A 72089-nucleotide genomic window follows, 5' to 3' on the forward strand; every position below is an offset into this window, starting at 1 on the left:
GCCCAGCAGCGGGGCGACCGCCCACAGTACGAAGGTATGGTGTGATATTTACCGATCCGTATGTTTGTAGGCAATATTTAAGTACGACTCCACACGGGGTACGAGTACCCCGATTCTCAACCCTATGGAGGGTCAGGTGCCTCGCAAGGGACTCCGTTTCAAAGAACTCAGTTTACCTCTATGACACCAGTTGCAGAGACTTTAGGTAAATATGTGGTGCATAATTTTATTTGCTTATGTTTTATGGTCGAAGGCTCATACATTACTATTTACATTCAGGATCACAACAGTTCACCGGAGCGGGGCCTTCTTCGTATCACCCTATGCCGCCGCCAGGAGGATATCAAGGAGTTTATTCCTATCCACCACCACCACCTACAACATAGGGTACGTACAATCATTTGTACGGAATTGCATTCACCTATTTAACATTGCTTAAAAAAATTGTGATCCTTAGAGTGGTTTCAAGACAACGACAATTGCATTCACCTATTTAACATTGCTTAAAAAAATTGTGATCCTTAGAGTGGTTTCAAGACAACGACGAGGCCTACTTCGACGACTTTACACTGTTGTTTGCTACGTCTGCCCAGGACGATGATCCCAGGTTGCATACACCTCTGGCTCAGTTATGCCGTCCTGCCAGAGATGTGAGGCCACCGGACCTTCATATCTACCATACAGATCACGTACACGCACAACGTAAGAGAGGTCGGTACGGTAGGGGTGGTTAGTTGTTGCCACTTGTTTCTTTATTGTTATTATGGACATGTCGTCTTGGTTTTCATATTTTGTACTCAAACTTCGTTTATACTACCTTGCAATACAAGCACATTTTTGCAGTACCAATGAACTGTTAGACTATTATATGTTATATAAATAGTATTACGACAACCGAGAATTTTTTTTCTGAATTTTTGGTGAAGCAAACGATGGTCGTCGGCCTCTGGGAGGTGGTCGCCCCACTGCCGGGCGGCCTGGGGGCCGGCCGCTCCGCTGCCGGGCGACCGGTCCTTTAGGGACCTCAGAGCAAATTCTCAATGAAATTTTTTGCAAAAAAGCCCCTGCCGCCCCGCAATGGGGCTACCAGGTCCCGGCCTCCCGGTATCGGGACGGCCGGGGTATATTTCTGTAAATTTCGAAAACGAAAATATATTTTTGTAAAAAACGAAAATAAAAAATATAAAAATAAAAAACCGCTCCAATTTTGACTTGCGCGGAGGATGAGTTTCGGCCCACGTATGCTGCCAAGCCTACTGCGCTGTGCAGTTGTTATTCGACTACAGGCTGAACTAACCATTTCCCTTTTTTGAATTCTGATTTTGAAACACGATGCGATAGTGTAGTGACCATTTTTACTTGTAAATAGTTCGTCATGTGTACAATTTTATTCTCCTTTTATTCATGATATGGATTTATTTGTTCACTTTGTAGACTCAGTTGTTCTCTTGTAAGAACAATTAGTAATATAAACATGTTCTTTTTTAAAAAACCATTTGTTCATATATGGAGTCATTTTGTCCATTCTACGAATTAATTTTGTGGACGATGCTTAATTATTTGTTTGCATTGTAAGCTAAGCGCTTGTATGATGAACAATTTACTTGTGCGTGTGAGACTGTTTTGTTCGCTATGATAAGGGCGTGTTTGGCAGGACTCTGTCTCCTCTGGTGGAGCGACTTCTCCAGTGAAGCAGGAGCTATTTTGAAAAACGTATGGCAAATCAGCTCCTCTGAGTGGTTTAAAATACATAGAAAAGATGAAATGTCCATAATACCCTTCCTTTTCCATTTTATTTTTTTCTTTTTTTCTTCTCTTTTTATTTTTCTTACCTTCTTTATCTTTCCTCTTTATAGCCTCTTGCTCCTACTCCCCACGGGCCGCCGATCGGCCACCTCCTCCTATCGCTTTTTTCTCTGCTCCCCACGGGCCGCCGTCGGCCACCTCCTTCTCGGCCCCGCAGACCGCGCCGCCGCCAGCCCCCTCCTCCGTGCGGCCGCCGCCGGCCACATCTTCCTTAGGTCGACCTCTCTCGCCACCTCGACTTCGTCCAATGCCGCCGGCACCTCGCGTCGGCCTGGGCGCCGCCGCGTCCTCGTCCTGCTCCGGCGCGGCGAGGGATCTCCGGGGCCGCACCTCGCGCTGCGGCTCGGGCTGCCGGGGCCGACCACCTTCTCCCCGCAGCCGCCGCCGGCCACCTTCTCCCCGCACCTCCCCGCAGACCACGCCGCCAATGACCACCTCCTCCCCTGGACCGCCGCCGGCCGGCCTCCTCCTCCCCGCGGGCCGCGGCCCGGCAGGCCCCACCCAGGGGCAGAGCTAGCAAACGGCATGGAGGAGCCGCAGAGCCGGACGGAGCCACGATTCTCTAGCTCCGCCTCGCTGAATCCGCTCTAGAGAGCGCGATTCCAGGGACTCCAAGGTTGGAGCCGTCACCAAAAACACCATTTGGGAGGGCTCCGGCAGGAGCCGATTTTAGAGTCGGAGCTGGAGCCCTCCTAAACAATACCTAAACAAGGCTAGTCAGCATGCACTGCTTAACGGCAGGAGTCGTGCATCAGGCGGCCACGAACGAAATTGTCGCCTTACCGTCCCCTCAGGAGTCAAGAGATCGTGGGATGCAGCTTGAGACTGTTTGGATGTCTGAACGCCTAGCTGGCCCTGCTCTGACACATACAAATGGCCCCACCGAGTCTTGGCTCTGGGAAAATGAAAATTGTTTGCATGTGTTGAACTGAATTCTCAGTTCATTCGAGAATACCAGAGAAAACAATTTAGGCTACAACTTTCGGAAAAAAAATTAGTCTACAAAGTGCGGATTCATACACATCAACCAACTACGTTAGAAGATGAGAGCGGCCATCACAAGGGTGTGCATGCATGAGGGAGCTCATTCTGCGAGCCTCCACAAAGAGTTACGAGTGTTGTAGTCAAACGTTTCATATGTGGTACTGTTGATGAGAAAATGTGTCGCGCCAAATACCGAGGCATCTTGCAACCACATGCACCAAGTGGTCAGACATATATGTTAGATCGGTTAGAACAGCTCATCGGGCAGCCCGACGAGGATTCAACGAACTCCCGCCTAGGAGGGATCTCGTCAGGGCAAACACATCTTGGGTTGCTCTAAGATCGGCAGACTACTTAAAACGTCCTTAGAGCAGATTCAGTCCTTGTTCGAACTCGCAAAGGCAGCCCTGCCGAACCAAACCACGGTTCGGTCTCTCCAGTGTCAACATCGAATAGTGAGGCCCACATCAGAAAAAAAAATTGTGATCCTCATTCGTTCTCCCCTTCGCGCGCACTGTACAATGCTTATTTTTATTTGGAATGGGAGGGGAGCGGCCATATCCATGCCCCATTATTTTATTGGCTTTGGTTCGGCGTATCAGTTCAGCTTCCACCTTCTGATAGCAAATGTGCGAACCATTCAATGCGTATGGTTCGCATGCAGCGCCCCTTGGTTCGCTTTCCTGCAACGCTGGAGCTGCTCTTAAATGCCATAGAGACAAAGGAAGAATAGTACATCAGCATCGCAAAAGTTAGAATTTTGAGTGGTAAAAGGTAAAAATGATAGAAAGATAAATTGATTGATCGGTTGGATACTCGCAACCGCCTGTGGCCCTTTATATTTATAGGATGGGTGGTCTTACCCTATTAGAAATCTAATCTTATACAAATCTCGTGTCAAAACTTCTAACTCAGACTGTACGGTCTGGACCGGTCTGACCGGTTCGATGTATGCATTTTGATCGTCTCAACAAGAGATACAAAATGGTGAAGTCAAATTTGTATTTTGACAAAGTCACCGAGACCGATCTTACCCGTTTGTGCACACTGGTCTTACCAGTTTGCATAGTTGTGTTAATTTTGGTCATCAACAAATACCTCCTATTTGTTTTGGTAAAGCTTGCATGCTAAAAAATAATCTTATGATCCAAATTTATTTAATGACGATGAATACGGTGGCCATAGATAACTTTGAGGGACGGTAGATGTTATTGGCCATAAATCTTGCTCCGACTCAACATGATGATGAAACAACTTGCTTTGATTTCCATACTTGCTTAGTAGTTGCTGACCTTGCTAGTACAACCTCCACCCATTGCTCCACTAATTCTTGCTTGTGCTGCTTGCGCATTCGTTGTAGCCTTCTCTTTCGAATGTGAGACAAGTCGAGGGACACCACGCTGCTGCATATACATTGAATCTTACTTGTTGTGTGTCTCACATTTTCCAACATTAGCACATCCATCGCTTTTGGCCAGATTAGCAATCGGTCATTGTGATGAACCATAATTTGAATATGAAATAGGATAATGCAAATTGCAATAGATGGTCGCATGTGCATCATGTTATAAGCATAAGATGAATAATATCATGTTAAGGATATGACCAAAATCAAAGCATAACTGGTCCATAAACGAATACGATGCAACAACATGAATAGTTTGTTGTTGATGAAGATCCGATGGCTCTTGATGTTTTGGCACTGACTTGGCCTTTTTCAGTTTTACTCGGCCGATTCCTCAGTTTTTGAGCAGCACTCTTCTTATATTTGATTTCTGGCCTCCCCATCTTCTTGTTTTTGGGACCATTCCCAAAATCCCCAGATGAACCGGTTGGTCCAGTTTCAGAACCGGTCTAGCCAGTTTGTGCACATTCGTCTGATCAGTCTACACAGTCGTGTCAATTTTTGTCATCAATAGGCACCAAATTATCAAGGAAAAGGATAGACCTTTGCAAACTTGAGTGAAATATTGTACCAATGCTTAAAGAGTATCGGGTTTTCTTAAAACCTCGTGCTTCCTGCCGGCACCTTCGCAACTAACGGTGCTGTTGAGCTCTTTACGCGTCGCCAAGTCAATAAACAAGGGCAGTTTCGTAGAGAAGGGCCCGTTAATTACGTTGTCAAATAAAGCCGGTTTATAAAATCAACTTCAGAACTCCTGCGCTAGGAACCCCGAAGAATCTAATGAGGTCTTTGACCGCGTGATGGTTACTGTGGCATCACTATAGCCAATCAGCAATCACTACTACAGAATACATCATCGCCAACGCCCCATCACTGCCGGTTTGTTTCGAACCGGCGGTGATAGTCTATCACCGCCGGTTCCAAATGGACCCGGCGGTGATGCTTACGTATCACCGCCGGTTCGTAATACGACCCGGCGGTGATGCTGTCGACAGCATCACCGCCGGGTCGTATTACGAACCGGCGGTGATACGTAAGCATCACCGCCGGATTGTAATATGACCCGGCGGTGATGTGTTCTCCACCTATTTTTTTCATTCTCCCCTCCCTCTCTCTCTTTCTCCGGTATTTTTTTCCTCCTCCCCTTGGCGTCCGCCCACAGCCCTCCCACCCTCGTGGTGTCGCCCTCCTCCCAATTCCCATTCCACCTCCCGCGCCCTCCCATGGCTGCGGCGCCGGCCCTCCGCCCCGTCCTCCTCCCTCGTCCCGTGCCCTCCCATGGCAGCAGCGGCTGGCCCTCCGCCCAATCCTCCCTCCTCCCACGCCCTCCCATGGTGGCAGCGCCCGGCCCTCCGCCCCCTCCACCTCCCTCCACCCTCCTCCCGCCCCCTCTTGTAGCAGCGGCGGTGGCGGAGGCCTGAACGGCGGCCATGGCGGCCGGATCCGTGCAGGCATGGCGGATCTGCCGCGGCCGGGCCTCCGCCCCCTCGTCCTCCTTCCTAAGCTCAGGCCGGCGCACTCCTCCCTGAGCTCAGGCCGGAGTCGCCTAGAAGCCAGGAGCCTTCCCCCGCCTGTTTCCTCCTCCGCCATCACATCAGCCAATCTCACTGCTCCATCCATCTGATTCAGATTCAGCTTCTTTTGCTGCAGGTGGCTCTACCGGATCAAGCCATCAGTGACCCACGAGCGCTTCCAGCCCCGCCCCGCCTACATCTGCCTCGTCGGGGAGTTCAACCGCTGCACCGCCGCTGCCACACCCACGCAACTGCGCTTGCCCCCCTCCCTGGGTTAATTTTACCCTGCTCCTTCATAATCACTGGTTCCTCATATCATGTACTGTACTCTACACTAGGTACCCAACAAGGAAGTAAGTCGTCCTCTCGTCTGATTACCTTCTTTTAGTATGTAATTTTTTTTACAACTATTTTTCAGAAAAGGAAGATGTTTCTAGATTTGGCTCCACTGATGTGGCACTTCATCTGACAGAGCCATTTATGGATATCTCTTCCCTAATTGCCTTGTATGAGATCCCTACCCCTAAAGGATCGATGCAAATTTATGGATATCTCTTCCCTAATTGCCTTGTATGAGATCCCCGCTGAGAGGCTCAGCATGCAGTGCACCCACCAGATTGTACCCCTAATCTCGACTGTGTTAAAATCAAGGGCTCAAAACACTGGTACACTTTTGTGCCGTTAGGCTCCAACATCATGATCAAATTATGATAATATTTTTTTGAGACCCCTAAGACCTGTTCTTTGTCTTGTTATTATGTTAACAAGTCATGGTGGATATGCTCTGATAATTAAATTTCTGAAACATGATGTCCGACCAGTGCCGTGCCTCTTTTTTCTGAAACTGGAACCTCATGGTTTCTTATTTATTTAATGCCTCTTTTGGACCTGCTACTTTATTCTACTTTATTCTTTCAGCTTCGATAGATCAGTCACCCTCCATCAGGAACAGGTGGATTGAGTCCAATCTTTTACTGGTAAGAAAATGAATTCCTGCATATATTTTTCTTGCATTTTGCAGATATATAGTGGTTCTTTCATTTTGCGGTGATCAAGACATGCTTAATTCTTGAAACTGGATAGCTGCATGTATTAACCAGCTAATCTTTGCTTTTTAGGTCCCAGGTGAACTTGATAAACATATGGTCCATTGTGAAGGGATCTTGTTTTGCGGTAAGATAACTTCTATATTGTGCTATTTTTTAATGCTCTGTGACCAAATGCTCTTTGAACAGAGATAAGCTTGCTGATTGGATAAGATTAGCTGATGGACTGATAGATGCTTGTTTCAGATATCTGATTGTGTTTGTAATGGCTTCTTCACCTAGCTATTTGCCTATTCCAGTGGCCATTACAAAGAATTATGCTGAGTGTCATTTTTGGTTTTTGGAGTTGACAGAAGCCATGGCTCAAAAGAGAAGTGATATTCCTGACATCGACAAGAAAAAGTCAGTTCTCAACTTCTCTACTAGATATCTGAAAATTATTTCTACTTAGGCTGAGAGAAGGCTGAGAGGTGATTGTATGGACTCTTTTGTTTAATATGGACTCTTTTGTTTAATCTTGATGCATGAGCTCATATGGTTGAATTCTGCTGCTATAATTATATATTATATATGTTGTACAAATGATGCAATATTATTATATGAAAATATTTTTTTTTGATGGGAAAAAGGTCTTCACCGCCGGTTCGTATCTTCAACCGGCGGTGTTGATGTCCCCATCACCAACGGTTCCAGATACGAACCAGCGGTATTGATGTCTCCATCACCAACGGTTCTGGAACCGGCGGTGATGGCCCCGCTATCACCAACGACTTAAATCCAACGGTACCCAAAACCGTTGGTGATGCACTTTTAGAACCGGCGGTGATAGGGGTGGCTGTAGTAGTGAATTAATTACCGTAATTAGATTCGTCATGAAAAATTATACTCATTTCTGAAAAAGTTTTGCAAATACACCTCGTTTAATACTCCACGCATGTGAGATTTTTTTAGAAAACGTGCATTCTAAATCCTAAAATAACCAAACAAGGCAAGATAAGATCAGGCGTCGTCAGGTCGTTGTGGGACCCAACGGCCAGCACAATGATGGCTCGGGCGGGTGCTGCTGTTACCAAATTTTTACCTAATTATTTTGCTTCCTAATTATTTGAAAGGAAAATATAAGTACATAGAGTATGCTGTATGCAAAGTCAGGTCGTTAACACACTATAATTTTTTTTCCTCTAAAAAAAACAAATGGGACATCATTTGTCCTGTCCAGGTGAGCAACACACGTGCACACCTCCCCTTCAATTGAAAAACCAATTCCAAATCGCCACAAAAGGTTACGCAAAAAATACAAAAAATTTACAACACATAACAATCGCCCTTCAAAAGGTCTCAATGTTGCTGGGAGCTGTTCGGCAACCTGAACGACCCGCCGGCGTACAGCGCCCGGTACACCGGCCGTATCCTCGCCGCCAGCACCAAGCTCACCGCCGTCCCCAGCGCACAACACCCGGCCAGCACCACGAACGCGACCCTGAAGCACTCGGCGCCAAGGCACGCGTGCGGGTGCCCGCCTCCGCCGTGCCGCCGCTGCCTCGCGGCCTCCCCGTCGTACAGCCGCCCCATGAGCTCCTCGGAGAAGAGCACCGCGGCCAGCGGGTTCGCCACGGACATGAGGTTGTAGAAGAGGCCGAAGTTCTTGAGCCCGAACAGCTCGGACGTGGTCGGGATCATCACGGCGAACTGCGCGCCGTAGCAGACGCCGATGACTGCGGCGGAGGCGTGGACGACGCCCGGGGCGAGGGCGTAGGCCAGGCAGAGGTAGACGACGGCGAGGACGGTCTGCGTCAGCGACATCCAGATGGGCCGGGGAGCCAGCAGCGTCGACCGCACGAACTTCTCCGAGATGGCGCCGCCGCCGAGCCGGCCGAGGAAGTTGCCGAGCCCGAACAGGGAAAGCAAGACGGTCGTGTCGGCGATGCCGGCGGCGGCGCCGATCTGGGCCAGGTTGTTCAGCACGGTGACCCCGGTGCCGACGCCGATGAAGTAGCCGACCCAGAGCAGCCAGAAGTCGGCCTTGACGAGGGCCTCAGCGAACTCGAAGTCTTCTCCCCTCCTCGGCCGCCTCTTCCTTTTCACCACGGCACCCTCCCCTTCCGCTAGCAGCACGTCCAGCTTTTCGGAGTCATCGTCGGCCGGCGGCGGTGGCGCGTCCGATGGGATCAGCAATGGTTCCTCCTCGGCCGACGCCGGTGGCTCGGCGCTTGAAGCTGCTGCTGGTGGCTCCATTGCTGGCCGCTTCTTTTTCCTGAACAGTGTCATCTTCACCGGAATCGCGAGGGGCGCCAGGAGCAGCAGCACGGTGACGCCGAAGAGCGCGTAGCTGGTGGCGTCGGAGAGCTCGACGGCGCTGCCCAGGACCGTCGTGCCGACGAGGTACGTGCCGAGGAGGACGCTTGCGGCCTGCGCGAAGGCGAAGTGGCCGTCTTGCATGGCGTCCTCCTCGTCGCCGCCGGCGCCGAGCGCCGGGGTGCACGGCCTGACGTAGTACATGGTGGAGAGGCACACCACGGGGAGGCCGACAGCGAGGAGGAAGAGGAGCGCCGTGGGCGAGCGGTGGAGCACGCCGGAGAAGATCTGGGTGAAGAGCGCCGCGCTGAGGCCGACGTAGCCCTTGAGGAGGCCGGCGACGACGCCGCGGCGGAGCGGGAAGTTGCGCATGTTGGTCACCAGCACGGCCGTCACGAACCACGCGTTGCTGTTGGTCCCGATCGCCAGCGCGATCCAGAGCTGAAGATCACGGACATGACGATGTAGCATGTGTAGAACATAAGAACTGAAGATCATCGATCAAGAATTCAAGATAACGACTGAAATGGTAGCAATTCTCAGTTATTAGTTATTACCAGCCAGTACGGCATGCCGATCACGGTCCCGCTGACGGCGAGCCAGAGCGTGCCGAAGCCGACGAAGCAGAACGCGGCGCCGACGAGCAGCACAAGCCAGGGCGGGAGGCTGTTGCAGAGCACGCCGGCGACGACGCCGAAGTTCTCGCCGATGTCGTTGGCGACGCCGAGCATGGCGAGCTGCCGCTGGTCGTAGCCGAGCACCGACTTGAGCGCCGGCGAGTAGAGCGGGAACGTGTACGCGTTTCCCGCCGCCATCTGCACCCACACCGCCGCCGCCAGCCCCACCCACGGCGGCCGCGTCCCGGTCTTCACCTTCACGTTGCCGGTCGCCATCTTCGCGCTTAGATTCGGCTCGCCGGCGGTGCCATTTGCTTATGTAGGCGCGCACGTTCGTTGCTTCTTGACGTAGGTGATCGAGAGCGAGTCCATGACTCCATGGCGCCAGCTACTCCTATTGTCAAGCGCTTAGCTCATAGGCTCATGCTCCAAATTTTCAATCAGTTGACTGGTGTTTTTATCGGCGATGAGAATTAGGAATATATTTTCAGATTTGGTAGCTGCATGCCATGGCTACTTTTAACCAAAATTCAATGACACTTTACATAGTTTATTTATTAATAATCAAGCTTGGGAGAATGGGAGTCTCTTGGGCAATGTTGCTTGGTGTTCTAGCCTTGCAAAGTTCAACCAATAATGTACTATATGTACAGTACTTCTAAATAAGTTATAATCCGGACGGATGCTTCGTCAATGCAGATTGTTTCAACAAATTTCGCATCGTCGGGAGACGTGGTGGCAATAGCTGGATTGGAAGAGTTCATGGAGCTATCACGATGTATGTATTGATGAACTAGTGCAGGTCAGAGGAACAATGGCATATATTAACCAAAACAAGAAAAAATATGTATGTATATAATAGATAAACAATATTATCACATTTTTTCCTGGTCTTCTGAAGAATGAGTACCATTCATTGTTTACTATTTGATTTGACAATGAGGTTCGAATAAATGAGTTATACTTTTTGCAACCATTATTACATATATGTTTTGTGATTCGAGTAAACTAAATCTGTCCGAAAATACAACTTACAACGTTAGAGAAAAGAGATGCAAGAACAGGGACAGGATTATGTCCAGAATCATCTAGCTTTCTGCAGTGCCCTGCCATGTTGCTTTGATCATTGTCGCATTATGGGGGTGGGGGTACTATGTGAAAGATTGGTAACGAGCATAGCCAATATTACTATTTATGGGTTACGAATGACCTCTCATTGGTAACGAAGCCCGGTACCAATCACTATGTTAGAACCGTCCTATAGTGACGTGCACAAAAGTGACATGTCTTTGTTGTGCGTCACTCTAATATGAAAGGTGACGCGCACAGATGAGGCGCGTCACCTATTATTCTCCTAGGGTCCCTCGCAAAAAGTAGCTTGTCACCTTTGACAGAGGAAAGATTATGCAGCTCATGAAGCCCATCACCTATATTACAGGTGACGAGTTATATGTGGAGCCCGTCACCTGTAATTATGTCATAGGTGACGGGCGTTGTTCTTATAGATACAGGTGATGGCCCTCCATGAAGCCCGTCACCTTTGTAGAGCACATAGGTGACAGGTCTAATTGATGGTAGTCACATTTGAGCCTGACCTACTATTTCCCATCTGGCAGCCGTCGCTCGGGCAGGCAGTTCCCAGTATACGGCGGCGACCATTTTGGGCGATTTCGAGGTCGTGCAAGGTTAGTGCTCCAAATTGTCCCCCCTCTATATTTTCATCTCATTCCCTCTCATCCCTCTCCTCTTCAATTAATTGTTGAAAAATCTTGTGTTCTTGCGGATGTAGATGGAGGATAAAAGTTGGATGGACCTTCCTACCCATTGTTGTCCGCTGTGTACTTGAGAGGGTTGAAGTGTTTCATGGAGATTGCGAGGGCCGACATGGAAGCGAGGTCTAAAACAATAATCTACTGTCGGTGCCTTGATTATAGAAATGATAAGAAATACTCTGACTTTGAAGTAGTATATGCGCACTTGATCGTTCGTGGATTTCTACCATATTACACTCGTTGGAATAAGCACGGAGAGGAAGGGCCTAACGAAAGGGGGGAATGGGTCGCTGATCATCAAGAAGGCCCGAACAACAGGGAAAGGCAGGATGATGATCAAGATGGGGAAGAAGGCAATGGTGATGATGGTTAAGCTTATGATGATATCAGTGAGGAGTGCATTTTGGAGTGCAATAATGATCAATTTGATGTGTTGGTCGACAATATTGAAGACATGATCCGTGATGTAAGAGGAGAAGAAGATGAGATGATGGAAACTGAGCTGCGTAAGTAATGCAATTTATTGAAGATTCCAAAAAAAACTCTTTATCCCCATTGTGAGAAGTACTCGTGGGTAACCAGGGACCTGTAGCTTCTGCAACTAAAGGCTGCTCATGGTTAGACGGACAAGAGTTTCAAAGAATTGCTTGTTCTCCTGAAGGATATGCTGCCAGAAGGAAACTTGCTCCCAGATACTATGTAGAAGGCCAAGCAGATTGTGTGTCCAGTGAGATTGAAATTTTAAAAAAAATCATACATGCTATCATAATTGTGTCCTGTTTCGTAGAGAGAATGAAGATCTGGACCATTGCCCTGAATGTGGAATAACGAGGTACAAGCATCGAAAGAATGGTGGTGATGATGGAGAGGACAACAATAAGAGGAAGAAGGGGACTCCTAGAAAAGTTGCATGGTACTTTTCTCTGATTTCAAGACTGCAGCGAATATTGTTGCGTTGGCATGAAGAGGGTCATAATAAAAACATAATGCTACGTCACCCTACGGATTGTGCTCAATGGAGACATATTGATAACACATATGGCTGGTTCAGGGATGATCCTAGGAATATTAGGTTTGCTATAAGCACAAATGGAATGAATCTCTATGGAAAAATGAGTACCTCACATAGCACGTGATCTGTTCTATTGTCAATCATGAATCTCCCGCCATGGCTTTGCAATAAACACAAGTATATCATGTTGTTAACATTGATCTCTCTTTTTTTTTCTGCAGATTCTCGACCGGACCACTTGATTCATCATCGTTGGATGCATATATGTACACGGATTTTAAAGTGAAAATTGAATATTTGTGCACATATTTTAAAGTGGAAATTGGATATCTTTCCCATCTTCCTGCAAGATATATAAGATTATCTCTACTCTCTCCATCCAAAAAACAAGTCATCCTAGGACAAATTAACAAAAGGGCAAAATAATCATGTTGCCCCTATTTACTTCTCTTATTTGACACTATTGATTCTTTCATGCATATGCACTTTTAAAATAAGGTAAGATGACTTGTTTTTGAATAAATTTCGAATCTTAGAATGATTTGTTTTTTTTTGGACGGAGGGAGTATGCTTCTGAGGAAACTTGCCGTGATAAGGCCCAGGCAGAGGTTCGCTTATTCCTACTAGCCCAACAAAACTTCAAAAAATGAACGAGAGCCTATTACGTCGCCCAGTCAGCCCAATCCAATTACTCCACAGGCTTCACGTTTCCAGAACCGGCCTGCTCATCCCGGCCCGTGACACTCCGGACGCTCGCGCGGCTCGCCGCCGGCGCGGTCACCGGGGCGTGGCCCTCGGCGACGACGGCCACCGGCTCGTTGGGAACTCGCCCACTTCCGCGCCGATCGGCGACGGACCGCTGCTCCAGCTTGGCGTGCTCTGCCCAAATCTGTGTGCCTCTCTCGCCGCGGCTCAGGCGGTGCCTGGGACGAAGACATCCATCCGTGATTTTTCTGGTACAGCAGCCTTCAAATTCGCTCAAATCCGTCATGTTTAGTTGAACACAAATCGCCGAATTTGTGACCTAGTGGGTTCGATTTTGATTGCCACCTTTTGATTCCCTCGAATTGTAGGGCAGGGTTAGGGTTTCACTTGAGGTTTTGTTTTTCCCCCGGATACTCTGATGGCGAATCATCGGATAAAAGAATTCCCGGTGATCGAGGTGACCATGTGCCCCGTCAACGATCTGACCGGCCTTCTGAATCGATCACAGTGTCAATTGTCAGGTAAGCAAGCTTTGAGCTTTCCAACATTTGGTTTCTGGATCTCTCTCTCTCTCTCTCTCTCTCTCTCTCTCTCTCTCTCTCTGTATTTTTTCCCCTTCCTGCAGTTTTGATTGTTCCAATAGTTGACAAATGCTAGGTTAATTATGGCTGATCTTGTAGATGTCAACAGTCTCTTGTCTCGGTATAGTCCTTTTCACTTTCACTTTGGTCAGCACTATAGGAGCGTAGTTGATTTTTAAATGCTGTACATAGTCCATTGTACAGTATTTGCTTAGATGCATGCATGGTAATACAAGATCGTTTTAGTTCTGGTCAACTCGAGATTTCCTGGGAATACATAGGACACAACAACGACAAAATCAAATATTATCATATAAAATTACTCTTAAGGAACATGTAACTGATGAGTCGAGTGATGAATTGGATGGACGCTTTTCCTTTTAATGTGATCATAATTTCTTTGTATAGATCTGTCTGCCTTACATAGAGGCTAAGTACTTTCTGTATGTCTGAAGATTCTAATTTGAACTGTGTCAGTAGCAATGAGTCGAGTAATCATAATTTCTCAAAGTAAAACCACGCGGCTGAACTCATGAACATTTGAAGCATACAAGATTTGATTTATCCATTAACATTTAGTATCAGTTACACCATATCGATCACATATCACAAATGTAATGTGGAAAGGAAACAAGAAGGCTACTGAATATATAGATAACTCTCATCATCTGAATGTGGTAATGAACAACGAACACCCGCTTGCTTGCTTTGCCTACCCTAGCATAACAGAGCACTAGCTAGAGCACAGAACAACAGTTCATTTCAGGTAGTAACATCGGACTCTTTGATCTCTGAACAAAAAAAATATCAAAATGATAAAAATTAAGAGAAGAAAAGGTCTAAAAAAAATAATTCCTGCCGATCCATCCATGACTTGTCCCTTCCCATGGCTGCACCTGCACGCATGCATGCGAGGCCTGCTGACTGTGCATGTGGCCTGGATCGACCGACGACGACGCCGTGCACGGTGAGCCGGTCACTAGGTTTATTCTGCTGGCGGCGGCTAGCTGACCTGCTCGCCGATGAGGTCGAGGCCGACGGCGAGGAAGGTGACGCCCTGGAAGAGCAGGAAGTAGAAGTGCAGGCCCTGCGCGGAGAGCAGGCTCCGGGTGGCGGCGGTGAGGAGGAGGAAGGCGAGCGCCAGCTCCTTCTTGAAGATCCGGTTGGGCTTCTTGTTGGCCTTGCTGCTCTTCTTGGGGGTCGCCGGCGCGGCGGCCAGCGCGGCGGCGGCGTCCTCCTTGTTGGCCCACTCGGCGGCCTCGTGCTCCCTGAGCTTGCCCCACTCCTGGAGCCCTCCCTCGGAGACGCCGCGCACGAGCTTGGCGGCCGGGCGCGCCGGCACGTGGGTCTCCTCGGCGAGCGAGAGGATGTCGTCCGCCGACGAGGTGCGGCCGGCCTTCTTGGTGACGATCCACTCGTAGGAGCTCCCCAGCTGGAAGAGGCCCGAGACCATGGCGTTGAACTTGGTGACAGACATGGTGTTCTCGAAGAGGAGGTAGGGGATGATGAAGGGGAACGACTTGGGCGCCGGGAGGATGTTGAGGATGGACAGGAGCACCGGGATGTAGCAGATGACCCAGATGGGCAGCTCCGCCTCCGGCACGAACATGGTCAGCGGCAGGATCACGCAGAAGAGCGTGAAGGAGTAGAAGGGCAGCACCAGCTTCCGCAGCAGGAAGAAGAGCATCACCAGGTTCGCCTTCTTCCAGAACGGGATCTGCATACAGATCGATTATTGCATCCACATCGTCAATAATGCTCGAGCTCTGGAAACATGCATGCGTCAATGGAGGATCGGAGACGACGCATGTGCGTTACTACCTTGGACTTGAAGACGGCCGGGAGGCAGAGGCGGAAGAGCTGCATGGGGCCGGAGTGCCACCGGTGCTGCTGCTTCCGGTAAGCCTCATAAGACTCCGGCAGCTCGCACAGGACCTGCAAATTATTGTTTGTCACAAATAACAACCGTCAATGTCTAACAAAGCAACCATTTACATCATGCAAGCTAAGCATGTCAGAGATTCAGCAAGCAAGTACCTTGACGTCGTTGAGGAAGATGAACTTCCAGCCCTTGAGGTGCGCGCGCACGGCGATGTCCATGTCCTCGACGGTGGTGCGCTCCATCCAGCCGCCCGAGTCCTCGAGGGCCTTGATGCGCCACACGCCGGCGGTGCCGTTGAAGCCGAAGAAGTTGAGGTAGACGCCGTTGACCTGCTGCTCGACCTCGAAGTGGAAGCACAGGTTGATGTTCTGCAGCCGGGTCAGCAGGTTCTCGTCCTTGTTCACGAAGCTCCAGCGGGCCTGGACCAGACCAAGCTCCGGGTTCCCCTGCACCGATCCACGTGGACATAAGATTGTCTGACTAACACATACCCCTAGCAGGGATCCAGATTAATAAATACTTATAGTCCTACGACCGAGGCCATTAAGGTGCTCATTTCTTTGTCACAAAAACCTACTAGCTAGTGCACCAGCCAAGCTATAAGTCGACAGCTCAAGTCAACCGAATCTGGGTTTTGGACGGTCATGCCCTACTAAATTTCAGATTTTCAGTGGCTACCATGACAGTTACACTATCCTGTCTCAGTGCTACATTAACACGTCACGTACTTGTTTATTTCTTGAGGAATGTACTAAACAGACTAGCTAGAAGAATTAATTAGTTACAGATCTTGAAGTCATGCATGGCTTTAATTAGGCTCATGGAAAGATCACATGTTTATTGCATAGTTTACATCAATCTCAATCTACTAGAATGTGTAGGCATCATATAATACTTGCATCCACTTGCATGTTGAGATCCGAGACTAGCTAGGATGGATGCATGTGTGATCGAGGAGATCGATGCGCAGAAACAGAAATAATTAAACAGGAAGCAGTAAGACTATAGGTACCTTGAAGTGCGGCACGGTGAGCTTGAGGAAGTCCGGGTTGGGCTGGAAGTCGGCGTCGAAGATGGCGACGAACTCGTAGTCCTTGACGTAGTCGCAGCTCATGGCCGGCCTTGTAGCCGGTGCGCGACAGGCGGTGGCGGTAGATGATGTTGACGCCGCGCTGGCTCCACTTGGTCACCTCCGCCTTGATCAGCATCTGGCACACCTCGTCGTCCGAGTCGTCCAGCACCTGGATCAGCAGCCGGTCCCGGGGCCAGTCCATCTGGCACACGTGCGAGATGGACATCTCGTACACCTGCCATGGAATGGAAGGAGAAGCAAGCTTGCATTGGTCGGTCACTCCCACTCTTCAATGGCAGCTGCGTGCTAAGTAAAAAGGTAGAAGAAGACGTGGCAGCTGACCTCTTTCTCGTTGCACATGGGCATCTGGACGAGCACCATGGGGATGTATCCGTCGGCGTCGTCATCGGCGTCGCCGTTCTCCACGTCGGCGGCGGCGCCCTTCCTGCCACGGCGGGGCTTGTTGCCGGAGGCCGGGATACGGGGCTTGATGCCGCGGATCTTGATCCAGAAGCAGGCGAGGCACTGCACGATGCGGTCCACGGACTGCACCATGAAGAGCAGGATGCAGAAGGTGGACAGCTTCTGGATGGCCCAGGCGATGTAGTCGATGCGGAACTCGAGCCAGGCCACGTACGCCCGGTGCAGCCACCCCTGGATCTCCTGCCGCTCCGGCACGCGGAGGTGCTCCGGCAGCTGCCGCAGGTTCTCCGGCAGGTGCCGGAGGTGCCCCGGCAGGTGCTGCAGCTGCTCCGGCAGGTGCTGGAGCTGCTCCTCGAGCTCCTGCAGGTTCCCCGGCAGGTGCTGCGGGAACTGCCACCCCTTGAGGTGGGCGACGGTCTCCAGGGCGAGCATGGCGAGGGAGAGCAGCAGGAACGCGCGCAGGAACCGGAGCATCACCCGGCCGCGCCCGGAGGCCTCGGCGTCGGGCTCCTCGTCGGCGTCGCGGCTGCGGCGGACGCGGCGGTTCACGGCGCCCAGGACGCCCCAGAAGCCGGCGGCCATCCAGGCCACGCAGCCCACGGCGCGGTGCGCGCGCAGGAGGAGCACCCAGGTGAACTGCTTGGCGTTCTTGCCACGGGCCTTGTCGGAGGCCGGCATGCCGGGCCCGTCGATCTCCACCAGCGAGTAGGGGTTGTCCATCTTCACCACCACCGGCGTGCCGCGCTGCTCCTCGCTGCCCCACCACGAGCTCGGCGGCGCCATGGCTAGCTAGCTTGCTGCTCGGCGGTCACTCGCTGGTGCTCGATCGGCCGAAGAAAGCTAGCGCGCGCCGATCAGTGGGCTCACGGAAGCGCGGCCGTCAAGCTGCTTGTTGCTCCCGAGAACGCCACAGCATGTGGGGTTGCTTCCTACCTCTTCCGCTTGCCCCTCGGAGACCTTGGGTTTGTGCTAGTGAAGTGATGGTGCTAGCTAGCAGCTGCTGCTGTCTAGATCTTCAGTTCTTACCTCTTGGTGAACTTAATCACCTGCAAGTACACATCATTACACCAAATGAAGTTTAACAAACTGTAAAATAAACACGATCCAAAGAGCAAACAAAGAGCCAGGGATTACTGATGAGTACTGACCTTGTAACCTGATGAGATCGAGAAGCCGGCCTTCTTCGTTCTGACGAGCTTCAGATCCAAGAAAGGTGTGACCAGGACGTACTGATGCCTCGGACGAGGCAAATGCACGGACGCAGAGTCACACACAGACTTCCACACGCACACTCTCACAAGAGCACACACTCTGGTGTCTAGAGATGAGCTCACACAGTGGCTAGCTGCCTGAGTTTGAGGATAGTAGAGATACAGTGGAGAGTAGTAGTGAGTAGCTGCGCTCGAGTGTGTGACCACCAAACCGCTACTGCTGTACTACAAGCTCCAGACTCTAGACTCCAGAGTAAAGCATCCGGTAGGCCACTAGGAGGGTTTTATAGAGAGATGGGGTGCCCGGCAAGAGAAGAGAGAGATCTGCAAGGCAGCAAGTGCAGTGGTAGCTAGTGACGCAACACTCTAACAGTGCCCAGTGATGCATAGACTGTCATCATGTTGATCTCTTTTCTTTAGGAGAAAAAGAAGAATCTCCCATTATAAATATAAGTGAAAAATATGTAAAAAATATTCACACTGTTTTACTTTTTTTTTGGATGCAGCAGGAGCATAGTAGAGGTTGCAAGTTTTGACCTGATTTGTTGTGCATTAAAGTCATGTTAGGGGTGGCGGAGGGGGTGGTGCGTATGCGATCTTGACTTGGGCGGGGGATCGAGCCGGAATCTGCCATTGCTGGCACCGTGTGCGTCGATCGAGCCCATGCCATGTGGGGTCTTTAAATGAAGCACAAGCCCGTTGGCCTTGCTAGATCATGGTTAGACATCGGCTTAGTACTATTATTAATATCGCTAATCTACACTTATGAACTACCCAAATGCACAATGCTAAGTGTGAATGAACCGTTAGGCACACAGCTAGGCGTCAGATGGTGACTAAGAAGCTTCCTTGGAATTTATTGGGATTGCCGGGTTCTTTTCCCTCTCTCTGGTTGGCATTTCTTTTCCGACGGAATTTCTCCTGATTGGCAGAGTGCCATGCTTTCTGTCCGATCCTGTGGGCTAATGCCTGCAAGTTGGACCTGGGCTTGTTGTTGTTGGGCTCGAACTCAAGTTGAATTTTGGACAAGTCCTTTTGTCAACTATGCATGGACCTGGACCTGGACCTGGACCTGGACCTGCAAGTTGCTTTCTGTCTGATCCTGGGTGTGTTTAGTTCACTATGCATTTTGCATTTTTGTGTTTTTGGAAGGAAATCTTCAATATTTGAAGTATTAAATGTAGACTAATTACAAAACTAACTACAGATCTCGTCTCTAAACTACGAGACGAATCTAATGAGCCTAATTAATCCATCATTAGAGCTTGTTTACTGTAGCATTAATGTAGCAATTTAGTGTCTAATCACGTCCTAATTAGGCTCATTAGATTCGTCTCGCGATTTACAGTCCATTTGTGTAATGCGATTTATTTTTTGACTACATTTAGTATATCATGCAAGCGATTTATAAAAATTTTGCATTTTGCATTTTGGAATCTAAACAAGGCCTGAATATATATTGTAACACAATTTGTATCCAACTCTTCCGAGCCACTTTGCCGCCACTTTGCCACTGTTAATTTTGGTTTTGCTTCACTATCGACTTCTGACACCAATCGACCCAGTAGCAGTTCAACAGCAAACCTTGGTTCAACTACAGTGCCCTTCATTACTGACATCCCTCAAAGGTTGTTATGACCTTTGGTAATAAGGAAGGAATGACACCGGGAGTGCTAGGAAAGGGGCTAAATGACGAAATGAAAAAGAGAAGAGGTTAAGTAACAGCTCGCTCCCTATTCTAGTTGGGGAGCCCTTGATGTCACTAGTTGAATGGAGAGCTGAAAACAACACGAGCATTATTTTCATATCTACTTTTAAAGTTTCGTATGTAAGCTGGAATTTTGTGTTGTTCTTTCTAAAGAATATTAACTTTGCAGTAACATATATGACAAGAGTAACCCACATGAATTATTCTTATTATTTTGTATAGTTGTGACGTATCATATATATGAGATTGTTCAAATCTGATGTATTGGATGATTTCTTTGTGGTTGAAGATTGCAACATCTTTTTCTAGTATTAGCTAGTTTACATAGTTTACTTTCTTGATATGCTCTTCCAGAGTAGCTAATTTACTTTGATCTTGTGGGCATCTCATGCTTCAAGCAAGTATTGACTTGTCACACATCTCAAACAAGTCAAGAATTGTAACGTTCGGAAAACATGTATCACATGTTAGGGCTCTGGACCATATAGATTAACTTGAGGTTTCAAATGAAGGTCAGTATAGTTCTTAACCGATGTTCTAACCTTAAATATTTTGACTTGGCATGGTCAAGCTAGCGCGCGACCTGCATGGTGTAAAATTTTATGACAGCTTTAGTCATCAGTCAACAAGAGTTTTTCCCCCTCCACGTTGGCCACTGTCAATTGTAAACTCATGCAAGAACATTTTCAACTGAGAACTAAGTGAACAAGATGCCATTGATGTAAGGAAGCTGTGACAATCTATCATAACGTCACCACTATTATAAACCCTTCAAGAAAAATGTTTTCTTCGAGATTTACCTAATCGGTAATTTTTCTTCGATCCAACCTTTTATGTAATAGAGCTCAATGCTATAGCAGAAATAATCATGCATGTGGCCTCAATGGAGGGAATATGCCTCATGTCTGACGGTCAAAATTTTGATCCTATTGTATATTGTTACTGATCTTTAAAACCGACTACAATAAACCGTCAAAACAAATCAAAGCTTTGGTTTACATCACTATACCTCTGTACACTTAATTAAAGTTTGCTGAACTAATAGGGGTTTCACAGAAAGCCAAGTAAATCTCGCATTATTGGGGGCTGTATTTTTTCATTGCAATGCATTACATCAAGGTAATGTACAAACTTTTGAAAACACTCCCAGCCTCTACATAGAGGGATAAATGCAGCCTAAAAGAAAAGGAAAAAGATAGATTTAATGATAAGCAATCCGTAGACTAAACCGCCATCCATTTACCTAGTTAGGTAACTCCTAAGTCGCCACACCAAGAGTCCTGATGCCGCAACAGCCGTATCTTGCAAAGCTGGCTTATGCATAGTAGGATAGCCCACAAACCAAGCCCATTTATACTCGAGTATAATCTAAAACATAGAGGAGTCACTATTTTTCCAAAAAAGTAGATCCTTTCTACATAGCCAAAGCGATCAAAATGTAATTGCCACTCGCCCACTGCTAGCAAAATAAATGGATTTGATCGCAAAAAAAGCAGAATAAACAGTTTCAGATCCTTTGTCATTTGCCTCAGCTAAGTCCCAAACTTTTGAGAAATACTTACTGTGAAAACCTTGAAGCTCCTTGAATGATGATCATACAGGTCACGCAAAACGACACTCAAAGAACAAATACTATATATATAATCTCATCTTTGCAGTAGAAGAAATATCTCTTGCTGCCTATAAAAGTGTAAATTCCCTATCTTATATATAAAACCATAAATCTTCCATTGTTGATGTCGCCTATATAATTTTTTGTGTTCTTTGAAACTGTACATACCTATCAAGTATTTCCTAGCAATCTATTTCAATTAATGAATCATACAGATACTAGTACCTTTTTTGCAACTAATGTACTAATACCTGTCGTTTTGGGATGCACGGGGTCAATGAATTTTAGTTTTGACCATTAATACCTCTTTGAATAGTAGAAATTAACTTCCAGCAGTAGTATGATGAAATTCATCATGTTCGCTAGTCCAAGCGATGCAGCAGATAGATGGGCACAAGCGCAACGCTCCAGCATATGAAACTTTCCACGGACAAATCGGCCCACTCCCTGACAGGATATTCCAACACGTGAAACTTTCCCCGGAGAGATGGGCCCACCCCTAACAGGATATCGCTGTTGGAGTAGGATATCATCATCGTGGCACAGCGCTGTGATAGCAATGGCGACGTTCTAGCCGGCGAAGACGGAAACGACAGGATAGGTTGTGCTCAGCGACAACCAACTAAGGTAGCTCCAATGTGTGAAACATCGTAGCTTTGCTTCAGCAATATTCGAATAATTGGATTTTAGGGATCGGATTTAAGGCGAGCCACAATGTTTTCCAAGTATGGGCGCCTTGGCTGGACAAAAGCATAGGTGCCAAGTTTTATTTTGCGGTCATGTGTCGGTCGTTTGCACGTAAGTAGAGCGTACACAGGAGGAAGAACTGGCTTTAGATGACCGACATCAAGCCCCAGTCATCTCCAACAGTTTCTTATATTTTCTCCATAAAATTTGATGTTTGCCAACTCCGCCGGCCGGGCGCAGGGTTTGTCTGGGCTAGTTGGAGCGCCATGGTGCATGCCGCACATGGCAGGGCGGCCAGGGGCAGGCAATCGTCAGCGGCAGCCACAAAACCTAGATGGAAAAACTAGAGGCCGGCGGCCAGCCCTTGCCGTAGATGGAGACCGGCGGCGTGCTCCAAGTTGATGGCGCCAAAGGGAAGGAGGTGCGGCACGAAGGGGAAGAAGATGTCAACCGGAAAAGAAGTGGACGGAGGGAACGATGGGGTGTGCCTATTTTTAAGCACAAGAGAACCCATTTTGCCAATTGTTAGTAGATGGAGGCCTTGGGCACTTGCATATCATGCTGCATAAAAATAAGTCTTGAAAACACTCCCAGCCTCTACATAGAGGCATAAACACCTAAAAGAAAGGAAAAAGATAGGTTTAATGATAAGCAATAAAGCGCCATCCATTTACCTAGCTAGGTAATTCCATGGTCACCACGCCAAGAGTCCTGATGCTGCAACAGCCATATCTTGCAAAGCTGGCTGATGTAGGATAGCCCACAAACAAAGCCCGTGTATAGTCGAGTAGATAATCTAGAACTTAGAGGAATTACTTTTCCCCCCCAAAAAGTGGATCATTTCTACATAGCCAAAGCGATCAAAATGCAATTGCCACTCGCCCAAGAATAAACAGTTTCAGTTCCTTTGTCATTTGCCACAGCTAAGTCCCAAACCTTTGAGAAACATTTAATGTGAAAACCTTGAAACCCCTTGAGTGATGGATCATATAGGTCACACAAAACGACACTCAAAGAACAAATGCTTTATAGTCTCGTCTTTGCAGCATAAGAATATCTTTCTATATATATATATATATATATATATATATATATATATATATATATATATATATATATATATATATATCATAAATCTCCCATTATTGATGTTGCCTATGTAATTTTTTGTGTTCTTTCAAACTGTACATACCTATCAAGTATCTCCTAGCAATCTATTTCAATTAATGAATCATATAGATACTAGTACCTTTTTTGCAACTAATGTACCAATACCTGTCGTTTTGGGATGCTTGTGGACAATGAATTTTAGCTTTAATTTTTCAATCAATATCTCTTTGAATATTATATAAATTAACTTTCAACATTTGAATGATGAAATTCATCTTCAATGGTACTTTTGAAAATATTGCCCATTTACTATGTTTCGAATGTGTTTAATACCATTAATTCATGGTCAAAATAGTGTCTTAATGGTGGGGCCACTGTCTAAAATGACAATTATTTGAATATGGGAAATATTAATTTCATTGAAAATTAATTAGAACATCTTATACGTTAATGAACTAGTTGAATGATGGCAGTCCGTGCTTGAGTCTGAAAAGGAACATGAATGGGGTTAAGAACCTAAGCTAGCACAACCATGAGGTCCAAAACTCCAAATTACAGCGTGAAGTTCTAGCTTCATGCAAACTTGTGCTCACACTTCAATTCAGATGAACGCGGCAAGATCAGTTGTCCTCGAAGTGCTCATTCCAGCTATGAAGAAACAAAAATCTATATCATTTCTTGTACTGCACACTAATCTTAATTATAATAGGTCAATGCCTCTTGCATACTAGAGTAAGCCTGATCAGATCTTATAGTCAAATGATGAGATCGACGCGGTATCAAGCTCACCTTTTCCGAGAATGGAAACCCAAACCCGCGTGAGGCGGTGTACTATTCGTCCTTGGTTCTATTTTTCTTTTCGTCCCCGTTCACAATCTCGATGTGATTTAATTTTTCTCTTCTGTAAAGCTAAGGAAAGATGGAGGACACCATCAAAGTTTTCCGCATTAATTACTGTGCACCCGTGCATCGCTTCAAGTATCGTTGATGTATGCCATGTGAATGAGCGCCCATGCAGTGACAACACAGGTTAATTTGCACTGAGGAGAGATGATGATATGGTATCAAAACAAAATGGCGCGGACTTTGAGTTCCACTCATGAAAGGATTAGGCATTGAGTAAACTCATCTTTAATGCTAATTAGAGACCTGAGAGACCATGTAATAGATTTAATGTACTATGTTCCTCAGTAGATGTATTGTATCATTTGTATAATTTTACACATTAACCAATGATTAGTGGGAATGCAAGACTGACTAGGCTATTGTACATTAATCTAGCCTAGATTGTAATATATTGAACAATCCTGGAAATATAAATGAGTCATTAAAGAGAAGAACGTTACAAGGAAAGATGGGCACAACATATGTTCATTTCAATATTGCAAAATTACTCTCATTTCAATGTATGGGGTCGGTTTTGAAACAAAATGCTAGTAGCATGTAGAAGGCTCCCACGCCATTTTTTTGGGATGGAAATGTCTGTACATGAATGTTTCTGGGAGCTGATGCAAAATGAGACGATGTTCAGTGCAAATTAATTACGGGTCTGTAAGGAACATGGCCCCATTAAGCCATTGTTTGTGATTTTGGTGATTGTGTGACAACATAATCAATGAGACTAACAAATTTGTGAGATCACATTTATAAGATTTTTAGGTTCCATGGATGATGTCCAAACCATCTCCAAGACGTCCAATTCACCACAGAGATGTGTCCAATCCACCGCTGAGATGACAAGTCGTAGTGAAAAAGCAGAGACAATATATTTGAAGTGTCCAAAAGAAAGCAACGACGAGTTGGACAAAAAGATGCAGAAAACAGTAGCACCGGTTGAACCGGTGACTAAGCACCGGTCTAACCGGTTGGCTTTGGATACACCGGTGCCCTATCACCGGTGCAAAAGGCCGAGCAATGCACAGCCAAGTGGAGAAGTCCAAGTAGCACCGGTTACACCGGTGGTGCTAATTTGAGGCATCGGTGCAATCACCATGCCATCACTCAGAGAGCATGTTTGGCGTGCAAGTGAAGATTGTTCAGCACCGGTTACACCGATGAACCACCGGAGCAAGGCACCGGTAAAATTTCACATCAGTTGCAGAAGATCTCTTCAGGACTGGTTGAACCGGTGAGACACTGGTGCAACACACCGGTCTAACAGGTGGCATTGTCAGAGGGCCAATGGCTAGCTCAGAGCTGTGAGTGACCGGTTACACCGGTGCCCTATCACCGGTGCAACCGGTGCCCTCGCAGAAAAGTAGATAACGGCTAGTAACGGCTCTATGGACTTGGTGGGCTATATATGCCAACCCCCAGGCATTTCAAGGTTGCTGGAGTTCAGGAATACCACACCCACACCCAAGAACATCTCCAAGCCATCCACGAGCTTAGTGATCATATCTTTAGTCCTTAGCACACATTTGAGAGTGTTAGTGCTAGGTTAGCTCTTTAGAGAGTGAGAGAGCAAGGCTTTGAGCCTTTGTGCTGTGGTTCTTTAGCGAACCAACAAGATATCTTGGTGCGCCGGCCCCTTGGAGCTTTGAGGCTCGCCGGCAATGTCAACGACCCTCCGACTTGGTGTGGGGCGGCGTGGACGACTTTGTGCGGGGGACGTGGAGACCCCCATCCTTTGTGGAGAAGTTCGTGGAAATCGGGATCAAGGTGACCGTGATTGAGTTCATGGGAGAGACTTGATTGTCAAGAAGCGATACTCTTAGTGAGTGCTTCAACAACGTGGATGTAGGTGTGCCTTTGTGGCTAACCGAACCACGGGATAAACACCAGCGTCGAGAGTTTGCTTTCTCCTATCCCGCTCTTTACGTTTCCGCATTTCATACTAGTATTTCTTGTGCCTTTACTTTCATAGAGTAGTTTCTTGATAGGAAAGGCTATAGATTGCTTAACTCTTTTGAGATAGGGGTTTCACACTAGAAAAATCTTAGTTGCACATCTAGATAGCTTGTTTTAGTTTAATATTGTGCAATTTTGTTGGAGCTATAGGTTAGGTTTTTAAGTTGTCTAATTCACCCCTTCCTCCTTTTAAGCTAGTGCACCCGATCCGATCTTTCAGTCTTCAAGCTCGAATAATCATGGGTCGTCATAGCCAAGCATGGGTAGCTCCGATCCTTTAGAATGAGCTTCTCTGGCAGCCTTACGAACCAAACGTACTCGTCATGCCTATTCTCTTTTGGGGCAGATAACTCGATCAGGTCCAACAGGCATCCACACAACACACAATACTCCCTGCAAATCATTTGCCACAGACCTGAAAGCAAAACAAGGACAATGCTTCTGATCCGGACAATGCTTCTGATCCGACGACAGCTGGCTGTGCTGTTACACCACTGAATACGGTTCTACTACCCTCGTCTTGAAATATAAGATATTTTTATTTATTCTAAGTCAAATTGTTCTAAATTTGACCAAGTTTATATAAATGTGTAATAATATTTTAAATATCAAACAAGAACAATTAGATCCATTATTATGCCATATATCTTATAATTTACTTATTTGATGTGTTAGATACTTTGATTTAGGACAAACCAAAATGGCTTATATATTTCAGGACGGCGGGGGAGTATTTAACAAATGAAGATTAGGACTGTAGGAGTATTTGTTTCTTATGCTAACTCTATACTGAGAATACCTGCAAAGGCAACCTTGTCTTGCATGGTTACAAATAAACGAGCTTCCCCAAGTTAAAAAATATGGAAACATTCGAAATTACCAATTGCCACAAGACCTTCGCGCCTAAACAACCTCGTAGGTCGCAGCATTGGTCTTCGTTGACATGATTTAAATAATTTCTTCGTCTTTTGTCTCCTTGTGGCAAATGTACTTGAACAATTTTCTTTGACGCAGCCCAAGTGTTGCACTGTTTGGCTCCACGCATTGTGACACTTGCACTTTAAGTTTTTCCGTGTCAGACTCTGCCAACAAAGTCAAGACCAAAATGATAGATCTAATATTTGAACATTAGCCTCACTGGTCTGATATATAACACCGAGAGCAACAGGGTAACTGACCTATAAGGACTAAGTCATATTATGCTATGGTTTCTTTATAAGGAAAAATCTAGTTTACACCTTCAAACTACCATAAAAGTTTGACTTTCAACTTTTAACTACAAAACCGGATAACAAGGATCATCCAACTATTGAAACTAGACAAATTTGGCCTTAAACGGTTTCAAAGCTAACTTTTTATTTTGTGAAATTTTAAATACTCAAGTTTTTAATAAAAAAGCATAAGTAATTTATTTTAAATCAGAAAAATACGAAATAGGTGCCAACATTTTTTTAAAAATGTAACATATCTACTGGCACTCTACTTATCAGTTATACTTATTATATTTGAATAATTAAGATTAGAATAAAGCACCAACAAATAGGTTACCGTTTTAGAAAAATTTTGGTACCAGTTTCATATTTTTCTAATTTAAAATGAGTTAGTTTTGATTTTTAGATCTAACTAGAATTTTTTAACTTTCTTTGTAAATACAAAACTACATTTGAAACCACCCAAAGGGTCAATTTTGTTCGGTTTCGACAATTGAATGACCTCCGTTATCCAATTTATAGTTGAAGATTAAAAAATAGTTTTTATGATAGTTCCAAGGTGTGAACTGGACTTTTCCTTCTCTGTAACTTAACTTTTTCTGCTAAGAAAAATGGGACAGGAGGCGGAGCCCTCCACCGTGATCTAATTTCCCTTTGTAATCACTATGTGAGGACCACAGATTTGTAACGGGCACGGATGGCCTTTAGGTAACGGGCAAAGCAACCGTTACCCTTATTGCGTAACTATTCACAGGTCAAAGGTAATGGGCCAATGACCATTACTAATAAGAGATATTTGTAACGGTCATTCAACCACAACCGTTACCAACAGCAGCAACCAGTCACCCAATATGGCTGTTTTTGTGGCCCACAAAGAGATTTAGTAACAGCTATAGTCTATAGGTCGTTACAAAAGTTAGTATTTAGTAACAGTCATTGAGTAAAGACCGTTACCGATATCTGTTACCAGGCACTCAATATGGCTGTTTTTGTGGGCCCACAGAGAGATTTAGTAATGGGTATAGTCTAGGGGCCGTTACAAAAGTTAGTATTTCGTAACGGGCTTTTATTAAAGTCCGTTACCGATATCTGTTACCAGGTCTCCTTGCAGACTCACATGTCAGCTGGTGTGGTCGTTATTTGATACTCGTTACCTATATTCCATTTAGGTAACGATTGTGACCTTACAACTGTTACACGTAGTCGTTACCCATGATCAAAGCGTCTCCTTCTGGGCCCACTAGTCATATATTGTAATGGTGTTTTATATAAACCCCGTTACCTTCATGTCGTATAGGTTGCTCATTTATATATGCCCGTTACAAATAGGTCATAGCCATGCCCAACTCGTCAAGGTTTGTAACATGTTTTGCTTAATGCCCGTTACCTATACATCAGCCACCACACAAGCACTGGCCTGTTTTCTGGCTGCATCCTGGAACCAGCCAGGACTTGGCAGTCACCAGGTCATTCACATCACATATATACAAATCACACAGACACACACACACACACACACACACACACACACATATATATATATATATATATATATATATATATATATATATATATATATATATATATATATATGCACAAGTAGACATCACATTCATAAACATATATACATAAGTAGACATCACATATATACACAAGTATACATCAATACAAGTTGCAAATTTATGACTGCAAGAATCAACTGCAAGTTTCAAGTTTCAATTACACGTACATATTCAGAACATCTACAATGAACTCACGCTGCATCTGCTGGACCATTATAGAATTCACCCTTTGGGTCGATGATGTCCTTAAGAATGAACTCGCACAGCATCCCCTAGACCATTCTCTTTGCTCCTTGATCTGCCTTTCCAGTTATCACTTTGTAATCCTGCAAAATACAATTATTATGAGAATACAAGTAAAAATCAGTTTCTAAAATCAAATGGAGAATATGAGTAGAGACAAGGCTGAGCAGTATATACTTATAGAAGCTTTTTTCATGATGCTTACGTCAGCGAGTAGGTCCATCATGTTCAATCCAACATAGAATCCACAAAACATGCTCCCTGATGGCTGCTGAGCGCACTGCATGAAGGTACAAAATGACACAAGTTAAGGAAGTACCAAATATGTAGGAAGGGGCCAAAAATAAAACCTATCTCTTACCAGGAAATCTGTCTTGTGCGTAAGCTTAGCTTTGCTTTTGGACTTTGTTTTCAAATCTTTTTCTCCATTTTCTCCATGTACTTGAATATGCCATGCATGATCAACAATATCGATTAGAAGTATTAAGCGATGGAATTTTTGTGAACAAAGCCTACAATATACTTACCATTTCACAACAGTTACGACATCCTTGAACTTTCGTTGTGGCCAAATTTTAGCAGAATCTAAATACCAAACAACATCCCACTTCATAACAATGATCACTAGTACCCAGTGGCCACCGGTGTTGTAGGCACCCACCACAAAGTCGTGCTTCATAGCCTTTGTAATTGCTTGTGTTACATCTTTGGCCTGGAATTGAAGCATTGTGGCTGAGAATACCTGTGGATCCAAAAACCCTACATTGTTGTGCATCTCCTTTGCCTGTTGCTCCATTTTCCAACAAATGAACAAATTGTTAGCATGCACTTTGTTGTAAAAATTAAAGAATATCTATTTTAGTTTGAAGGTACTTACAATGTCCAGCACCTCAACAAGCTAACATCTAGGCTGTCCATGTTGAAAAGGTCATACAAGTCATTGAATCCAACTGTGATCTTTAATTCACCATCACTTTCAAAGGATGTAGCCACCTTTGCAGTAATGCTATTAGCACCATTCACACTTTGTTCCATGAAGTAAGCATGCAAGGATTCACAACTTGGCCTAGCAGCCTTTAAAGCCTCTTCTGACAACATAGGTTCCCCAGGCTTGTATTTTGGATTAGCAGTAGTCCAAATAGTGGCAACGTTTGAATTTTTAGGGTTACTTTGGATGAGTTGCTCCTGTTGTGGCTGCTGCTTAGGCATAGTCTTGATGAGCTGCTGCTGCTGGGGCAGAGGTTGGCTGAGCTGGTGCTCATGCTGCTGCTGCTGTTGAGGCTGCTGGCTGAGCTGCTGCTTCTGCTCATTGTTGGCGGTCGATATCGATGGTTTTCGCCGCCAACGCTTCACCTGATTTCATGAAATATAGGCCATAACCATGCCATAACCATTATTACTAATGAGTTCCACAAGTTTTGGTGTTTATTTGACTTCAGGAATAACATATCCAAATTTGACCCAAAACGGACGTTGTTTGGACCGGAAGGCCCGAATCCGGCCGACCGGCATACTTTCGGTGGAACCTTGGCATGAAACTTTACCAAAGTCACATAGAGGGAAAATCCAAGCCATTTCAATGGGTTGAATCTAGAAATACGCAACTTGGACCCATATCCAAAAGAGAAGCCAACCTGGGCCATGGTCAAGCATGCAACATCCACCCTATCCAGGATTGATCCATGGCTAGAGAGGAATGTGTCGGTGCAACGGTGGACCGGGAGGCCGCCAGAGGTAGTCCACCCGGCCCCAAGGAGGCCGCCCAGCCCAAGAAGATGCCGGTTGAACAAACCGCCAGACGTACTGACCTCCTGGAGTGATCAGAGCCATCCACGCGAAGTCGGTGGACAGGTGGCACCACCCCCAGGCCGGCCGGCCTAGGGGAGGCCGCCCGGCCCGCCCTTTCGCGTGGAGTTGAAGCCAAGGAAGAGGTAGCGTAGGCTTGTAGTGGTTAACCATTTCACCGACCTTGGCAGCTATAAATAGGACACCCTCACCTCACTTGTAACACACACCTTGGGAGCTTGAGTGCCTCACAATTTCAGTTTCATCCTTAGTAGAATAGGGAGAGTGTGAGGTGAGAGCTTTGGTGGAAGCCGGGCTAAAGGGGCGGATTCAAGTTCTCTCGACCTTACCCCTTCTTGTACCCACCTCAGGGGGAATCTTATAATCGAGTAAATTTTTCTCACTTATCTTTAGTTTCTCGCTAGTTTACTTTTTTACTTAAGTTAATTGCTTAGTTGCTCTCTTTGATCTGTGGGATCCCTTGTCTGCGTGGATAGCAAGTTCTATCCATTTGGGGTTTCTTCTTGCCTTAGCGCGAGGCGGAAGTCAGTGACTCGATAGTTTAGGCTTGGTGCTTAGGCTTGGTAGTTACCTCGGGTTGTGTTCCACCCCACGGTACCGCAGTGGTAGGTGGCAAGTGGTGACAACCTTGTCCGTCCCTAGTAGTCCACCTCGTTCGGGTGCTTTCATAGCAGTAAGTTGCCGAAAGTATGTTGGGCCCCCTCTCATCCCTTTCTGAGCCCTTCGCTTAGGCCGCCAAAGCAGATCAAGTTAGTGGCTTTTCAAGTTATCTTAGTAATTAGGATTCTATCTGGAGATAAGCCCTCTACCCTTGTACCTCTGCTCCTTAGCGGGTCCGGCTGAAACGCTCCAGACCACTAGTCGAAGCTTATCGTTCCTTGGATTCGATATCTCAGGCTTACTCACCTGGTGAAAGCTACAATCGGTCTCTGTACACTTGCGGAGTAATTTGTTAGGCTAAGGAATGCCAACAAGCTTTCTGGCACTGTTGCCGGGGAAGGATAGCAACACTAGTACTAGAGCTTTTCAGCTATACACTTATCCATCCATCCATTCACCTTTCCACGTGGAGTTTTCTCCTAGTTATCCGGTAGTTCCATACCGCGAGTATATGGAACCGCCTCCATCCTGCCATCCCATCCTATCTGATGGTTATGAGATCCATCCCAGTCTCATAGCCATGGTTCGTGCATCAACCTTCTCTGGTAGAAGAGACGAATGCCCCTACGCTCACTTGCAAGAATTCGAGGAGAATTGTTCTCTCCTCATCATACCCGGAATGAACCAGGACACCATGCAGTGGAATCTATTCCCGTTCTCTCTGACGGAAAGGGCGAAAACCTGGTACTACCAGACTGTAGTGAGAGTTGGAGGAGATAGGATTCAGCTGAAGGACGAGTTTTGTATGTTCTTTTTCCCTATCCCCAAAGTGATCCCGCGTTGCATCCAACTGCTCACTTTTGAGCAAGGCGACAATGAATCACTTGGGGCAGCGTGGGCGCGATTTACGCATCTCGCAACCTCTGGTCCCCCTCACAAAATTGATCAGGAGATGTTGATGCAACACTTCATCAACGGCCTCAACCCGCAAAGCGAGCGTTTCTTAAACCTCGCTTCCGAGGGATCTGTCATGTATAAGACAATGGCTGAAGTAAGGACCATTTTAGAGAAGGTCCTTAACTCTACTCAGTACATAGACGTCTTTGATGATCCTCCTGAGCCAGAAGTTCCGCCCACCGAAAGGCAGCCACTCCGCATCCTTTACGTTGTTTCCTCTCCACCTCCACCACACATAGAGGAAATCACCGAACCACCCAAGTCCCCAGATCATGAGCCACTCCTTGAAGATTTTCCTATCTTCATACCTAACCTCTTCTCAGAAGAGGAGTACATTGAACTCGGCCATGTTTCAAACATGCCGAAGGAACATAAGTGCATTTGCTCACGATCTGAGGCATTCATTCCTGAAGCCACCTCGCAGATCAAGGGTCTTTCTGCGATTATGAGCCGGGAATGGACAGAAGAAGCGGAATCCTATGGTAGTATCATCTAGATCTACCGTAATCCTAGACTTCTCTTCTACACTATTGGGGACGCCTACCGGCCACAAGAGGCCTTTTACGACCCAAGGGTCGGGGTGAACGTAATGTCCAGAGCTCTAGCAGACCACATCTCACCCGAGGAGCCCCTGACCTTGTCTCGTAAGCACCTGAAATGGATCGACGGCCAGATCGTGGAGTGTTAATGTATTCTCCAAGTTGTTTCCTTTATAATGGAAACCAACAAGGTCTACTTAGACTTCCACATCTTCGATATCCCTGAAGGTGTAGAGCTCCTCTTAGTCGGAAGTCCAATAGAGCCTCTCGCCAACTCCAACAGAGACCAAGCCATGCTCGAGGTTAAGGTTGGCAGAGAAATTATCCCGGTCAGCTTAGTGCGTTCCTGCAACACCATTGCGGAAGCTAGGCCGGAGCAAGACCCACTCGAAGAGGCTGTGTGCACCATCCAAGAAGGGCTAACTCAACCCTCCCTTGATGACGTTGCCACCCATTTCACCCAGGAGCTAGAACCGGACGGCAAGAGTAAGCTGGACAGAGAGGAGCCACCGCAACCTACTCTCCCAGAGCTGAAGCCGCTGCCTCCTAGATTGACATACGCCTTTCTTCACAACAACAGAGCCACACCAGTCGTCATCAGCGACAAGCTGACAAAGAGTGAGACTCGGCAGCTCGTTGCAGTCCTGGAGAAGTACCGATCTGTCATCAGGTACACTCTGTAGGACTTGAAGGGGATTAGTGTAACACCCGGTTTATAAAAGGACATAAACCGAGCAATCATATACGTGCCAGGATCAAGTCACACGTATATACAACAGAATGAACAATATATCACAGCACATATCACGTAAAAAGACATAATAAAGTGAGTACGAATGTTATTTATTACATAAATGACAAAATGTCTGATACAGAGTATGCGGAAGCGTAAAACATATACGAAAACTCTCGGAAGCTGGGCGCCATAGGGACGTCGACTGGGAGACGAACGCCTAGAAGTCCTCGTACTCCTGGTAGCTCTGGGTGAACTCCCTCGCGTCGGCAGGAACTTAGCAGCAGTAGAGTATCCCAAAAAGAACAAGAGGAAAAAGAGTAGAGGAGGCAAGTGTGAGTACACAACTTATACTCAACAAGTATAACACAAACTATGAGGCTCTCAGGTTGGCTGACTTAACTGCATTAGCTTTTAATCTTGGCAAAATTTTATTAAAGCTATTTACTACAAGTTGATGAGTTACCATACCCCAGTTACATAGTAATTAATCAGAATTAATTATGAACTACTGAGAACCAAACCAAACCAAACCACCCGGGGAACCCCCCTAATCAAAAGAAGATAACCCCACTAATCAAAAGGAGGATCTGGGCCGCTCATAACCGTGAGCACGGCTAGTATACCAGTTTTACACTCTACAGAGGTTGCACATCTTTACCCATAAGTCGTGAGCTACGCTAGTTGTTCATCACACTTCCGTAGGTGAGATGACTAGCAAACTCACTACGAGGCCGTTACAAAGGACCACGTTGGTAAGGTGTAACCGCTAAGGATTCAGGCTCCACAACGATGGGGCCCACCTCGAGGTGGTACAAGATAACACAGACCAAGCCTCGTAGCGCAGGGACCATTGAAGCTCACCCTTCCTCTTGCCCCGTCGGTAAGTTACTCCTGAACCAAAATGACCTAATTAGTAAGCCAAGACCGTCCCATTCCAGTCTTGTGATAGCGCTGTTGTCCCGGGTTGTCGCTCTATGAACCGGTCTTATGGAGAGTGGCCAACCCAGCACTAAGCACCGTGCTGGCCCCCTAAACCATGTTTCTAACAAAAAATATTTTAACGAGACGTGAGCCACTCAAGTACACCACACAGAGGGCCACTCTCAGAATTAAGTTGCATATACCATTAATCAAATTAATTAAAAAGGACCAAGTGTGTTATAGCGCGGCACCTAGCACAACTAACCAAAATGCAACCCAAGGGATATATATAAGGTAATGAAGTGGCTAGGAAAGTCCTTATAGGCATACAGTATTAAAATGTAGTATAAAAATGTATTTAAAAGTGATGGGTGTTGTTCATGTTATACTTGCCTTCCTCAAAGTTCTCCTGCTACTCAAACTACTCTGAAGACGGTGGCTACTCCGAGTACTGGTACTCCTCTGAAGGATCAACATCTACTCACGATCGCAACACCAAAACAAGTCCAGCACATACACATACATGCAAACAAAGGAAAACACTAAGAAACAGTACAACAATACATGAAAACAGCAAACAAAACTAAGCTAGAACTATTCTACGCGTTACAACGATCGCGTGGACATAAAGATCGCCTAAAACGGAGCTAGAACACAAAAACTAGGCCTAAAACAAGATCCAGGGGCTTTTCTGCAAGAAAAACTAAGTTTCTAGGGGTTTTCTACAAAAACCAGGGGCCTATACATAATTAATGGGTAGATCTAGGGGCTAACGCGTAAAATCGATGGCTCTAGACTGCGGGTTCTATTTTTGAAAAGTTTAGGGGTTAAAACGCTAAAAACAGGACTAAACTGTAAATATTTTTGAACAGACTTGGACCGCGGGTTGATTCCGAGGAAACTGGGTGGCTCTTTAGCAAAACGCCTGGCGAAGGGGTACGCTGGTTCTAATCTGGGCCGTTCACCTCTGATCTAACGGCCCAGATCAGATCCCCGCGTGGGGTGGCAGCGCTGGGTCGCCGGAGACGACTTTTCGCGGCGGCGCGGCACTGGGCTCGCCGGAGTTGGCCGATGCGGCGCTCCGGGGCTTGGTTTGGCCTGGGATTTGGTCCTGGAGAACGAGCGCGGCACGGGTAAACCACTGGGGTCCCGAGCGAGGCATGGGGGAGCTTGGAGCGGCGTGCGCGGTGAAGGGGGGCGGAGCTGCGCGGCGGCGCCCGCCAGCGTGCGAGCGCGCGGGTTGTTCCGGGGCTCGGGTTTGGGCGCAAAAGAGTATGCCCGTGTACGCGAGGCCAACACAAACCCGGACAAGGCTGGTGTGAGGTTGTGTAGTGGTGCATGGTGTCCGCCACGGCGGAGCAATGGCGTGCACGGCGGCGAGACGCCGGCGTGCGGTGTTCGTGCCCCACGAGCAGCCTACAAGCCTAGTTAACGGGTGCAGAAGGTAGAGGGGGGTCGGTAGATGCTCACCAGGGCTCGGATTCGAGCAGTGTGGCAGTGCAGGGCGGTCGTCGACGAGGACCGGCGGTGAGTCGCCGGTGGTGCTCGGGGAGGGGTCACTGCAGAGGGAGTCTGGCCTTCAGATCCCCTTGGTTCGACTCCTGGAGAGGCTGCGGAGCGGTACAGAGGGTCAGGGCGGGCTGTGGTCCACCGGCAACGAGCAATCGCGGCGAAACCGAGCTCACCTGCGCAGCGGTTCTTGGCAAAATTCTTGCGCGGGTGTGGAGCAGGGGGCCAGGAAAGGGGCTGGTGACGATCTTGGTGACTAGGCGGAGCTCCGGCGAGGATCCTCGGTGGATGTGGTGCAGCGGTGTGGCTGGTCCACGGCGGCGCAGGGGGTGCTGCGCGGCGGAGCGGTGCGGGCGCGACGAGCTAGGGTTTGGGGGCGGCGCTGGCGTGGAGGATGGGGATCAGGGAGTCGCGGGGCGGTTTAAAGGGGATGGTTGAGGATCTCTGCATGCGCTCGGAAAGGAAGGCGCGGCGCGGGGATCACGGGCGGACGTCGCGGCTTGGCCGTTGCACGAGCGCGTCGCGGGGGAGACGGACCTGGCAAGCGGGCCCGACTGGTCAGTGAGGGGAGGGGGCGACGCACAATGCGGCTGAGCGGCGAGCGGGGGAAGCGGGCCGTGCGTGCGAGCTGGGCCGCAGTGGGAGGGAGGTCACGGCTGGGCCCGGCGCGGGTGGAGCTGGGCTGAGCGCGCAGGCCGTGCTGGGCCGTGCGGGGAGGAGGAAAACGGGCCGCACGCTTGGTTGGGCTAGGGAAAAGGAAAGGGGTTCATGGGCTGAGGTCGGGCTGCTGGGCTGGTTTGCTGCTTCTCCTTTTCTCCCTCTTTTCTTTTTCCTCTCAACTCAAAACTATTTGAATTCAAATTCAGATTTGAATTCAAAACCCTAGCACTCAAACAAAATGAAAACCATGCACCAACATGAATGCACAAACAAGGTGAACCTAAGATAAATTTTAATTACTTTATGAAGCGAAAATAAATTATAAATGCAAGGCTAAGCAAATAAAATCTTAGGAAATTAAATAAAGCCAATTAAATTTATTATTAAATACTGAAATTTAAATTAGGGTGTTACAATTAGCCCCAATCTGTGTACCCATCGCATCCCTATGGAACCGGACCATAAGCCGTCAAGAGAGCACTAGCGACGGCTTAAAGATGCGATGAGGGAGGTAGTCAAGAAGGAGGTTATGAAGTTACTGCACGCATGTATCATATACCCCGTGCAAGATAATGAATAGGTTAGCCCAGTCCAAATAGTCCCAAAGAAGGGAGGCATGACAGTGGTCCAGAATGAGAGAAATGAGCTCATACCTTAGAGAACCGTTACTGGTTGGCAAATGTGCATCGACTACCAGATGCTTAACAAAGCCACCCGGAAAGATCACTTCCCACTGCCCTTCATTGACGAAATGATTGAACGGTTGGCCAAGCATTCCTATTTCTATTACCTCGATGGCTATTATAGTTATCATCAAATTCCTATCCATCCTTAGACCAGAATAAGACTACCTTCACCTGCCCGTACAGCACGTTCGCCTACCGGCGGATGTTCTGTGGTCTCTGCAACGCACCCGCTTCTTTTTAGTGGTGTATGATGGCGATCCTCTCTAACTTGATCGAGAACATCATCGAAGTCTTCATGGATGATTTCTTGGTCTGTGGAAAGAGTTTTGACGAATGCCTTGAGAACTTGGATAAAGTTCTCAAGTGATGTCAAGACACGCACTTTGTCCTTAATTGGGAAATGTGCCATTTCATGGTCAGAGAGGGGATTGTCCTCGGACATAGAGTGTCCGAAAGAGGGATAGAAGTGGATCGGGCAAAGATAGAGGTAATCGAACAATTGCCACCCCCAGCGAATGTCAAAGGGGTGAGAAGTTTTCTGGACCTCACTGGCTTTTACCAGAGATTCATCATGGATTTCTCCCGTATAGCCCGACCCTCGACAAATCTCCTTGCCAAGGATGCCCCTTTCAACTTCGATGACGATTGCCTCCTAGCCTTCTATACCCTCAAGAAGGCACTCGTTACCGCACCCATCATACAACCCCCCGATTGGAGCCTTCCTTTCGAGATCATGTGTGACGCTAGTGACTATGCCGTCGGAGCGGTGCTCGATCAGTGCAAGGATAAGCAACACTACACCATATCTTATGCCAGTAAGACACTGATCGGCCTCCAGCTCAACTATGCCACAACAGAGAAGGAACTTTTGGCCGTGGTCTTTGCCATGGACAAGTTCAGATCCTACTTGGTTGGTGCTAAAGTGATAGTGTACATGGATCACGCTGCACTTAAGTACCTACTCACCAAGAAGGATGCTAAGCCACGACTCATCCGTTGGATTCTGCTCCTTCAAGTGTTCGATCTTGAAATCAGGGATAAGAAAGGAGCAGATAATTGTGTGGCTGATCATCTCTCCCGGATGCAAATCCAACGATCAGATCTTCCGATCAATGATTATCTGAGAGATGATACTCTCCTGAAGGTCACTGCATCCATTCCATGGTACGCTAACCTAGTGAACTTTATGGTGACCGGGTACATACCTCCAAGAGAAGACAAGAAGAGACTAATTCACCTCAGTAGATTCCACCTTTGGGATGACCCCTATCTGTTTAAGGTCTGTGCTGATGGTCTACTTCGTCGCTGTGTCCCACTTTGTGAGACCCAGAAAATTCTTGAGCGTTGTCACTCCTCGCCTTATGGAGGACACTACGGAGCATTCCGTACCCATGCAAAAGATTGGCAGAGTGGGTTCTTCTGGCCAAACATATATGGAGACGCTAAAGAATTTGTCTGGTGTTGCTCAAGATGTCAGAAGCACGTGAACATCAATTCTCGAGATGCTATGCCCTTAAAGAGCAATCTTCAAGTGGAAATCTTCGACGTATGGGGAGTTGACTTCATGGGTCCCTTCCCTATGTCAGAGCATTGCGAATACATCTTGGTGGCTGTGGACTTCGTGTCCAAATGGGTAGAAGCACTTTCTTGTGTTGCGGCCGACTCAAGGAGCTCCAAAAGAATGTTTCAGGAAACAATATTCCCGCGCTTTGGAGTTCCACGAGTCGTGATTAGCGATGGAGGCTCACACTTCATCGATAAAACCTTTAAGGAGTGCCTCAGTGAACTTGGAGTAGATCACCGGGTTGCTACTCCATACCATCCCCAAACAAGTGGTCAGGCAGAAACATCTAACAAGCAAATCAAGAACATTTTGCAAAAGACCGTAAATGCCATGGGGAAGGGATGGAAGAGCAAATTACCCGAGGCACTTTGGGCATATTGGATAGCTTATAAGACTCCGATAGAGATGACTCCTTACCAACTAGTTTATGGCAAAACCTGCCATCTTCCGGTTGAGTTAGAATTCAAGTCCCATTGGGCAATCAAGAGGTGGAATATGGACCTCCAATTAGCTAGAATTAAGAGACAGATCAAATTTGCTGAATTGGATGAGTGGAGGGAAAAAGCGTACCATAGTTCCAAGCTATATAAGGAGCATACAAAATGCTGGCACGATAAGCGAATCAAGATCAAGCAGTTTAAGGCGGGGGATAAGGTACTCCTCTTTAACTCCCGCATTCGGTTGTTTGGTCATGGTAAGCTTAGAAGTAAGTAGGAAGGCCCTTACTTAGTGCTTGACGCCGCCGATCATGGCGCGGTTACCCTCCAAGATGATGATGGGAACACCTTTAAGGTCAATGGCCAAAGACTAAAAGTGTTCCTAGAACAAGAAATGCCGGAACTCGAGGAAGTTGACGTCTTCGAGCTTTCCGAGATATGAAAAATCTTGTCTATGGTCTTCGCCAGACCCGAAACCGGCCTTATCATAGGGTAGAACCCTTCTCAATTCTATTCTTTTCTTCCCTTTCTACCCCTGGGAAAACCACCCCAAGAATTGAGGCGTACACTTGATGAGAGAGCACCTGCCAGAAAGACCGGGGCCCACACTTCAGAGTGTGGGGCCGGCCGGCCCTACCTGGGCTGCCCGGCCTTGCCCAGGCCACCCGGCTTCCCCCGGACTCGTTCCGGAGAGCCGTTGCACGACAACGCTCCTCATTGGGTGAACGTTCCACTTCTGGAGGATCTGCACCAATTAGAGTTGAGTTAAGCCGGGAGGCTTCTTCCTCCTTGCCATTCCACTCCCTTCCTACAGTCCCAGATCTCGTCTACCAATTCTTGAGCCATGGCATCGCATCCTCACCCAGAACTCCACAATCTGCAGCCACGGACAGCTCCACCCCCTCTGCTCCATCCAAATCCATCCAGAGCCAAAGTTCGGACTACAGCCGTCGGATCATCGAGCCAATCCCTATGGCCAACACCCTCGCGTCGCTGCAAGGCCAGTGGGCCAATGCCCAGGCCGGCCGGCCTAGGGGAGGCCGCCCGGCCTCCCCCTCGTGCCGGTCGTCTCTAGCTCGTGCGTCGTCACCCTCCAGAAGCCCTGTATCAAGGGGCAATGGGAGGATTGGTGCACACACTCCTAGACGGCCAACCATCAGGGTTCTTTGCCCGTGAAAGGCCATCGAGAAGCATCTCGTGCCGTCATCTTCCGGCGGCCATGTGATGCAAGTCGCTACCCTCCAGGCGGTGATGTCCAAGTCCCCGGAGTATTCTCTGGCCAGCCCAAGTCCGCCACACACTCGTGTGATTGGATGGAAGGTCGGCCGCGGGAGGGAGTTGCGCCCGCCGTTGGATTGGGAGGAGAGGGAGTCGATTGACTCCAACCCAGGATCGGTGCAATGGTTCAGATTGCCGCCACCGATCTGGGGTCCTCCAGAGGCATAGTCACAAAGTTCTTGGGTCGACCGGGTTGAGGAACATGGTCGAGGGTCGTCACTTTATAAAATTGTGGTACGAAGGGGGTATACCTCTATGGAATGATAAATTATTATGTGGAACGCGACTCTGATTCATCCGGGTCGATATCTTCGGGTCGATGCGTCTTTAAAAAGACAAAAACTATATATATGTGCTACTAATGAAGAAACTAATCTGCACAAGCATATAAGAAACATACAAAGCAGTACATCTAGATCATACTATACGTACTCAGCTTATTATCTAACAAAAACCACATCAATCCGTTATCAATAACCATCTTATCCCAATTAAATCTGCTAGCAATGGGGCTACGACCCCTCTCAAACCGTGACGTGATCCAACCTTGAATGGGACACTGACCCTCTTTGACCCCGACTCTCGAATCGGAATGGCGTTCCCGGGTTGTGGGATGAGGCATCGACCCCGAATTCTGTGACTATGTCCAGAGGTCCACGCCTACACGGATAGCGACGAGGAGGAGGAGGAGGAGGAGGAGGAGGAGGAGGAGGAGGAGGAGGAGGAGGAGGAGGAGGAGAAGGACGGCATTGCCACACTCCGTGAGCAGCTCACTGCTCTTAAACTCCCGCTCAACAATATGGATGAGCGGGTGGCGGAGTCCGAGATCGACCGGATGGATCTGGACGACAAGGTGGACAAGCTGCGCAAGGCCGTTTGTTCGAAGATCAAATGCCTTGCAAAGGTTACCGGGAACGAGGAGCTCTACCAAGCCCCCGACCCGAGGGACTAGATCTAGATAGGGAGGATAGAATAAGTAGATTAGGTGTAGGTGCTGTTTTGTTTCCCTTCTCCAGCACCTTAGTTTGTTTCTAGAAATTTTTTTGAATTGAATAAAATAAAATTTTCCCATGTCATGTTTGTGGTTGGGACACACTTGTGTGCCAATCACACCCCTGTTCTCACATTCTGCGAAGTACCCATGAATCTACAGCACACGCAACGAATGGAGAGCACCAGAAAAAGTTGAGGGCATTTCGCTTTAGAAAAGACCGGGAGGCCAAATCTAGGCCGACCGGCATACCAATTCTGTGATCTGCTACAACACCCAACGGAATTGCGACACACGCAGCACAACAGACACAATGCAATAGGCTATTTGCAAAATGGTAGAAGATTAGGCCGCCCGGCCCCACTGTCAGCGAAACGCTGAGATCTTTCTCATGCTGCAGGTTTGCAACTCCTATAGCTTACTTCTCTAAAAGATCAGTTCAAATTTGAGATGCCCGTGGGGCTAGGACCTTGTGATGAGTGATTGAACAACACAGTGTGCGTGTGACGTTTCTCTTGGTTGGTGTCGATGCAGGTGATAGGTGGAGACTGAACATGCGGCGACGTGTGAAGAATGAAGATATGATGCCATGCCGATGGACTGAGAGCGGTGAAGGGTGGATCAAGACTTGCGTTCGAGGGATTTGAGATCGTGCGGTGTATGTCTACTGTACCTGACGACACAGCGAGAGAACGTTGGTGGACGGTTTCTTGGTTAAGCCACAAAACCAAGATCCCGGACGTTCGTTGCGGCGGACGTGGCTGAAGACGGGGACAATTGTCGATCGCGAGAAGATTCTGGATCGTCGTGCGGCGAGATCACGGGACGCCATGGTGCTAGATGGAAGGATCGCGGACATCGAGATTGTTTGCCGTGGAGGATGATATTGAGTGATACGCGCCGATTACGTTAATTTGATTTACGTAATGGCAAATTTGTAATTTAGGTAGTGCCACCCTATGGGTTATAAATATGTGGCACCTAGGATTGAGGGGCATGCGTTTTTAGGGTTTTTGGGCGTTGCTACAGTAGCCGTCGTGAACAGTTCCGCGCTACAGTAGCCGCCGTGAACAGTTCCGCGCTACAGTAGCCGCCTCCCTGAAGCTCTTCTTGCGTGCACTCCTCTCTCCAGTCTAGCCTAGGGTTTAATTCCTAGTGAGGGATTTTTGTTGATCTCTCTAATCAAGAGAGGGAGGACGATCGGGCGGAGGCTAGATGCAATTTTGTAAGAACAAGTACTTGGTTTAATACTTTATCATTAAGTATTGTTCTTCGTTTCATTGCATCGTGCTTATTTGTTCTTCGTCAGGTTTATCGTCGGTTTCAATCTAGGTTTTCTTGATCCGCATTTTATACTTAATTTCCTTGCATAATATTTTGAGAATAGATTTCTAGTGATCTTGTGAACCTATGTTTCGAGTTTCCTCGCGTTTGGATCTAATTTGCTAAAGTTCTTGAAATTTGGGAGTTTGATCTGTTTGCTTCCGTGCGAAATTATTTTGAGTTGCTCCCATTCACCCCCCCCTCTGGTCGCATTTTCCGGTCCTACAATTGGTATCAGAGCCGGTTAAGGTTTTCTCATACCTAATCTGTTGTGAAATCCACTTGTGGCGATCATGACTTCGTCTTCACATCCACCTGCTTTTGATGGAACCGATTACCCGTACTGGAAGGCTCGCATGAGTGCCTTTCTCAAGGGGAAAGGGATTGCGATTTGGAATATTACAATTGATACGACTTATGTGATTCCAGCTGATCCCTCAAATGCAGCTCACGCTACAAAATATGAAAACAATAACAAAGCTGTAGATTTTCTCTTTGCTGCTTTGAGCAAATCTGAATTTGATCGTGTTTCTGACAAACAAGTTGCTCATGAGATTTGGTCTACTCTACAAAATTTTCATGAGGGTACCAACGCAGTGAAGATCCGGTTATTTGAAACTTACAGGCGCGAATATGATAATTTTATGCAATCGCCTGGTGAGTCTATCGAAAATCTTTTCGCTCGATTTTTGAGTCTTGTCAACAAAATGAAAGCCAACATAACGGTTATGCCGTATGATGATCATGCAAGGGCTCTCAAATTGTTGCATGCACTCGACTTGGATGTTTGGGGTACAAAAGTGGAAGCGATTGTTGAGTCTACTAATTATGAGACTCTTACAACTGATGAGCTTTTCAGTAAGCTTAAATCCAAAGAGATCGACATCCAATTTCGAAAAAAGCTTAACAATCCCACAGCTGGTTCTTCTTCAAATATTCCAATGGCTTTGGTTTCTGGGAGTACTAACACTAATGCTAATCTTTCATCTACTCCTAGTTTTGCTTTGTCCTCCTTGTGTCATATTGCAGATGATGAGTTGGAGGTATTTGATGATGATCAGCTTGTTTTGCTCACCAACAAGTTCAAGCGGGTATATGAAAACAGGCGAAATAGAAGGCGTTCAGAAGGATGCTTTAACTGTGGTGAGCGTGGACACTTCATTGCTGATTGTCCAAGCAAGGTGAAGGCACCGGAGCATGGCAACAGCTACAGGCGCCAGGAACAATCAAGGGACGGGAAGAACAAGAGTGATAGGCGTGGGAGAAAGAAGGGACAACAGAAGTTTACTGACAAGCAAATCAAGAAGGCTGCACATGTTCTCTTTTCTTCGCTGGGTAGCTTTGATTCAGATGCCTCCTACAACTCTAGTGATTCAGAGTCCGAAGATGAGAAGCCCAAAAAGACCAATGATGGAGGACTCTGTTTTCTTGCTGACATCAAGGGAGGCATGTGCACTATGGCTTTAAATGAGGGTGATGCATATGACTGCAGCAACGACTCTTCTGATAATGAGGTACAAAATTCTGCTGAAGAAGAAATTGAAGAGTTGACTAAACTTGTTGATAAACAAAATAAAATTCTAGCAAGACTTAAGGCTGATCATGATAAAATATCTGCTGAATTAAAAACACTAAAAGATGCTACACCTGCTGCTGTAGAATGTGAGGAATGTTCTATTCATATGGTTTCTATTTCTGAATTGCAATCTAAGCATGCTGTTTTAGTTGATAAATTTGATTGTGCTAAGATTGAATTGGAAGAACTTCGCTCTCGTTCTGTTTTACTTGGTGCTTGTGCTACTTGTCCAATTTTGCAAACTGAGTTGAATGTTGCTAAATGCCATATTGTTCAGTTGGAAAAACACACTTGTCCTACTTTACCTGAGTGTTTGACTTGTCCTACTTTTGTTGCTGAAATTTCCATCTTAAAGAAGGACAATGCTGCTTTAGAAGAAGAAAACACTCATTTGAGAACAATCCTTGGTTGGTGTTCTGTGCGTGAGCCCCAGATTGGTATGACTATTGCACAAATTAAAAGGGGTGAACATTTTGGTGTTGGTTATGATTTGAAGCGTACTTTTGGTAAAAAGAATGCATATGGTGAGAACAATGGGCCTACTCCCAGTGAGAAGAGTCCACCGGTCTCATCTGAAGGTTTTGTGGTAGAACCTCCCAAGTCTGTTCCTAAAAAGCAGGTTTGGAGGGTTAAACCCAAACACTTCAAAAGCCTGAATAACACATGGCCACCAACTTGTGAACATTTGGATAACCTTAAGCCTGATTTTTCTGGTTCCACTTCTAAGGCTAAGGTTGTCGTTGCTCCTACTCAAAATATTTACCATTGCGATTTTTGTGATCGTGATGGTCATTTGGCGGAATTTTGCTTCCGTAGGAAGCGTGCTGAACGACGTGATCGGTACCCTGCACATGGTGCCTATGATCGTAGTGACTCTAGACGAGCGCCAGTTGTTCGCTTTTCTGGTTTTCGCTCACGTAATAGTGCCCCTGCGTCATATAGGAATGACATGCCACGTTTCCCCCCTCGTGGGCATCGTCGTTCTTTCGAGAGATTTGATTTTGCTAATGCTTCTTTTGAGCAAATGGCCCAGCACTGGTTTTCATTGCATTATCCTAACCCCAGTGTTGAGTCATTAGCTCACTCTCGTGTTCGCTATTGATTGCAGGATGGAGGCGAGGAGAACATATGGATAATGGACTCTGGTTGTTCGCGTCACATGACCGGAGATGATAGATGGTTCTCCAGCCTCACCCCCGCGAGCGGTAAAGAATACATTACATTCGGGGACAATAGTAAAGGAAAAGTGATGGCACATGGCTGTATCAAGGTAACCAATAAATTCATGCTAAAGGACGTCGCGAAGGTACAGAACTTACATTATAACTTGCTTTCTGTCTCACAACTTCTTGATGATGGTTTTGAAGTGCGTTTTAAGAAAGGCAATTCGCGAGTTCTAGATTCTATCGGTAACCTTGTTTGTCAAATCTCCCCCTTTGGACGAATTTTCATGGTTGATTTCTCTAAATCTTTTGGACAAGCTCGTTGTTTGGTTGCTCATGGTTCTCTCCCCATTTGGAAGTGGCATCGTCGTTTGGGTCACTTGAGCTTTGATTTACTATGCCGTTTGAGTTCGATGGGTTTGATAGATGGTTTACCGAAACTCAAGTTTGAGAAAGATTTGGTTTGTGCTCCTTGCAAACATGGCAAAATGATTGCAGCTTCTCATGCACCTGTGACTCAGGTGATGACAGAACGACCGGGTGAGTTGTTACATATGGACACTGTAGGTCCAGCCCGTGTTCGTTCTGCTGGTGGGAAGTGGTATGTGCTCGTCATTGTGGATGATTTTTCTCGTTATTCATGGGTGTTCTTTTTGGAATCCAAGGATGAGGCTTTTCAATTTATTCATGATCTTGTTCTAAAGCTGAAAAATGAGTTATCCAATAATGTCGTTAGAGCAATTCGCAGTGATAATGGCACAGAATTCAAGAATGCTCGAATGAAATCTTTTTGTTCAGAACAGGGTCTTGATCATCAGTTTTCCTCACCGTATGTCCCCCCTCAGAATGGTGTTGTTGAAAGGAAAAATCGAACGCTTGTTGAGATGGCTAGGACAATGCTTGATGAACATAAAACCCCTAGACGTTTTTGGGCTGAGGCGATCAATACCGCTTGCTATGTTGCTAATCGTATTTTTCTGAGAGCTTTTCTGGGGAAAACATCTTATGAGTTGAGATATGGTCGTTGTCCAAAAGTTTCTCATTTTCGCGTATTTGGTTGTAAATGCTTTATTCTGAAAAAAGGAAATTTGGACAAATTTGAATCACGTTCTTCTGATGGGTTGTTCTTGGGGTATGCTTTGCAAGGGCGAGCTTACCGGGTTCTTAATCTTGATACTAATCGCATCGAGGAGACATGTGAGGTCACCTTCGACGAGACGATGCCTTGTTTCTCTTCTGCTTTTGAGTGTGCAGGTGATGATGAGATTGGACAAAACATTTTTGAAGATGAGGTTGATGGACTTGACGATGATGATGATGCAACAGAGGATCCAGCTGTGCTCGAGGCAACTCCCATTCAGACGCCTAGCAGCACGATAGACGATGGGCCTTCAGAGCTTTTCACATCCACAGCAGATCCTGCAGCTATACCTATTGTTGATCATGAACCAGCTACAATTGAGGGGGAGGCAACTTCTGTTAGAACAGCACCTCGACATATTCAGCGTCGCCATCCACCTCAACAAATGATAGGTAACTTGAATGAGCGCACGACAAGGTATAAATCTAGAAATCAATGTGTCCTTGCGCATTCTGCATTTGTTGCCTCTTTTGAACCCCGTGATGTTGGACATGCGCTGTCTGATTCTAATTGGGTCAATGCCATGCATGAGGAGTTAGAAAATTTTGAACGAAATCAGGTTTGGGTTTTGGTTGATCCACCTTTTTCTTGCAAACCAATTGGTACTAAATGGGTTTTTAAGAACAAACAAGGGGAAGATGGTCTTGTTGTCAGAAACAAAGCCAGATTGGTGGCTCAGGGTTTTTGTCAAAAGGAGGGTATTGATTATGGTGAAACTTTTGCTCCTGTTGCTCGTTTAGAAGCTATTCGCATTTTGCTTGCTTTTGCTGCCTCACGTGGTTTTAAGCTTTATCAAATGGACGTGAAGAGTGCCTTTTTGAATGGGTATATAGAAGAGGAAGTTTATGTTAAACAACCCCCTGGTTTTGAACATCCTAAATTTCCTAATCATGTTTTCAAGTTACAAAAGGCTTTATATGGGTTGAAGCAAGCACCTCGTGCTTGGTATGCTAGACTGAAAACTTTTCTATTTGAAAATGGGTTCAAAATGGGTTCTGTTGATAAAACTTTATTTCTCCTCAGACAAGGCAATGATTCTCTAATAGTTCAGATATACGTGGATGATATCATTTTTGGTGGTTCGTCTCATTTTCTTGTTGCAAAGTTTGCAGAATCGATGAGTAAGGAGTTTGAGATGTCTATGATGGGTGAGTTGACCTTTTTCCTAGGATTGCAAATTAAACAAACACAGGAAGGGACATTTGTGCATCAGGGAAAATATACAATGGATGTCCTGAAGAAGTTCGACATGGCTGATGCTAAGCCAATTTCAACGCCCATTCCGACTAGCGCAGCTTTGGATGCTGATGAAGATGGAGAATCCGTGGATCAGAAGGAATATAGAAGCATGATTGGGTCACTTTTGTACTTGACTGCGACGAGACCGGATATACACTTTGCTGTGTGTCTGTGCGCTCGTTTTCAGGCATCTCCCAGGACCTCTCATCGTCAGGCGGTGAAGCGCATAATGAGGTACCTTCGTTTCACTCCTGAATTTGGCCTTTGGTACTCTGCTTCTTCGACGCTCAGTTTGTGTGGTTATTCGGATGCTGATTTTGCTGGGTGTCGTTTGGATAGAAAATCTACATCAGGTACTTGCCAGTTTTTGGGTTCTTCTCTTGTTTCTTGGTCCTCTAGAAAACAATCCAATGTTGCTCAATCTACTACAGAGGCCGAGTATGTTGCTGCTGCTAGTTGTTGTTCTCAGCTTTTATGGATGATAGCTACCCTTCACGATTTTGGTTTGTCGTTTTCTCATGTTCCTCTCTTGTGTGATAGCACCAGTGCCATCAGTGTTGCTAAGAATCCTGTGCTGCATTCTAAAACGAAACATATTGATGTTCGTTATCATTTTCTAAGAGATCATGTTGAAAAGGGTGATATTGAGCTTAAGCATGTTGATACTAGTCAGCAGTTGGCTGATATTTTAACTAAACCACTCGATCAAGCCACGTTTGCACGTTTGCGTGGTGAGTTTGGTGTGTGTTATCCTTTCTAGTATCAATGTTTTTGTCGCTTCGGTTACATATGCCTTATACTTGTTTCAGCGAATTTGTGATAAATGCCTTTGGAGAGGTTGTGATGCTTTGGGTGACCATATTTTGTTTTGAAAACAGCACACAGATACTTCATGATTTTATCAGGCTTGTTTACATGTTCTTGTTCTAGTCTCTGGTTGAATACTCGACATATATCTTGCTCACGGTTCGGTTTTGGCTCCTTTCAATGGGTCAAAGACCGGTTCGTCACTGTGAATGTAGCTTCTTTTGGGCCTATGAAAGAACAAATGTTCTTTGTGTCGCAAAGACACACATGAACCGGGCACTCTATAGTCCAGGGGCTGTCAAAAGATCCCAGATCAGCAGGGACAACAAAAGAAAAATGGGTTCAGTATTCAGCATATAACATTGGGAACAATATATATGATGCTGAGATTTGGGTTTGTATATACAGACTTGTGCTTTAGGCATGGCAGCCTAAGTTGGTTACTCACAGCTTGCCCCAGTCGCAGGTGTTGTGTGTGCCACGGGTTTGTCTTTCATGGCATAGACCTGATTCAAGCATTTGCAGTGAACTTTGATTGGAAGCTTTGTTACCCGTCGTGTGAGCTTGCTATATGTCTTGTCTTCAGCTTGATACTGGCTTTGAATTTGTTTGCATGGTCTGACTAATTGGTTTTCAAAAGGTTCTAATTTAAATTTCTATGGTCATTGCATTGTGTTGCTGCTTTTCTGAACAGCTGGTTTTGCTGGTTCGCTGGTATAAGTATTTGATATATGTCTCTGAAGCTTCTATCTGTGCCGTCCCCTCATGTATCTTTTACTTGATGGAGTGCTTTGTCAACAAGGGGGAGAATGAGTGACACAAATTCATTGCTGAGTCTCAGGGGGAGGTTGAGTTTGAGCATTTTGACAGGGGGAGTTTGTCAGCTTTGGAGCTTTTCAGTTACTCTTGTATTTGTCTTGATTGTGTCGAGCCTAGCTTTTGTTGCTAGCCCATGTCTTTGGGGATCAAGTTTGTTAGATTGTTTTCTTTTCTTTCTTCTTTTACTCTATTTTTGTTTGAATAAATTTGTGTGGTGTGGTGTTGTCAATGCACTCATCAAGGGGGAGATTGAGATGCCCGTGGGGCTAGGACCTTGTGATGAGTGATTGAACAACACAGTGTGCGTGTGACGTTTCTCTTGGTTGGTGTCGATGCAGGTGATAGGTGGAGACTGAACATGCGGCGACGTGTGAAGAATGAAGATATGATGCCATGCCGATGGACTGAGAGCGGTGAAGGGTGGATCAAGACTTGCGTTCGAGGGATTTGAGATCGTGCGGTGTATGTCTACTGTACCTGACGACACAGCAAGAGAACGTTGGTGGACGGTTTCTTGGTTAAGCCACAAAACCAAGATCCCGGACGTTCGTTGCGGCGGACGTGGCTGAAGACGGGGACAATTGTCGATCGCGAGAAGATTCCGGATCGTCGTGCGGCGAGATCACGGGACGCCATGGTGCTAGATGGAAGGATCGCGGACATCGAGATTGTTTGCCGTGGAGGATGATATTGAGTGATACGCGCCGATTACGTTAATTTGATTTACGTAATGGCAAATTTGTAATTTAGGTAGTGCCACCCTATGGGTTATAAATATGTGGCACCTAGGATTGAGGGGCATGCGTTTTTAAGGGTTTTTGGGCGTTGCTACAGTAGCCGTCGTGAACAGTTCCGCGCTACAGTAGCCGCCGTGAACAGTTCCGCGCTACAGTAGCCGCCTCCCTGAAGCTCTTCTTGCGTGCACTCCTCTCTCCAGTCTAGCCTAGGGTTTAATTCCTAGTGAGGGATTTTTGTTGATCTCTCTAATCAAGAGAGGGAGGACGATCGGGCGGAGGCTAGATGCAATTTTGTAAGAACAAGTACTTGGTTTAATACTTTATCATTAAGTATTGTTCTTCGTTTCATTGCATCGTGCTTATTTGTTCTTCGTCAGGTTTATCGTCGGTTTCAATCTAGATTTTCTTGATCCGCATTTTATACTTAATTTCCTTGCATAATATTTTGAGAATAGATTTCTAGTGATCTTGTGAACCTATGTTTCGAGTTTCCTCGCGTTTGGATCTAATTTGCTAAAGTTCTTGAAATTTGGGAGTTTGATCTGTTTGCTTCCGTGCGAAATTATTTTGAGTTGCTCCCATTCACCCCCCCCTCTGGTCGCATTTTCCGGTCCTACAAAATTGTGCCTGGTTTATTATAAACTAAAATTTGAACAAGAACTTAGAGAAAGGTGAAATCATTTCATGAAAATCAACACGTGCCTGAGTTTTATTTCTAATGCAAGTATTTACATGCCTTTGGAACTTAACTAGGTTAGGATCATTAGATATTTTGCCTATTGACTCTTATGATACTTTGAACCAAAGTCATGCCTATTCTAATTCAAGGATTTGGAGGAATTTATTTTTAAAACAAAAATCATGGCAACTCTCCTATGCTCAATCACCACCAATGCCACATATATACATGAGAGTGTTTTCTATGATTCCACATAGCTATCTTGTACATTTTGAGCTCGTTCAAACTCATTGCCTCTCTTGTGTGCTATGCACATTTCTTACTCTGACCATACGCGTACACAACATCAATCACGGTCCGTCATGGTCAATCATACAAAGGCTCATCATCCCCCTGAAATAAAAAGAAAACAAGTAAAGTGAGTCATCATACTCATGGATCCTTGTTCGCTAAGAGAGAGAGAGAGAGAGAGAGAGAGAGAGAGAGAAAGGGGAAGATGATAAGAGAAAAAGTATAGATGACGGACAAGTGTTGCTGTTTACACATGCACATGGCCAAAGTATTTGAATGGCATTGCTACTTAGAAACACTTTGTTTGAGCTTGCAAAATAAATGGAGAAGATGAGCATATACCTTTGTTATCATACAAAAGGGAGAGGCTTTGCCTTGAGAGAATCATACACCATGAGCATCGTAGAGTTTGTCCTATTTCGAAAATCTGAAAACCCTCCAAGCTCCGAGAAGAAAGACTTGCATTGATTCTTGGTGAAAAGTTCTGAGGATCAATAGATAGAAGTGAAGATGTTAGCCACTTGGAATCCAAGGTATGCAAAGAAAGCTAAGAAATAACTCTTATGCATGGTTTGAGTTCATGAAACCAGTCTTCGCTCTTTTCTCGACCTTATTGCTCGGGGCGAGCAAAGTCTGGCAGTGGGGGTGTGTTGGCGGTCGATATCGATGGTTTTCGCCACCAACGCTCCGCCTGATTTCATGAAATATAGGCCCTAACCATGCCATAACCATTATTACTAATGAGTTCCACAAGTTTTAGTGTTATTTGACTTCAGGAACAACATATCCAAATTTGACTCAAAACGGACGCTGTTTGGACCGGAAGGCCCGAATCTGGCCGACCGGCATACTTTCGGTGGAATCTTGCATGAAACTTTACCAAAGTCACATAGAGGGAGAATCCAAGCCATTTCAATGGGTTGAATCCAGAAATACACAACTTGGACCCGGAAGGCTTGGACCCATATCCAAAAGAGAAGCCAACCTGGGCCATGGTCAAGCATGCAACATCCACCCTATCAAGGATTGATCCGTGGCCAGAGAGGAACGTGTCGGTGCAATGGAGAACCGAGAGGCCTCAAGAGGTAGGCCGCCCGGCCCCAAGGAGGCCGCCCGGCCCAAGAAGATGCCGGTTGAGCAAACCGCCAGACGTACCGACCTCCTGGAGTGATCAGAGCCGTTCACGCGAAGTCAGTGGACTGGTGGCACCACCCCCAGGCCGGCCGGCCTAGGGGAGGCTGCCCGACCCCACTTCTTAGCCTCTGAGGATGCCCTTTTGGCGTGGAGTTGAAGCCAAGGAAGAGGTAGCGTAGGCTTGCAGCGGTTAACCGTTTCACCGACCTTGGCAGCTGTAAATAGGACCCCCTCACCTCACTTGTAACACACACCTTGGGAGCTTGAGTGCCTCACAATTTCAGTTTCATCCTTAGTAGAATAGGGAGAGTGTGAGGTGAGAGCTTTGGCGAAAGCCGGGCTAAAGGTGCAGAGTCAAGTTCTCTCGACCTTACCCCATCTTGTACCCACCTCAGAGGGAATCTTATAATCGAGTAAGTTTTCCTCTCTTATATTTAGTTTCTCGCTAGCTTACTTTTTACTTAAGTTACTTGCTTAGTTGCTGTCGGATTGTTATTCCGGCCAGTCCACCAGGGGTGTACCCGGCGGTAGAATTTCAGGATGGGGATCTCAGGACCAAGAGCTCGATGGTAACACGAAGACGCAGGGACTTAGATAGGTTCGGGCCGCAATGAGCATAACACCCTACATCCTGTGTTCGGGGTTGTATTAGGGTTTGTGGAATGCTGCGAAAAGTGGAGAGAGAGAGAGAGAGTCACCCTATGGGTCGGCCTACATCTCCCTTATATAGACCCGGAGCCATAGGGGTACAAGGAATGATATATTCGGGTTGTTTTACAAGGAAGGAGGTCGGTTAAGATCCCTAGGTATGCTGGCTTCTAGTTGGAGCCTCTCATCCTAATCCTCTGAGGATCCTCTTCTGCGCATAGCTGAGTCCTGCATGCCGAGTAGTTGTAGCCGAGTCATCGAGCAGGGTAGTCTCCTGGGTTCGGGGACCCCACTCGGTAGGGAGGTATGTAGATCTACCTTCGTCAAGCCCCCGAGCACCGGAGGGCCGAGTCGAACTTTTTTGGTACCTGAGCGAAGTTCTTCGGTGCTCTTGATAATTGTCCATTGTGATTGTTGATCCAGAACGGGATGCGCCCCTGGGTGCACCCGTTGGGTGTAGCCCCCGAGCCTCTGAAGGTTTCGGAGAAGCTTTTCGAGGGTCAAAGAAATGATCTTTAACTTGTCTGTCCGAATGTGTGAATATCAAGTCGTTATTTTCATTACACTGCCCTCCCTGAGGATATCAGTGCCTGGCCACCCTGAGGTCGCCATAGTGATCGAACCAGACTCGGCAACCCTGACCCTGGAGGCCTGGGTTAAGTCTCTGAGACTTTCTAAGTAGTTTGAACATTTAGGCCCTGAAGCCTTAGGTAAGTCACGAAGACACACCAGGTCGTGGACGGCGCCCAGCCCCCGAGGAGGGTCGCTGCCGGAGTCGCGGAGATGCACTGAGTCGTCATGGCGTCCGGGCCCTGATGCCTTGGCTGGGTCGTAGAGACACGCCGAGTAGTAGGCGGCACCCAGCCCCCGAGCAGGGTAGCTGGCGGAGTCACGGAGACGCGCCGAGTCGTCATGGCGTCCGGGCCCTGAGGCCTTGGCTGGGTCGCTGGGACACGCCGGGTAGTAGGTGGCACCCAACCCCTGAGCAAGGTAGCTGGTGGAGTTACGGAGACGCGCCGAGTCGTCACGGCATCTAGGCCTTGAGGCCCTAGCTGGGTCGCGGGGACACGCCGGGTAGTAGGCGGCACCCAGTCCCCGAGCAGGGTAGCTGGCGGAGTCATGGAGACGCGCCAAGTCATCACGGCGTCCGGGCCGTAAGGCCCTGGCTGGGTCGCTGGGACACGCCGGGTAGTAGGCGCACCCAGCCCCCGAGTAGGGTAGCCGGCGGAGTCACAGAGACGTGTCGAGTCATTTCAAGGAATATTTGAAGCATATTCGCATCAGGGTGAAAAACCAACCATTATTCTCTGCGCGAATCTGTGGTGGCTGGCAGGGGAGCGGTGTTGTCAGAGGCAACGGTAAAAAGGAAAGTTATCATCTATCCCGCATTATCCGCCGTGAGATCGCCGGCCCAATCAAGTCCGACCATTAATTTCAGATCTGCCCATTGTGGGGGACTCCGATATTTAAACAGGGGAGGCGGCGCGGAGCGGCCACCCTATTCCCGAGCGCTCCAGAGCTTTCCACCACCTTAGTCAACTCGGCAAGCTTCCAGAGCTCTCGGCCTTTATCTTCCTCACGACTTCCTCCCCTTGTCTTGACTTCGCCGCCTTCACCGTGGCCGCCTCGCCCTTTGCATCTGCGTCCTCGACTCCGGGGAGCTCCGGAGAAGCCCCCCGCTGCCACCGTCGTCCTGGCAGAAGTGCTCGCTCCAAGAGAGCAACATCCAGGACCTTGTGGAGCGCGGCATGCTCCCGGAGAAGCAGATCTCCGGGTGGTAGTGCTGCTACGGGGAAGATTTTCCATCGGAGGACACGAACCAGGCGGTCATGTTCAAGTCCTTCTACGAGAAGGGCTTCGCACTGTAACAGAACCACTCAAATTAAACCGGCTTAAGTGCACTAACTATCATCTTATGCATTAATCAAGTAACTGCGCACTTAAAACGGTGTAATCCGGCAGCCTGTTGGGTTAAGGATCGAAAACACCGAAAGTCTCACCCGAAGGCGAGCGCAGATGATTACAAGCAGACATAAGTTTCTCAAATTTAAATTACAAAACAGAGTTTAACATAATGAATTTATGTAAAATATCAGAGTTCAAAATGCAGTGGAATTTAAATAGAAGTTTGATTTAAAAACCATGATACTACAAAGACGTGAGGATGTCACATCGAGCCCACTGGTTTGAATCCTGGTTAGCTTCAGCCAACATCAACTACCTGAAAATAGGGTAACAACAAACTCTGTGTATACTAATACTCAGCAAGACTTAATCGACTATTGGTACATACTTAGCCGACTCCTAAACATGCAAAACTCTTTGGCTCTGTAGTTCTTTTGCTGAAAAGCCGCTAGTACTGGATCCTCACTTTCAAAATTTTAGCCCAAATTGAGTTATTAGCTATAAACTAGCTTTGCCTAATTCTCTAGAGCACACATGGTTGATCCAAATATCTAATTAGAGAAACATAACCATAACACCAACTTCCATCTTTCTGTCATTTCAATCTTTACTACGATGCGATGCATTGACCAAGGCTCTCATATTCGCGAGTCACGGTGAATCGATCCGATTTAACCTTGCAAGGTGGACCTAATTCACACGCCAAGTGCAACCCCGTTGAGTCACACCGAGCAACTGTTCCCATAATTACCTCAAAGTCTGACTCATGGCCGCAAACACTCGGATGATGAGTCCCACAGGTGCGAACACTCGGTGAACCCGTGGATGACAACATCATCTGCCTCTCAGCCCCACGCCAGATTAGTGGATAGGGAGTCAGATTTCATTGCAATTAGATAATTAGCTTACCGGTTTCGACTACCTCCTACTCCCGGCATGTGGTTAGTACTGTTCAATCCTCAGTCAAAAGGCCAACAACAGTACGGTCCTCAATTGACACAGACGGAGACTCAACTTTCCTTTATTCCATAATCATGTCCAACTTTCTCTCCGCCCGGTCTCCATTTTCACTCTTTACAGTATTATTATTCACTTCTCTTACTGAAGTATTAAACCTATATCTCGCGGGTGACAGAAAATCACCCGTCTTCTACCGGGTTTACTTAAGCATAGCAGTGCTAGCGATAAACTAAACTAGTAAGACACTGGGTATTCAAGATTATGCATCTATGGTTCCAATCAATTCCTCAAACGTAAATGCACAATACTTTAAATAAAACATGGAGTAATTAAAATAAGGGATATGCTCCGGGGCTTGCCTGGGATAACACTAAGCTAGTGTTAGTATTAACAAGGTCTTGGGCTCTTCCGACTTTGGGTCGGTTCTTCAGTTGCTGCAGTTGATCTTCTCTTCGGGATACGTCCACTAACTCCATCTTGTGGATTCAGCTTCCAATCGTCTACCGGTTCCACGTGTTGTACATCTAGCATACTGAGACGATATGCAATGATGCAAGTGCATGAATTTAGAGAACTACAATTCATACATTAAAAGTGCACATATGACAAGCATAAATTCACAATTATATAAATGCTGAGGTGTGGGTTCAAACTTCAACTCCTTTTAGTCTGAAGTGTCTCCATCAATAAGACTGGAGGGTGCATTTGATCGGATCCGACTTAACTTCAATTTAGAAAAGAGTGGTTCTAGGTTTCAACTACTCTTACACAAGAACAAGCAAAACCTGCTAGAAAAAGGATGGGATCTAGCTAGTACATGGTTCTAACAGATAGAGCATGAATTTATGAAACTAATGCAATTGGTTTTGCCTTTTTAGCACTTTTCTAGGATTTTCTATGAATTTTGGAAATTCAGTACATTAATTGGAAAAGTGCACCGGTTGGACCGGTTCCCAATACCGGTCTGACGGTCACGGCCAGCACACCAGAGTTCAATTTTGAGCGCCCAAAAAACTCAAAATTCCAAACTAAAACTTGAGATTTGGCCAAAATAAAGTTAAAGAGGAAGAATAAATCTACAACATTGGTATTAGACAAAACTCGATTTGAGGCTTGGATTAGAGAGATAAACTTGATTCGAACTAGCTAAAGGAGAGGCATACCAAGAAAGGTTAAACTATGCTAATGACGATCTTAAACTGCTGATTAGCAGATTAAGCATGAAATTAACACCGGGGTGTTACACGCACTGCCCGCGGGGGCATTTTTCCGCGGGCTTCTCCATTTCTACGGGCTCGAGGTAACTAATCTCAAGCCAAATTCAATTGCACAGATCGCCTTCTTTATCCACCTCTACGAGGGGTACTTGGGGATCGCTCCCCACTTTAATCTGTGGCGGGCTCTGTACCGCCTCAAGGGGCACCCGTCCAACATTCACCGGAACATTGTGGGCGGGGCCGCCTTCTCGCTGCCCAGGGGAGCGTCTACCCCCAACTTCGAGCTCCGCGACACGAACAAGGGGTGGGCACGGGGATGGTTCGTGGTGGCGAACCAGGCGCCCTACCTCCCGGCGCGCACCGGCCGCGCGCCGGAGTACAAGGCATGCTGGGAGGAGCCGCCTACCACTGGAGAGATGGCGCAGGTGGAGCGCCTCCTCAAAGAGATCGCCAACTTGTCGGCATAGGGCCTAACGGGGGCCGCGGTGGCCATATCCTTCTGCAGGCGGCTCACACAGCCGATCCAGGAGAGGGTCCACCCGGCCTTCGAGTATTGGGGTCATCGGGACCCAACCCGGGGACACGAACGCAAGGTTCCCCGGGACGAGATCGTGAACCGGGTCGCCCGCATCATGGCGGGGTAGATGCGAGACAAGGGCTGTCCCAAGGCCCACTGCCTGAAGCGGTCAATCGACGCCGTAAGTCTTCTTGAACTTTGCCGAGTTGTTTTGTTCACTCCGAGTTGCTTCCTCTGTTTTTGCTCTGTTTTTCCGAGTGCACCCGTTGGGTTGTATAACAACTCGGTACTTTTGCAGGCCAAGGTCTTGGAGTACTGGTCCCCCGCTCCTCTGCCTGAGGGGGACCCTGGGAAGGATGCCGCCGCCCTCGCCGAGCTACGCGAGCCGGCGGAGGAGAAGGCCGAGTTCTCCGACTCCTCCGTGGGGAGTGAGACGGATGTGGAGATCACCGGAGCCTCAGGGTCGCTGCCACCGGCCACCCTAAGGAGGAAGACGTGCCGCACCGTCAGGAAGATCCAGCGGTCGAAGGCTAGGTTGGCGGCGGCGCAACAGTCGTTGAGGAGCTCGACCCGGAAGGGGGCGAGCAAAGTCCGGGGAGTGTCGGCGCCCCCGGCCACTGCTGTGGTGGGGTCAGCATCTGCTGGCCCCCAGGTCAAGAAGGAAGCGGCCCAGGTGCTGGGCCAACTGCGTGGGGAGGAGACACCCCTGCCCGCCGGCTCTGGGACTCCGCTGGCCGCGTCGCTGAGGCTGAAGTTCCCGCTGCGTCGCAGCGGCGGGTAAGCTCCGCAATCTTGATCCCATTGTGGTTGGTGTAGGAGGGCGACACTTAGTGGCGCCAAGAGGAAGGCTGAGGAGTCGTCCAATGAGGGCGGCTCTAGTGATGCCGCGAAGCTTGCCTCGCCACGGGCGAGCCCGGCAAAGAGCCACGCCCGCCGCGAGGAGGAGAAGAAGGAGGAGGAGGCCAGCAACAGGGTCTCCCCCTCCCCGTGATGTGGAGATGCAGGATCCACCCCGCGATGAAGGGGCGTTGGGCGTGGAGGTTGGGGCCTTGGAAGTCCCGGCCATTGAGGTGGTCAGGACCTCGGAGGTCCCGGCCATTGAGGCGGAGAGGACACGAGCTGAGCGCACCGAGGGGGTCAGGCTCCCACAAGCAAAGGAGGAGGCCGGGGAAGATGAGACACTCGGCAGCCACATGGTCGAGTGCGCCAAGTTGACCATAAATGGGTCGAGGTAAGTCTCCTGCCTCGCTCCGTTTTTGAAGCCGACTTGTTTTTGCAGGCTCTGTCTTGTAACGCATAGTTGTTTGTCAGGCTCTCATAGACATGTCGGAGCAGGCCGCCCAGGAGCTGGCCAAGGGGAGCGCCGCCATCGGTCATGTGGTGGGGCTCGAGGCCAGGGTGGCCGAGCTGGAGGCGTGGAGCCGCCATCTAGAGGCCGACAAGGTCAAGACCAAGGATTCTCTGCTCAAGGAGAAGCATGGTATGTAGTTGGAGTCATGTTTGCCGAGTTCTTTGCGCACTTGTTTGTCTCTGGCTTGCTTTTGTTTAGAGCTGTAGGCCTACACCAAGGCCAACGAGGAGCTGTAGAAGCTCTGAGAGGTGGCCGAAGTGTGGGAGGCCGCCACCGAGGAGAAGCTTTGCCTGGAGCGGGAGGCTCGGTGAGGTACGAGCCGGAGATCATATGCTATGTTCTTTCTGTCATGTTCTTCGGCTTGGGCTGACCCAGCCGGGTGCTTTTTGCAGAAGCGGAGGATCAGGTGGGACAGGGCCGGGTGACGTTGGATCACCTAAGCAGGCCGCTGGAGACGCTGCTTGGGGCTTTCCCGCGGCCGGCTGGAGGCCCGCATCAGGGGAGCTGCCAAGGATGCAGTGTAGCATACCCTGGGTCTTGTGAAGACCCACCTCCAGGAAGTGGATCTGGACCCGGTGGGAGACGGCATCCCCGAGGACTGCTCTGAGGCCGAGTGGGAGGCCAGCCACGCCGCCGTCTTGGAGATCGCCAAGCGCGTCGTGGCCGAGCTGTAGGCTGCCAGTCTCCAGGAGTTTTTGCTGCAAGGAAAGTTGGTCAGAGTGGACCAGCTAAGGACAATGTTTATGTAAATAATGCTTTAATTTTATTTGATGTTAATGTTATGCCCACGGTCCGGGTTCTTTTTTGAATTTGCCGAGTAGGTGGAAAAAGATCTCTGAGCCCTTTGATTAGCGCTTGAGAGCAGATCATCAATGTGCGCATTTGGTCAGGGTGACATAGAGTGGTTCCTGAACATACTCGGCTGTGTTCAGTAAAGATGAACCGGGTTGTTCCTGTCTGACTGGTCGGACTCTGAGTGGGGGCTGGCTGGGTGGCCGGAACACAGCCCCCGAGCGTGTTGAAAACGACTCGGTAAAGAACGAAGAGTAAGTAGAATGCAATATTTAGAATATAACAAACTTTATTGAATGAGTAGATGGGTACATATCTTTGCATTTCCTACGCTTCTATGGATAGAAGCGACACAGGTGTTTGATATTCCATGGGTTGCCCACGTTTGTACCGTCTAGCCTCTGTAGGTGGTAGGTTCCTGGAACCACTATCCCACTGACTACAAAGGGGCCCTCCCATGGGGAAGACAGCTTGTGAGCGCCGGTGGTCGACTGGATTCGTCGCATAACTAGGTCGCCGACGTTGAATTCGCGCTCGTGAATGCTGCGATCATGGTAGCGCCGGAGCTGCTGTTCATATCTCGCATGCTGGATGGAGGCCGTCAGGCGGTGCTCCTCTGCCGAGTCGATGTTGGTGCATCGAGCTACTTCGGCTTCGTTCTCGTCGTAGTTCTGGATGCGCAGAGCACCAAAAGCTATGTCCGATGGGAAGACTGCTTCAGAACCGTACACCACGAAGAATGGCGAGTTGCCGGTAGCCCGGCTTCTTTGTGTTTGTAGTCCCCAAACTACTCTGGGTAGTTCTTGGAACCACTTTGCACCATACTTTTCGATCGGGTCAAAAATTCTAGCTTTGAGCCCCTGGAGGATCAAACCGTTGGCCCTTTCAACTTGGCCATTGCACCTGGGGTGCACCACGGAGGCATAGTAGATGTCAATGCAGCTTTCTTGGCAGTAATCCAAGAACTCGGAGCCCGTGAATGAAGTACCCAGATCTGTGATGATCTGGTTAGGCACCCCGAATCGGTGTGATATCTCCTCAATGAACTCGGCTGCCTTGGCTGCTGTGGTAGCTGTCACCGGCTTGACTTCGATCCATTTTGTGAACTTGTCGATGGCCACGAATATGTGACTGTATCCGCCACCGGCTGTCTTTAGGAGTCCCACCGAGTCGAGTCCCCAGCAAGCGAATGGCCAGAACGGCGGTATGGTCCGTAAGGCCAGAGCCGGGACATTCTGCTGCTTGGAGAAGAACTGGCACCCGGGACATCGCCTGACGATGTTTTGGACATCGGCCAGAGCCATGGGCCAGTAGAGGCCTGATCGAAAGGCCTTCCCCACGAGGGTAGTGGCACCCGCGTGGTTGCCGCAGATACCCGAGTGGATATCGCTAAGGAGTCGGACTCCTTCATCCTGTGCAACGCATTTGCACAGGGTTCCTGAGGAAGCCGAGTGCCTGAATAGCTCGGTTCCTATGATGACGTAGTTGCTTGACCGGCGAGCAAGCTTCTCGTGTTACTTTCCTTTTGGGTAGCTTTTGTTGTTTTTGATGAAGTCGATGATTGGGGAGCACCAGTCGGTATCAAGGGTTAGGACCTCCTGTCCTATGGCCGGGACCAAGTCAGGCTTTGTGGGAGGTTCCTCTTCCATCTTGACCGTAGGGCTGTTGAGTGCTTGAACAAACATGCCGGATGGTACGATGGACCGCTTGGATCCGAGCTTGGACAGGACATCAGCTGCCACGTTGTCGTCCCTGCAATAGGCATCCATCTTTTCCTTGGTGCACTCCCAGTCCTTGTTCACTTGCTTTATGATGACTTTGGAGTCGCTATACGCCAACTGACGCTTGATACCGAGTGTAACAGCGATCTGGAGACCGTGAATGAGAGTTTCATACTCGGCAGCGTTGTTGGTGGCCTTGAAAAGTAGTTGGAGGACGTACTTGAGTTGTTCACCTTTCGCGGAGATGAAGAGGACTCTAGCGCCGGCTCCGTCACAATTAAGGGCGCCATCAAAGTACATGATCCAATGCTCGGATCTGGTATCGGGTGGAGGATCTTGGATCTCGGTCCACTCGGCAATGAAGTCGGCCAACGCTTGAGACTTGATGGTGGACCGCGGCGTGAATTCAATTGATAATGCGCCGAGTTCTACTGACCATTTGACGACTCGGCCGTTGGCGTCCTTGTTGTGAAGGATGTCGCCGAGTGGATATGATGAGGCCACCTTGATCTTGTGAGCCTGGAAGTAGTGCCGGAGCTTTCTTGACATGATGAGGATAGCGTATAGCAGCTTCTGCACTTGGGGGTAGCGTGCCTTGGATTCGCTGAGTACTTCACTAATGAAGTAGACAGGTCGCTGTACCTTGTAGATGTGACCCGGCTCGTCGCGTTCGACGACCAGGATAGTACTTACTACGCTGGTAGTGGCGGCGATGTACAGGAGGAGGACTTCCCCGTCTTCTGGTGCTGTTAGGACACGCAGCGAGGTAAGGAAATCCTTGAGCTCCTGGAATGCTTTGGAAGCATCGTCGTTCCACTCGAACTTGTCAGACTTCCAGAGAAGTAAAGAAGGGTACGCCTCTGTCGCCGAGTCGGCTTATGCACCGACTCAAGGCAGCCATGCACCCTGCGAGCTTCATTAGGTCCTTTTTGCTCCTGGGAGGCTTCATGAACCTGATGGCATTGACCTTGGTGGGGTTGGCTTCGATGCCCCGACTACTGACTATGAAGCCGAGTAGTTTTTGGAACGGGACACCGAACACACACTTGGGTGGGTTGAGCTTCCATTTGAATTTCCTGAGATTTTCAAATGTCTCGGAGAGGTCTATAATGAACTGGTCATTACATTTTGTCTTGACGACGACATCATCGACATAGGCCTTAGCATTGCGCTCGATCTGTGTTGGCATTTCTCAACGCAATCACTAGGAATGGTTAGTCCCTGGCAGCAGCGCCAGAAATGCTTGTTGGCGGTCCTTGGTGCAATCACTAGACATGAGGGCGCCGAACCCATCCTAGCAACTGCACCCAATGGGTGCCACTCTCGTGGTATAATCAATACGATTACAGAAGGATCTGCAAGCGCACGGATATACCGTTGTAGCATTTCACCCGGAAAGTAAGGGTATTGTCATTTATTTGTGTCCCAAAGAACGCCAGTGGCAAAGGTATTGTCATTAACACTACCTAGCTAAGAGAGCAAGAGAGAGGAGAGCCTTCTTGGAATGGTGAAAATGAAGTGTGTGTGTGTGTGTGTGTTGAGAGGGGTGGAGAGAGGCCCTATTTATAGCTCTAGAGTCGGTTTCCCGCCAATGCACATATGGAAGGTGATCAGGTGCCTTGGCAGCTACTCCTCCTCAAAGTGCACTTGGACGGGAACCAGGCTAGGTTCGGCCGACCCCACCTGGCAGCCCCTTGGCCCGATCCTTTGCTGAGTGGTTGATTCGTTGGATCTTATCCTTATCCTCTAGTGCATCTTGCGTGGAGGCCCCGTTTCCTCTGACATGTGGGCCCTCTTTGTAAGGGTGTGACGCCGGATGTGATATTCTGCGTAGTTGTATGGCGTCTGCTGTGTGTTTTCATCTTATTCCGCTCCTACTCATCTGAAATGTACAAAACTCAAAAACAACTGTGGAGCAAGGTTAGTGATACAAATATGCGAGTAAGGCATGTAGTTTTCCTTAATTATTGAGTATAGTTGACGGTTGAAAATGGCACTTAAGCACCATCAACAACTCCCCCAAGCTAGCCCTTTGCTCGTCCCGAGCAAAGTTTTAGACTTAGATTGTTGATCAGGAGTTGCTACAATGTCGCATTCCTGACTTATGCCCAAGGCACAACCAAGTGTTCTTACCTTCATTCTGAATAAGTTGGCCTTGTTCGCACCTTTTTACCTTACTCCTGTGGGGCTTATAGCATCATCCTCATCTTTGGCGATTGAAGGTCAGAACAGCTTGTAGAGTACCACTTACCACTCCTTTGTTCAATCGTCAATCCGGAGGTTTTATAAAGTTTTTCAAAAGAAATTTGTAAGTTCCTTGGGTGATCTCTCGGATCGCTCAAATATGATTCATTCCTCACCAAGGCCTTTTTTATGCGCCTTTCTTTTCCCCCTACTTTTAATTGCTTCTTTTTGGTGGATCTGTAGGTATGGAGGATATGACGGCAACCTTGCTTCTCATATTTTGCTAAGTCAAAGACCGGATCCAAAAGAGAAACATGTCATAAGCCTTGATCAAGATGTGCAAGTGTGTGGATATTTTTGGGGGATGATGGATGAGAACTCCTGTATATGAATTCTCTCTCCCTTGTAATGTTTTTGGTATGGGCTATATTTTCTTTTTCTCTCTCTTTTTTTTGACACACCTTGTGGGTGTGTGGCACACCTTCTTTGGGTATGCATCTTTTCTCTTTTTTTTTTGACATGCCTTGTGGGCATGTGGCATACCTTCTTTGGGTATGCATCTTTTATTTCTTTTTGTATAGCCCATACATTATGATGATAATTTTGGAGAGAGATAAACATGGCACTTGGAGTTTTATTTGTGGATGAATGGGGGATGTACTTGCTATCTTCCAGGTGTAGAAGTATAGCATGTGAGTGAATGTGTACGTGATCTTGATCATTGTAACACCCGGTTTATAAAAGGACATAAACCGAGCAATCATATACGTGCCAGGATCAAGTCACACGTATATACAACAGAATGAACAATATATCACAGCACATATCACGTAAAAAGATATAATAAAGCAAGTACGAATGTTATTTATTACAATAATGACAAAAGTCTGGTACAGAGTATGCGGAAGTGTAATACAAAAACGAAGCCTCTCGGAAGCTGGGCACCACAGGGACGTCGACTGGGAGATGAACGCCTAGAAGTCCTCGTACTCCTGGTAGCTCCGAGTGAACTCCCTCGCGTCGGCAGGAACTGAGCAACAGTAGAGTATCCCCGAAAAGAACAAGGGAAAAAGAGTAGAGTAGGCAAGAGTGAGTACACAACTTGTACTCAACAAGTATAACACAAACTATGAGGCTCTGAGGTTGGCTGACTCGACTGCATTAGCTTTAAGTCTTGGCAAAATTTTATTAAAGCTAATTACTATAAGTTGATGAATTACCATAAACCCAGTTACATAGTAATTAATTAGAATTAATCATGAACTACTGAAAACCAACCCAAACCAAGCCACCCGGGGAAACCTGCCTCGTCAAAGGAAGATAACCCCACTAATAAAAGGAGGATCTGGGCCGCTCATGACCGTGAGCACGGCTAGTATACCAGTTTTACACTCTGCAGAGGTTGCACATCTTTACCCACAAGTCGTGAGCTACGCTAGTTGTTCATCACACTTCCTTAGGTGAGATGACTAGCAAACTCACTACGAGGCCTTTACAAAGAATCTCGTTGGTAAGGAATAACCGTGAGGGTTGGATCGGCAACTATGGAGCAGGTCTAGTGGACGTCAAGAATACCACAGACGAGGCCACTCAGTACGAGGGCCATAGAAGCTTACCACCCTTGCCCCGCAGGTAAGTTACTCCAAACCAAAAAGACTTAATTATTACGCCAAGACCGTCCCATTCCAGTCTTGTGGAAGCGCTGTTGTCCCAGGTTGTCGCTCTATGAACCGGTCCTTATGGAGAGTGGCCAACCCAGCAGTAAGCACCGTGCTGGCCCCCTAAACCATGTTTCTAACAAAAACCAATTTAACGAGACGTGAACCCCTCAAACGGGCCACTCTCAGAATTAAGTTGCATATACCATTAATCAAATTAATTAAAAAGGACCAAGCGTGTTATAGCGTGACACCTAGCACGACTAACCAAAATGCAACCCAAAGGATATATATAAAGGATATAAAGTGGCTAGGAAAGTCCTTATAGGCATACAATATTAAAATGCAGTATGAAAATGTATTTAAAGTGATAGGTGGTGTTCATGTTATACTTGCCTTCCTCAAACTGTTCCTACTGCTCAAACTATTCCGAAGATGGCTCCTGGTACTGGTACTGAGGCTCCTCCGGTAGCTCAACGTCTACTCACGATCGCAACGCCAAAACAAGTCCAGCACATACACATACACGCAAATAAAGGCAAACACTAAGAAATAGTACAACAATACATAAAAACAGCAAACAAAACTAAGCTAGAACTATTCTACGCGTTACAACGATCGCGTGGACATAAAGAACACTGAAAACGGAGTTAAAACGCAAAAACTAGGCCTAAAACACGATCCAGGGACCTAACTGCGAGAAAAACTGAGCTACAGGGGTTCTGGGCAAAAACCGAGGGCCTAAACGTAATTAAACATTAAATCTGGGGTCTAACACGCAAAAGGACAGGGGCTGGACGACGGGTTCGAATACTGAAAAGCGCAGGGGCCTAAGTGCTAAAAACTGGGTCTGTAACACCCTAATTTAAATTTCAGCAATTTATAATAAATTTAATTGGTTTTATTTAATTTTCTAAGGTTTATTGAGTTAGACTTGCATTTAATCTCATATTTTGTTCCTTAAGTAATTAAAATTTTATCATAGGTTTAAATTTTGGTGTTGCATTCATGCTGGTGCATAGTTTTAATTATTTGAGTGTGGTTCGAATTCAAATTTGTATTTGAATTCAAACTTTGTTTGAATTAGAAATAGAAAAGAGAGAGGAAATAGAAAAAGAAAAGGAAGTTAGAAACCCAAAAGAAAACCCAGACCCAGCCCAACACTTTCCTTGGAAACCCAACCCAAAATCCCACGCCGGCCCAGTCCGCAGCTTCCCGGCCCAGCCTCACCCCGCGCTCCCTCTCTCCCAGGCCGGCCCAACACCCCACACGCGCCCGCGCCCCCGCTTTCACCCGCTCAGCAACGGCCCGCACGCGCCCCGTCCGGCCACCTGGGCCCGCACGACAGCGTGCTCGCACGCGTCCCGTTCGCCCGCGCAGCTCGCACCCCGATGACAGCCCGGGCCCAACTGCCAATTAAATTTATTATAAAATGCTGAAATTTAAATTAGGATGTTACAACGTCCCTGTGGCGCCCTGCTCAGCTTCGGAGAGTTTTTATCGTATTTGTACTTCGCTTCCGCTGTATCAGACATTTTGTCATTAATGTAATAAATAACATTCGTATTCGCTTTATTATATCTTTTTACGTGATATGTGCTATGATATACTGTTCATTCTGTTGTATATACGTGTGACTTGATCCTGGCACGTATATGATTGCTCGGGTTATGTTCTTTTATAAACCGGGTGTTACAGTAAGCACTTGGCCTGGGCAGGTGGACCCAGTGGTCGCGGCGTTCGAATGTGATCGGTGTCTCTGACCACCAGAGGGGTTCAACCGGGTGTTTGAACACCAGGCTGACTTCGCGATTATCCCGCTTGAGCTTGCGCCGGCATGATGGCTTGCTGGGGCCGTCGTATATGAAGTTGACGGCCCTGTCTTCTTCCTAGAAGTTCCCTAGGGAATCTTCCCTATGGTCATCGTTGTCTCGCCTGGGTGAGTTGCGCCTCCGTGGGCACGCCCGGGTAGTTTTGGATCCACCCGGCCTGTCGCGGTCGTCGCGGCGGGGTCGCTTGGGGTCGTCGTCCTTGATGACGCCATTGGTGAGTGCTCGGCACTCCTTGGCAGTGTGGTTTGCGTCCTTGTGCCAAGGACACTTGCTATCCAGGAGCCGGTCCAGGTCCGCTTGGTTGAGGGTGGAGCGGAACTGGGGTCGTTCGGCGATGGGTGATGGCGACGGTGTTCTCGGGGCGACGCTTGCGGTCCCGGTTCTTGGACGACTCGGCGCGGTCGTGCTTCTTCCTGTGATGAGGTGGGCAATCGTCGCGGCATCGTTCCGAGCGGTTGTCCCACTGAAGGGGACGCTCGGAGTAGTCGTTCTTGTGCCGGCGGCGGGCCCCCTCGGCTTCTTCCATGTCGGCGTGCTTGTTGACAACCGTCATCATGTCGCCCACAGTCTTGGGGTAGGTCTCGAACATCTTCCTCCATAGTTCGATGTTATAGAGGCCTTCATTGAAGTAGTGGATGACGTCCCTATCATCAGCTTCTGTGATGGTATTACAGTTAGCAAAGTACCTCTTGATGTAGTCGCGGAGGAACTCGTCCGGTTGTTGCACGACACTTGCCAGATCCCATCTGGTTTTGGGACCCGGGCAGGATGCCTGGTAGTACTGGATGAAGGCGTTGCAGAGATCCTACCAGCTGTTGATGGAGCCAGCGGGGAGCACTTCGAGCCAGTTGAGAGCTTGGGGACCCATCATGACCGGGAAGTAGGCGGCCATGATGTCGTTGTTGCCGCGCATAGCTCGGACGGCGATGGAGTAGGTGCACAGCCCTATCCTGGGGTTTGACTCGCCATCATACTTCTAGATCCCGGTAGGCTTGAAGGTGGCGGGCCACTGGATGGCCCGGAGCCGACGGGAGAAAGCGGAGAAGCCTTCGAGATCATAGCCGGGGTCATTGTCGCGGTGGGGTCGTTGTGGACGTCTGCCGCCCTAGTGGCCACGGTCGACGTTGGAGTCGCCGTGTTCCTCGTCATACTGGCGACGTCACTCGTGCTCGGCGGCATCGCATTGGCGGTGGCGATTGTTGATGTGCTGACGCAGGTCTTGCTGGTTGAGTTGGTCATGAAGGACGCCCTGGTTGACCTCTCCGTCATCGCCGTGTGGTCGTGTTGAGTGGTGGCTCGACTGGGTGCAGTAGGCCGAGTTGTCCTCGCGCAGCGGCTGGGCTTGCATGGTGGCCACGTGCAGACGAGCGCGAGCCTTGATGATCTCGGGGGTCTCCTGAATACCCTCGACAACCTGGAACACTGCGGCGAGGTTGGCCGATGGCGTGGCAAAGGCGTCTTGGCCATTGTAGTTGAGGACGAAGTCGGCGTCGAGGTTGCGGGGCTAGATCGGAGAGCACCAATTCCTGGGGTTGCGGCATTCAGCATTCTCCAGGTTGCGATTGGCCCGATCAACAGCCGCATCGTTGTGCCTCATGTCGGCGCGGACCTCGTTGCGGCGGAGTCGTTGAGCCTTCTCCTCATCGGTCTTGTTTTCACGAGTGTCAGAGTCATTGGAGACGATGAAGATCCGGTGACGCTCCGTCGCAGAAGCGCGGTTGGGCAGGAGGGTGAACGAGGTGTATTGAAAGCCAAGTTCCTCTTCCGAGGTCGGGTCAGATCGGATCTGACCGAAGGCAGTCGTGTCGGGTAGTCGCACTCGGATCTAGTCCGAGTACGTCGTAGCAGCGTTGCGGAGCCCGAAAGGGATCCGATTCGGGTCGTTGCAGTGCCGAAGAGTGTCGTCGCCTAGCCTGACACACTCGGCGATGGATCTACCAACCCGATCTGTCTGAGAGATAAGATTGTTGGCAGATCTGGTTGGACGACGGGTCGTCCAGGAAGGAGTGATCGTCGCGTAGTCCGCCTCGGGTTCGGGAACCCTAGGTGCAGTAGATATCGGAGTGACCAGATCGGATCTGGTCCTAGTGAGAGCACTGCCGAGTTCACGGAGAACGCGGTCAGGGTCATTTCGGTGGTGAAGCGCGAGTTCGCCAAGTCGAATGCACTCGGTGATGGATCTACTAACGCGATCTATCTGGAAGATCAGATTGTCAGCAGACTCATCAGGACGACAGGTCACCCTAGTTGGCGTGAACACCACATCGAAGCTCTCGGATTCGGGAATCCGAGGGGTGGCAGGTGCTTGGGGAGTTAGATCAGATCTAACCCCAGCGAAGACATTGCCTCCGGCGGCGGGGAGGCCGGAAGCGGGGTTCCTAGGAATCGTGACCTCCGGGAAGCTTCCGAAGGCGAAAGAGAAGCCAACTGTCACCTCCATCTAGGCGGTGACGCTGGCGGAGAAGATGACGCCGGTGTTGGCTGCCATTGAACTCAATGTATGAGCCCAGAGACCGCTACCTGGTACGCCAACTGTCGGATTGTTATTCCGGCCAGTCCACCAGGGGTGTACCTAGCGGTAGAGTTTCAGGATGGGGATCTCAGGACCAAGAGCTCGATGGTAACATGAAGACACAGGGACGTAGACAGGTTCGGGCCGCAATGAGCGTAACACCCTACGTCCTGTGTTCGGGGTTGTATTAGGGTTTGTGGAATGCTGCGAAAAGTAGAGAGAGAGAGTCACCCTATGGGTCGTCCTACATCTCCCTTATATAGACCAGGAGCCGTAGGGGTACAAGGAATGATATATTCGGGTTGTTTTACAAGGAAGGAGGTCGGTTAAGATCCCTAGGTATGCGTGCTTCTAGTTGGAGCCTCTCATCCTAATCCTCTGAGGATCCTCTTCTGCGCACATCCCAGTCCTGCACGCCAAGTTGTTGTAGCCGAGTCATCGAGCAGGGTAGTCTCCCGGGTTCGGCGACCCCACTCGGCAGGGAGGTACGTAGATCTACCTCCGTCAATTGCTCTCTTTGATCTGTGAGATCCCTTGTCTGCGTGGATAGCAAGTTCTATCCATTTGGAGTTTCTTCTTGCCTTATCGCGAGGCGGAAGTCAGTGACTCGATAGTTTAAGCGTGGTGCTTAGGCTTGGTAGTTACCTCGGGTTGTGTTCCACCCCACGGTACTACAGTGGTAGGCAGCAAGTGGTGACAGCCTTGTTCGTCCCTAGTAGTCCACCACGTTAGGGTCCTTTCATAGCAGTAAGTTGCCGAAAGTATGTTGGGCCCCCTCTCATCCCTTTCTGAGCCCTTCGCTTAGGCCGCCGAAGCAGATCAAGTTAGTGGCTTTTCAAGTTATCTTAGTAATTAGAATTCTATCTGGAGATAAGCCCTCTACCCTCGTACCTCTGCTCCTTAGCGGGTCTGGCTGAAACGCTCTAGACCACTAGTCGAAGCTTATTGTTCCTTGGATTCGATATCCCAGGCTTACTCACCTGGTGAAAGCTACAATCGGTCTCTGTGCGCTTGCGGAGTAATTCATTAGGCTAAGGAGTGCCAACACTCATGCTGATGCTTTTGTTGCTTCGTCTCATGCTGCTGCTGCTCATGTTGATGCTGCTCATGCTGCTGCTTTGAGGTTGCTGGCTGAGCTGCTCCTTATGCTGATGCTGCTTTTGCTGATGCTGAGCTGGTCCATCTGAAGCTGTACCAGCTGATGTGGCTGCAGAGGTGGGATCTCTTGACCTGGGTGATATAACAATTCTCAGCCTTGGCCACTGTATCCATTGCAAGAGTGAATCACCTAGGGTTGTGATCTCATCCCCTACTGGGATAGGCAGTTTGATGTGCCTTGCATTGGCCAACACATAAGTAGATTGCACCACTGCATACCCATACTCTACCAGTACTGTATGACAAGTCTCTTGATTTGGATAGATAGTGGCTAATGCGAGCTCCACGTTACAGTTGCTGCCATCCAAAAGACTGCACTTAGTAGGACCTATGAGCAGGTCTATTGTGTCCGGCTCAGGTGATGTACAGAATAGTTGATGCTCATTGTTCTCGTTGACATTCGCTTGTTCCTCCTTGCAACTACTCTTGTGTCCTGCTTGGGTGATACACAGACCATCCGGTATGTGCACGCCTGCAACTCTTAGCAACTCCATGACTCTAGTGATTGCTTCACCAACTATCTCTTCCTTGTCCGCATCAGACCTCCTCTTTTTCTTCTTCCTGTACATTCCAGCACACTCTTCGCCAAACCCTTTACCCTAGCCAAGTGAACTAGACACGCCTCAGACCCGACCTTGATGCTCTGGATTCTCAAGTGCCTCGGTCAGAAGATCATTCTCCTTAACCCCAGTGAAAGAACTATTGCTAGCTTGAGCTGCAATTCTTTTCACCT

At 47.8% G+C, this 72089-nt stretch overlaps 1 protein-coding gene, 2 long non-coding RNA genes and 1 pseudogene across 4 annotated transcripts; 2 read left to right on the forward strand and 2 right to left on the reverse strand.

The window, feature by feature from the left end:
- The first annotated feature begins 6613 nt into the window (after positions 1-6613).
- LOC120680168 lies at positions 6614-7124 on the forward strand. Its single transcript, XR_005677496.1, has 3 exons — positions 6614-6686; positions 6828-6882; positions 7002-7124. It is a non-coding gene; the product is annotated as an uncharacterized LOC120680168 (long non-coding RNA).
- A 969-nt stretch (positions 7125-8093) lies between these two features.
- On the reverse strand, positions 8094-9943 carry LOC120678005 (protein NUCLEAR FUSION DEFECTIVE 4-like). Its single transcript, XM_039959170.1, has 2 exons — positions 9608-9943; positions 8094-9491 (listed from the first exon to the last, which is right to left on the reverse strand). The coding sequence occupies exons 1-2, from the start codon at positions 9941-9943 to the stop codon at positions 8094-8096; spliced, it is 1734 nt and encodes a 577-aa protein (XP_039815104.1).
- A 3189-nt stretch (positions 9944-13132) lies between these two features.
- Positions 13133-20290, forward strand: LOC120679759. Of its 2 annotated transcripts, XR_005677313.1 has the most exons (3): positions 13138-13407; positions 13525-13677; positions 19894-20290. It is a non-coding gene; the product is annotated as an uncharacterized LOC120679759 (long non-coding RNA). The 2 variants fall into 2 exon arrangements; XR_005677312.1 differs by lacking the exon at positions 19894-20290 and having other exon boundaries at positions 13133-13407; positions 13525-14142.
- LOC120679758 lies at positions 14365-18568 on the reverse strand (annotated as a pseudogene).
- Positions 20291-72089: the final 51799 nt, after the last annotated feature.

Source organism: Panicum virgatum, chromosome 6N, assembly GCF_016808335.1.
Source record: "Panicum virgatum strain AP13 chromosome 6N, P.virgatum_v5, whole genome shotgun sequence".
NCBI classification, from domain to species: Eukaryota; Viridiplantae; Streptophyta; class Magnoliopsida; order Poales; family Poaceae; genus Panicum; species Panicum virgatum.

Coding starts and splice junctions, on each gene's coding strand:
- LOC120678005 (XM_039959170.1), bottom strand. CDS start 9,943: ATGGCGACCGGCAACGTGAAGGTGAAGACCGGGACGCGGCCGCCGTGG. Junction 9,492..9,607: donor TCGGCATGCCGTACTGGCTG/GTAATAACTAAT, acceptor CGTGATCTTCAG/CTCTGGATCGCGCTGGCGAT.